Here is a 54,740-nt window from a genome sequence, read left to right as displayed (position 1 = left end):
GCAGCATTTACCAGTGTCTGCTCACTGATCAAGGTCCACAGTTATTAAGGTTGACAGCTGGGCAAGAAGCTCTGGGTTCTCTTTAAGTGATGCTGCCTAAAAGAACTTTCCCAAAGTAACCTGGGTGATATTTGTCAAAATTGATCCTGTGATGTTGCACGTCACTGGCATTACCCCAATCCTCTGGGTACTTGCCCATGCAGCCTTGGCCATGGTTCATGTGGCCCCAAGATTCTGGGTCTTTCCTAATCTGGATGGCATGTTAGTGGTAGAGGTGAAAGAATCTGATATTCTTTCTCATTGGAGTGGGTTTTGGGTGGGTTTTTTTGAGCATTTAGACCATTCACATTTTTTAAATGATTTTATTTATTATTTGAGAGGGTGAGAGAGAGCGAGCACAGGGTGGGGGAGGGTCAGAGGGAGAAGCAGACTCCCCAGCAAATGGGGAGCCTGATCGTGGGACTCGATCCTGGGACCCCAGGATATGACCTGAACTGAAGGCAGATGCTTTAACCAACTGAGCCACCCAAGTGCCCCTAAATCATTCACAGTTAATGTAACTACTGATATAGATGGCCTTAAAACTACCATCTTGATATTTGTTTTCTATTTTCCCCATCTGTTCTTTGTTCTAGTATTCCTCCTTTTTTGTTTCTTTCTGGAGTGAAAAAGTAAGTTTTGTATTTCAAATTTTCACTCCTGTTTGGCCTTTTAGTTGTATTTTCTTTTGTTATGCTTCTAGCAATTACGTCAGAGATTATAATATGCATCATTACAAGAGCTTACCTCCATTTATGCTACTTTGATAGTCGATCTTAGGAATTTGAAGTTTATCCTGCTACATCTTTTTCTCTATTGTATTAATTCTAATAGTTATGTCATATTCCATTGTATATGTATTATTATTATTATTTAAGATTTTATTTTTAAGTAATCGCTATACCCAACAAAGGACTTGAACTTAGAACCCTGAGATCGAGAGTCACATGCTCTACCGAGTGAGCCAGCCAGGTGCCCCTGTAATATTATTGAAATAAAACCACAATGCAGAAGTTTTGAAACATGATTTTTGGCATTAACTTAAAAAATCTGCACGCAGGGAAGAGTGAGAGGAGTTTCTCCCAATCAGAATCTGGGAAGTATTTCACCTCAGTTTTTAACACCTTGGTTTCATGGGTTTTCTTATACAGAAGTCAACTCAAGACCTGCTGTCTTCCCAGTTTTTCCAGAAATCATTTTGGGATCTAGAGGTGAAGAAGGCCCTGGTCCACACAAGTAAACAAACTTCAAAATGTTAAAAAGGTTGTGGTATCTATTTTGAAAATGCTAGGGAATACTAATGCTAATTAAAATAAAATATACACTTGAAAACAATATATAGACTCTGAAATATACACTTTGAAAACAAGTGGAGTCACAATAAACAAGGTGAAATATACATCTGAAAGAAGATTCAGATATTTATTTGAAAACAGAAGGAGTCCTAGTACTGTATTCAGAGTGTTCAGTCTTTTGAATATGTGACTTACATTTCTTTTGATTAAGGGACTAGCATATTTCCCTCATCAGAGACTGATATATCCACAGGTTTCCCACCATCCCCTGATGGGTCACATTTATAGCAACACCCAAGTTGTCAAGCTTTGGCTCCAGCATCTCCCTCTATAGTTATTTATCTAAGGGTTTTAGAGGTGGGGGTGGAGATATTTATTATTGACATAATCAGAACAGCTGCCGACAGCTCTGTAAGCCATCAGCTTTCGTTTCAACTGCTATTGCTGGTCCGCTGGCTGCTGTCACCCTGTTGTCCACAGGCCAATGCCCACACTGCTGCCAGATAATCATAATGGGGCTTAGGTTGCTGCTGACCTTTTCTTTTCTTCAGTGTCATGGCTGTCTGCCTGGCCACTACCTCAGCAGCTGCTGTTGCTGCCAACTTTATTGCTCAAAACCCTCTGGACAAAGGGATAATTCGTCTATCACAACCAGAGGGAATTCCCACAGCAGAGATGTTGAGTTCCTAAAGACTCAGGTCATTCCTTGACACTACAGATGCCACCTTCACTGAACAGACTTTCTGAGAGACTCAGAAAGTGCTCCGGATTCCTGACCACCACAGTCCTACAGTCTAGAAACACCAGTGAAGTGTACCATGAGGCATATTCAATAATAGCAGTTTTCAAAGTAAAAATACTATTATCTGTGTTTCCAGACTTTGTTGATGTTTGATATACAGACTGGAAACCCTGCTCATAACAAAACCCAGCTATGCTGTTTGGTCCAGCCCATTCCAACAGATCCCAGCTGATGATATATCTTTCCAATGATTCTGACTTTTTCAGAAAACGTTAGGCCATCTGGGAGCACGCATTTCAATTTCTTAATATGGACCAGGTTCCAGTTCCTGCCTTACACACACTCCTAGGCCTCCTCCATACCTCGTGTTTCAGTATCTGTCAACACCACATGAGTCTTTTTTTTTTTTAAGATTTTATTTATTTATTTGACAGAGAGATATAGCAAGAGAGAGAACACAAGCACAGGGGAGCTGGACAGGGAGAAGGAGGCTGGAGAGGGAGAAGAAGCCTCCCCTCTGAACAGGGAGCCCAATAAGGGGTCCCACTCCAGGATGCTGGGATCATGACCTGAGCCCAAAGGCAGATGCTTGGTGATGGAGCCACCCAAGCGCCCCACCACATGAACACTGAAAGTACTATACTAGGGGTGCCTGGGTGGCTCAGTGGATTAAAGCCTCTTCCTTTGACTCAGGTCATGATCCCAGGGTCCTGGGATTGAGCCGTGCATTAGGCTCTCTGCTCAGCAAGGAGCCTGCTTCCTCCTCTCTCTCTGCCTATTTATGATCTCTGTCTCTCAAACAAATAAATAAAATCTTAAAAAAAAATAAAGCACTATACTATTGGGGCATGGGGTGGCTCAATGAGTGAAGTGTCCAACTCTTGACTTGTGCTCAGGCCATGATCTCAGGATTGTGAGATCAAGCCTTGCATTGGGCTCTCTACCCAGCAGGTAGTCTCCTTGAGATTCTCTCTCTCTGTTTTTTCCCCCACTCCCTCTCTTTCTCTCTCTCTCTCAAAGTGAACAAATACATCTTTAAAAAACAAATAAAAATAAAGTACTATACTATTGTTGAAAGGCTGGTCTGGAGTAAGCACACAGTTGTATTGCTACACACCAGCCTAATAGTGTCTCATCTTTAACTCAGCCAAAATACTATTGTGTAAACTTATTATTATACACATAAGTAAACTAACACTAATTAACAATAAACACTACTGGGGCACCTGGGTGACTCAGAGGGTTAAAGCCTCTGCCTTCGGCTCAGGTCACGATCCCAGAGTCTTGAGATTGAGCCCACATCGGGCTCTCTGCTCAGCAGGGAGCCTGCTTCCCCCACCCCCTGCCTGCCTCTCTGCCTACTTGTGATCTCTGTCATATAAATAAACAAAATCTTAAAAAAAACAATAAATACTGCTTTTAAGATTGGATTACAAATCCTTCAGAATTATTAAATATTGGAAATATTATAATGTTCCTTCTTACCCCGGTAAAAAAATAAAAATAAAAATAATACCGATGTTAAGTCAAGTGTAAGAAATTCCAACAAAGTTGCTTTTTCTCAAGATGCTTTACTCAATACCTTTTAGAATACCAAATATCGGGGCGCCTGGGTGGCTCAGTGGGTTAAGCCGCTGCCTTCGGCTCAGGTCATGATCCCAGGGTCCTGGGATTGAGCCCTGCATTGGGCTCTCTGCTTGGTGGGCAGCCTGCTTCCTCCTCTCTTTCTCTTTCTCTCTTCTGCCCACCTCTCTGCTTACTTGTGATCTCTATCCGGCAAATAAATAAATAAAATCTTAAAAAAAAAAGATGTGTTTGGGTGGCTCAGTCAGTTAAGCATCTGCTTTCTGCTCAGGTAGTGATCTCCTGGTCCTGGTACCAAGCTCTGCATGGGGCTTCCTGTTCAGCAGGAAATCAGCTTCCCTCTCTCTCTCCCCCTCTGCCCCTCCCCACTGCTCACTCATTCTTTTTCTCAAATAAATAAAATCTTTAAAAAATAAAATTCCGGGGCACCTGGGTGGCTCAGTGGGTTAGAGCATCTGCCTTCAGCTCAGGTCATGATCTCAGGGTCCTGGGATCGAGCCCCACATTGGGCTCTCTGCTCCACAAGCAGGGAGCCTGCTTCTCCATCTCTCTCTGCCTGCCTCTCTGCCTGCTGATCTCTCTCTGTCAAATAAATAAATAAAAATCTTTAAAAAAAATACAAATAAAAATTTAAAAAATAAAATTTCAAAAGACATTGCCAAATTGTACTCCTTAAGAATTGCATGAACTTGTACATTTACTAACAATATATAAGAATGCCTATGTTCTCACTCCCTTACTGGATTTCATTAATCTTTGCCAAACTAGTGGGTTAACATGACCTCTGTTGTATGTGTCAGTTTCTATTTATTTAAGTATTAGTGTGGTTGACCATCTTTCTATATTGGCTATTTTAATTTCATTTTCTGTAATCTATGCATGTATCTTACCAATTTTTTATAGGGTTGTTTTATTTTCTTTAAATTTTTTTTGTGTAGGAGTACCTGGGTGGCTCAATTGGTTAAGCATTTGCCTTTGGCTCAGGTTATGACCTCAGAGTCCTGGGTTGGAGCCCTGCATTGGGCTCCCTGCTCAGTGGGGAGCCTGCTTCTTCCTCTTCCCCCACCACCCCACTCATGCTTTCTCTCTCTCAAAATAAATAAATAAAATCTTCAAAACAAAAAATTCTTTGTAGGGGCGCCTGGGTGCCTAGGTGGGTTAAGCCTCTGCCTTCAGCTCAGGTCATGATCCCAGGGTCCTGGGATCCAGCCCCACATTGGGCTCTCCGCTTAGCAGGGAGCCTGATTCCCCTTCTCCCTCTGCCTGCCTCTCTGCCTACTTGTGATCTCTCTGTCAAAAAATATTCTTTGCATAATAAGAAAATGGTTGCCTAGACAAATATTTTCTCTTTTTTTTTCTTTCTTTGGCTTTGTGTCCCTCCCCCCCATCCTCCCGAAAGATGTTTTACATTTTCCTGTAGTTAAATTTATCTGTCTCTTCCCTCCGCCCGGCTTATGGGTTTGCCTCTGAAAAGTCTTTCCCACTCAAATACTATAAAGTTTTTCGGGTTTTATATCTAAACCTTAGTTCCATCTGAAGTGGGGTATGTGGGGGTTTTTTTGGAGGGGTTGTCCTTTTTGTGTGTGTGCATGAAAAAAAGTGAAGTGTTCTTTCATACCTTACTGGTAGTTCTGTAAGATGGTGAGGTACTCTGAAAAACAGTCTAGCAGTTGCTTAGTATGATAAAGAGAGAATTACCATATGACCCAGAAATTTCACTCCTAAGTATACAGCAAGTATAGATTACAAAGAATTACATGAAAAAGAAAATATTAATTATCTTGATTATGGCAATGGTTTCACAGATGTAAACCATTCGTCAAACCTTATAAAATTTACATCTAAAATATCTGCAGTTTATTTTATGTAAATTATACCTCAATAAAACTGTGGGAAAAAAGATAGAGAAAAAAGATAACTATTTAAAGCAAATGTGAAACAACTGGGTAGCTCAGGGGGTTAAGCATCTGACCCTTGATCTCAGCACAGGTCTTGATCTCTGGGATATGATTTCAAATCCTGCATTGAGTTCCATGCCCAGCATGGAGCCTACTTAAAAAAAAAGTTTTAAATAAATAAAATGTGATGACAATGTATTTTTGGTTTTATAATGTATCTAAGTAAAATGTATGACAACAATAACACAAAGAATGGGGTATGAAAAATGGAAGGCTTTTATATTATACACAAAATGGTATATTGCCTAAAGGTAGACAGCTTCAGTTAAAAATGATGCATATTGTATCCTTAGAGCAAACATAAAAAATAAAATGAAGAGGTATAGCAAATAAGCCAATAGTGGAAGATAAAATGGAATAATAAAAAGAAAGAAGAAAAACAGAACGGGAAAACAGAATACATAGTCAAATGATAGATCTTAACCTAACTATTTTGTTACTTACATTAAATATAAATGGTCTAAACATGTTAGTTATAAAACAGAGATTATCAGACTAGTTTTTTTAAAAAGAGGCTATTCTGTTTTTGAGAAATCTACTTTAAATATAAAGACAAAAGTGAAAAGTAAAAGAATGGAGGGACACCTGGGTGGCTCAGCTGGTTAAGTGTCTGCCTTTGACTCAGGTCATGATCCCAGGATCCTGGGATTGAGTCCCACATTGGTCTCCTTGTTCAACTGAGAGCCTGTTTCTCCCTCTGCCTGTCTCCCTCTCTCCTCTCTCTCTGTCTGACAAATAAATAAAATTAAAAAAAAAAAAGTAAAAGGATTTAAAGAGATAATAACCCTAATTAATAGAAAGTTGGAATGGCTCCACTGATATCAGGAAAATCTAAGAGAACAGAAAGGGAAAAAAAGACAAATCCATAATCATAGTTGTTTCAAAATGCTTCTCTCAGTAATTGAACAAGTAGACAGAAAATCAGCAAAGATGTGGAAGACTTGAACAATACTACCAACCAACTTTCCCTAGTTGACATTTATAGAACATTCCATCAACAATACCAAAATAGGGGTGCCTGGGTGTCTCAGTGGCTTAAAGCCTCTGCCTTCTGCTCAGGTCATGATCCCAGGGTCCTGGCATCAAGCCCTGCATCGGGCTCTCTGCTCAACAGGGATCCTGCCTCCCCTGCCCCTCTCTCTGCCTGCCTCTCTGCCTACTTGTGATCTCTGTCAAATAAATAAATAAAATCTTTTAAAAAATTTTTTAAATATCAAAATATACATTCTTTTCAAATGCACATGAAATAGTCACTAAGACAGACGATTTGCTGGGACATAATAACATAATCTCTTTAAATACAGGAGGACTGGGTGCCTGGGTGGCTCAGTAGATTAAGCCTCTGCCTTTGGCTCAGGTCATGATCTCAGGGTCCTGGGATCAAGTCCTGCATCAGGCTCTCTGCTTGGCAGGGAATCTGCTTCCTCCTCCTCTCTGCCTGCCTCTCTGCCTACTTATGATCTCTCTGTCAAATAAATAAATAAAATCTTTTAAAAAAATAAATAAATACAGAAGGACTGAGAGGTTAAAATCAGGTAAACTATATACCAAAATAAGGAAAACAAATAATAAACCTTTTAGAGGATAATATAGGATGGGGGGATGGGTTAAGTTGGTGATGGGCATTAAGGAGGGCATGGGATGTAATGAGTACTGGTATTATATGCTATGGATGAATAACTGAATTCTACATCTGAAACTAATGACATACTATACATTAATTAACTGAATTTAAATTTATTTTTTAAAAAAGAAGATAATAATAATAAAAAAAGAAGATAATATAAGGTAATTTTCATTACCTTGGGATAAAGAAAATTTTATTTTTCTAAATATTTCTTAGCTTTTTAAAAAAAGATTTTGTTATTTATTTGTGAGCAAGAGAACACAAGCAGGGGGAGAGGCAGGGGGAGAGGGAGAGGCAGACTCTCTGCTAAGCAGGGAACCCAACAAAGAGTTCGATCCCAGGACCCTATCATTGTGAAGGCAGATGCTTAACAGACTAAGCCACCCAGGTGCCCCAAGAAAATTTTCTTAAAGAACATACAGAAACACTAATTTAAAAAAATATATTACTAAGTATGAGTCCAACAGGAAACAGACAACACACTCGGATTAAAATGGTCTGAGAAAGGTCCTTTATATTAAAAAGATTACTTACAGGGGCACCTGGGTGGCTCAGTTGTTAAGCTGCCTGCCTTCGGCTCACGTCATGATCCCAGGGTCCTGGGATTGAGCCCCACACTAGGCTCCCTGCTCGCTGGGAAGCCTGCTTCTCCCTCTCCTACTTCCCCTGCTTGTGTTCCCTCTCTCAATGTGTCTCTCTCTGTCAAATAAATAAAGTCTTTTTTTTTTTTTAATATTACTTACAACAGTATGGGTATGGGAGAGTTTAAGACAGTGCTTTGACTGTGAGCTACAGGCAGCAGGATGTTACCACATTTGATCTTGAGCAAAAGCAGTGACTGTAGGAGGCTCTGATCCCTGATGGAAAAAGTTTGCAAAGGAGACTGCCTGAAGGAGAGCAGTGAATTTTTTATTTGAGGACACAAGAGGTTGGGGGTAGAAGAAATAGATACCTACTCTCATTCTCCACCTTCTTATACTATCCTACTGGAACACCTATTGGACCAAACCCAACCAGAAGTCAAAGGGCACAGAGTCCAGTGATGTAATTCCTAGAGGTCAAACTCCCCAGACAGAGACCCAGTGGAGATAGGTAGAAAGTGTATACAGAAGGGCAAATGGAAGATATCTGGCATTTGACTAAATGAGAAAGCAAATTTTCTGTTCAAAAAATAGTACAGGGTGCCTGGGTGGCTCAGCGGGTTAAGTCACTGCCTTCAGTTCAGGTCATGATCTCGGGGTCCTGGGATTGAGTCCCATGTCGGGATCTATTTGTGATCTCTCTCTGTCAAATAAATAGATAAAATGTTTTTTTAAAAAATGAAACTGATTCAATGTGGGTAAACACAAAATAATATTTTTTTAAAAGAGTACAATAAAGAAAGTAAGACAAGACACAGAACTGGAGAAGATACACAGTATAAAACCAACAAGGAATTGTATCCAGAATATATAAAGAACTTCTACAAACCAATAAGAGAAAGACAACCCAAATTTTTAAATGGGAAAAAAGACATAAGGACACATTTTCAGAAGAGGAAATTCAAATAGTAAATGAATATGAAAAGGTATTCAACCTAATTAGCAGTCAAGGAAATCCAAATTAAAACCACAATAAGATAACATTCTACCAAAAGCTGGAGGTGGGAATTGATTTAATAACTTACCTAGTGGGGGGAATATGGAACAAGAATGGTCTTGAGGTGCTGGCAGGAGTGTAAATTAGTAAATACCTCTGGAAAACCAGTATTTTCTGGAAAATTGAAGATGCATTTACTCTGTGACTAGCACTTTCCCCTCTGGTTTTAACTCAAAAGAACTCTCACACATGTAGACCGGTAGACATTAATAAGACTGTGCAGAGTAGCATCACAGGCTGAATGCCTGTCAACAAGTGAATTAATAAAAAAATGGAAATATACAGTGGGCTACTATACATCAGTGAAATAAGCAAGTCACAGGAGAATATATATAGTATGGTATATCTACATAAAACATTTAAATTACGTAAATAAGCATATATATATTCTTATGTATATACATACACACACACTTTAGGGATACATATATATAGTATTTAGGAGTAGGTATATAAAGATAGTATAGAGATATACTCCTATATACTGTAATATACAGTATATATAATATACTATATCTCTCTATTTATCTATCTACCTACCTATATCAGGATACTTCAGGAAATGGGGAGGAGAGGAAAAAGGAGATGACAGGAAAGGGCAGAAGTGAGAAAAATTTTAGAGCAAAGTCTTGAGGGCCCATCTGTGCCAGGCACTAGCCCTTTATTTGTTGGATTATGGGACAGTTTGGGAGAGAAGGTGTGTGTCCCCCCAGATGAGAATATTTTGAGGGTTCTGGGGACGCCTGGGTGGCTCAGTTGGTTAAGCAGCTGCCTTCGGCTCAGGTCATGGTCCCAGGGTCTTGGGATCGAGTCCCACATCGGGCTCCTTGCTCAGCAGGGAGCCTGCTTCCCCGTCTGCCTCTGCCTGCCATTCTGTCTGCCTGTGCTCGCTCTCTCCCCCTCTCTCTCTCTGATAAATAAATAAAATCTTAAAAAAAAAAAAGAATATTTTGAGGGTTCTGGAGAAGTGAGCTGCCCGGAGTTGCTTGTGAGTCCCAGGCAGGGCAGAACTAAAATCCAGAACTCCACGTTGCTGCTTCAATGCCCTTCTTACCACACTGCTGTCTCATCAGTGAGCCCCTATTTTATATCCTTAGCCCTCAGCCTGACCCCTCCACTAAGCTCCAGTGGCATAGATTTATGACTCCCCAATGTTTTCATTTAGATTCTCAAAAGCTCCCAACCAAATTTTTCCATTATTCCCCATCCCAGTAAATAGCATCACCATTCATCCAGCTCTTGGGAATAAATATTTGAGTCACTCTTTTTTTTTTTAAAGATTTTATTTATTTATTAGACACAAAGATCACAAGGAAGCAGAGAGGCAGGCAGAGAGAGAGGGGGAAGCAGGCTCCCTGCTGAGCAGAGAGCCCAATGCAGGGCTCCATCCCAGGACCCCAAGTTCATGACCTGAGCCAAAGGCAGAGGCTTAACTCACTGAGCCACCCAGGCGCCCCAAGAGTAACTCTTAATACCCCGTTCTTCCTCACTGCTTCTCTATCCCCACTGCACCAACGAAATTCTAATTTATTTCCTAAATATCTCTTAACTTCATCCACCTCTATCAATATTCATTACCACCACTTTAATTCAGGTGACCAAAATGATCTCACCTGTGGTAGCCTAACTGCTCTCAAAATATTCACTCCAGAGCCCTTCAGTCTATTCTCACGGCACATAGATTAGGTTTTGCAGCATGCAAATCTGATCATGAGCTGATCATGCCTGTAACAACATTCAGTGATACTGACAGAATATTTAATATCAGCCAATTACTGCACTGATAATTTTTTTAGATGCAATAACAGAAATGCAGTTATATTTTTTAAGGCTTTAAGATTTAGAGATATATATATGTAAATTATTTATGAGTGCAATTAAGGTTTTCTTTTTACTTCAAAACAACCCACCTGGGTGGCTCAGTGGGTTAAGAATCTGCCTTCAGATCATGGTCCCAGGGTCCTGGGTCAGAGTCTTGAATCAGGCTCCTTGCTCAGTGGGGAGTCTGCTTCTTCCTCTCCCTAGGCTTGCTGCTCCCCCTGCTTGTGTGCTCTCTCTCTTTCTGATACATGAATAAATAATCTTGAAAAAAACAACAACAATCCAATGGGAATAGGATGGGAAAATGTATGGGTTGGGGTATTAGGGACAAAATAAGATAGACCATGGATTGATAAGAGCTGAATGGGAAGATGGGGACTTATTATACTATTCTCTACACTTTGGTATATATTTGAAATTTTCCCTGATAAAAATTTTTTTAAAGATTTAATGTATTTATTTGTTAGAGAGAGAGAGCATGAGCACAGGCAGACAGAGTGGTAGGCAGAGGCAGAGGGAGAAGCAGGCTCCCCGCCGAGCAAGGAGCCTGATGTGGGACTCAATCCCAGGACGCTGGGATCATGACCCGAGCCGAAGGCAACCGCTCAACCAACTGAGCCACCCAGGCGTCCCTCTCTAATAAAATTTTTTTAAATATACATACATATATACTCACTGCTTCATAACTGAATATGTCCCCCTAAAATTCATTTCTTGAGATCCTCTGAACGTGATAGTATGAGGAGGCAGTGCCTTTGGGAATTAATTAAGTTGAGATGAAGTCATTAAAGTAGAGCTTCCATGACAGGATTAATGTCATAAAAAGATCAGAGAGCTTGCTTTCTCCCTCCCCACCATGAGATGACACAGCAAAAAGCCATCTGCAAGCCAGGAAGACAGCTCTCACTGGGAACCAAATATGCCTGCATCTTGATTTTGGCCTTCCCAGACTCCAGAATTGTGAGATAAATTTGTTTAAGCCACCTAATCTATGGTATTTTGTTACAGCAGCCCAAGCGAAGACATACTCTTTAATAGCTTCCTATTGCCTTCAGAATGAAGACCAAAATCTTAAACATGCCTTACAAAGGCTCTGCACGCAGTGATCCCTAGGTACGTTTCTAGGCTCATCTTACACTGCTTTCCTCCTCATTCTGCAGAGACCTTTCAGATTAGGGTGTCCATCATGCTCCTTCTCACCAAAAGGCTTTTATACATGCTATTCCCTTTAGCCAGAAAATACACACAGCCCTTCCACCGTCACCTAATTAACTCTCACCATCAAATCTCAGCTGAAACATCACTTTCTCAGTAAAAATTACCATTACTATGTTGACCATATGTCCTGGCTTACCTAGGGCACTCTCAGCTTATACCTGTTTATCTCAGCCCAATTAACTGTTTTCCCTTACACTCTCAAAAGCATCCCAGTTTAGCTGATAAATTACATGGTCACCCAGTCTGTAAGGAAGTCCCACCACCACATGGATCAGCTGCCCATTACATGTTCTCATAGCTCTTTGCTCATTGCCTTCGTTGCACTTAGGTTTATATTTATGCATTTACTTGTAATGATTAATATCTTTGCTCACTAGCCTGGGTAAACTTTGGTTGCTGGGACTGTGTCTTGTTTTTTTGTTTTTTTCATTCATGATTGTATCTTCCTCATCTCTCACACAGAATCACATATGTACCTGGCACATAGCAAGCACTCATAATTGCTAAATGGATGGCTTTCTGTGTCTGGAAGGTTAATTTATTGAAATACTCTGAACTCCCCCCACCTTTCTACCCACTTCCAAGGTGGAAGCCTGGCCATTTGTTCTTCTCAATACTGAGATCAAGGGGATCATGCTGGGAGAAGAAGGGACACAGGAGGGGCGCCTGGGTGGCTCAGTGGGTTAAGCCGCTGCCTTCGGCTCAGGTCATGATCTCGGGGTCCTGGGATCGAGTCCCGCATCGGGCCCTCTGCTCAGCAGGGAGCCTGCTTCCTCCTCTCTCTCTCTCTCTGCCTCTCTGCCCACTTGTGATTTCTCTCTGTCAAATAAATAAATAAATAAAATCTTTAAAAAGAAAAAAAAAAAGAAGGGACACAGGAAGACAAGGAAAGAGTGCCAGAGCCTCTGAGCTTCTGGCCTAGGAAGGACACAGGTCTGCAGTTTCCATAAGGAGTGCAAACCTGTAGGTAGTCCCCTGTGTGAAAACCAGAGGGGAAGGCTGAGGGTTCCATTGTGAACATCGTGGTTCCTTTATAAGCCATGTTGCCTCTTGCTAGCTTTCAGGTTAACTGGTCACCAGTCATAGATAACCAGAACAGACTAGAGACCAGAGAGCCTCCCCTCCCCACTCTCCAGAACCAAGGATCTTCAAATGAGGGCCTGCCTGTTTTATTCATCTCTGTATCCAAAGGTTGACAGCAGTCTGTGGAATGTAACCGGATGGAGGACGACAACCTTCACACAGCAGTGGGCAAGAGCCCCATCTACTGGTCTCTTTAGTAACTGCAGATGGTTTAAGCAGGCTGAGCAGGAAACTTGGGAGAACTCAGTGACCAGTTGGAACTTGGCTTTCCTGGCAGTTTTATTAGTGCCAGGAGCATTGCACTGGACTATACTCATCTCCTAACATACATGGGTGGACCAAACAAAATAGTAACTCCTGATCCGGGTACAAAAGGCCACTGCCATTGAACAGACTTAGCATAATCTTGCCTCTACCTCCCACACACCCCTCCACTTGCTCCATCCCAAAGTCCCTCTTCTCCCACTAGAAAATTTTCCTCTTTCTTGCAATGGCATGTGCCTTCCTTGTATCTGAAACTGCTATTCTTCTCTGAATCGTGGGCCAATGCCAGCTAAGCCTTTCATTACTTGTCCCCTTTGGGGTGCTACTCTGGCTGTTGGTGTCAGGACTTAGCACGGTGTACAGAACTGTTCCCAGGTCCAACTTCCCCCATTAGACTCTGAACTCTCAGAGAGTTCTATGGCTGGTTCAATACTCAAAATATTGAAGTATGGTTGTAGATACTCAATGCTGAATACAGGTAGATGCATATTCAAAGGACAGAGACTGCATTTTTACCTCAATGTGCCACCAGTTGCAGTTTTATCAACCCTAAGCAAATCACTTGATACTCAGTTGTTTCTCAGCTACGGGCAATTTTGTCTCCCAGGGGACATGTAGACCTATCAGGAGCATTTCTTAAAAGATTTTATTTATTTGACAGAGAGAGAGATCACAAATAGGCAGAGAGGCAGGCAGGAGGGGGGGAAAGCAGGTTCTCTGCTGAGCTCAAACCCAGAACCCTGAGACCATGACCCAAGCTGAAGGCAGGGTCTTAACCTACTGAGCCACCCAGGCGCCTCTCAGGAGCATTTTTTAAAATTTTATTTTATTTTCCATTTTTAAAAATTTAAATGCAATTAATATGTAATGTATTATTGGATTCATCAGTCTTATACAATTCACAGTGCTCACTGTAGCACATACCCTCCCCAATGTCCATCGCCCAGCCACCCCATCCCTCACATCCCCTCCACTCCAAGAACCCTCCGTTTGTTTCCTGAGATTGAGTCTCCTACAGTTTGTCTCCCTCTCTGGTTTCATCTTGTTTTAGTTTTTCCTCTCTTCCCCTATGATCCTCTGCTTTGTTTCTTAGATTCCACATATTGGTGAGATCATACAATTGTCTTTTTCTGATTGACTTATTTCACTTAGCATAATAGCCTTTAGTTCAATCCACTTCATTGCAAATAACAAAATTTCTCTTTTATTGATGGCTGAGTAGTATTCCATTGTATATATAAACAGCACATCTTCTTTATCCATTTATCTGTCGATGGACATCTGGGCTCTTTCCACAGTTTGGCTATTGTGGACATTGCTGCTATAAACATTGGGGTGCAGGTGCATCACTTCATCACTACATCACTACCATTATCCTTAGGGTAAATAGCCAGTAGTGCCATTGCTGGGTCATAGGGGAGCTCTATTTTAAACTTTTTGAAGACCCTCCATACTGTGTAGCCAGAGCGGCTACACTAGCTGCATTCCCACCAACAGTGCAGGAGGGTTCCTCTTTCTCCACATCTTCGCCAACATCTGTCGTTTCCTGACTTGCTAATTTTAGCCATTCTGACTGGTGTGAGGTGGTATCTCATTGTGGTTTTGATTTGTATCTTCCTGATGCCGAGTAATGTGGAGTTTTTCATGTGTCTGTTGGCCATTTGGATGTCTTCCTTGCAGAAATGTCTGTTCATGTCTTCTGCCAATTTCTTGATTGGATTATTTGTGTTTTGGGTGTTGAGTTTGATAAGTTCTTTATACATTTTGGATACTAGTCCTTTATCCGATATGTCATTTGCAAATATCTTCTCCCATTCTGTCAGTTGTCTTTTGGTTCCGCTGACTGTTTCTTTTGCTGTGCAAAAGCTTTTTATCTTGGTGAAGTCCCAAGAGTTCATTTTTGCCTTTGTTTCCCTTGCCTTTGGAGACATGGCTAACAAGAAGTTGCTGCGGCCAAGGTCAGAGAGGTTGTTAACTGTGTTCTCCTCTACAATTTTGATGGATTCCGGTGTCACACTGAGGTCTTTCATCCATTTTGAGTCTATTTTTGTGTGTAGGGTAAGGAAATGGTCCAGTTTCATTCTTCTGCATGTGGCTGTCCAATCTTCCCAACACCATTTGTTAAAGAGACTGTCTTTTTACACTGGACATTCTTTCCTGCTTTGTCCAAGATTAGTGACCATAGAGTTGAGGGTCCACTTCTGGGCTCTCTATTCTGTTGCATTGATCTATGTGTCTTTTTGTTCCATTACCATACTGTCTTGATGATTAGAGCTTTGTAATAGAGCTTGAAGTCCGGAATTGTGATGCCAGCAGTTTTGGTTTTCTTTTTTAACATTCCTTTGGCTACTGGGAGTCTTTTCTTTTTCCACACAAATTTTAGGATTATTTGTTCCAGCTCTGTGAAAAAAGTTGATGGTATTTTGGTAGGGATTGCACTGAATGTGTAGATTGCTCTAGGTAGCATAGACATTTTAACAATATTCTTCCAATCCAGGAACATGGAACATTTTTTCCATTTCTTTGTCTTGCTCAATTTCTTTCATGAGTATTCTTTAATTTTCTGAGAAAAGATCCTTTGCCTCTTTGGTAAGGTTTATTCCTAGGTATCCTTCAGGAGCACTTTTGGCTGTTCAAACTGGGAGATGATACTGACACCTACTGGTGGAGGCCAAGGATGCTGCCACACACACTACAAAGCACAGGACAGTCCTCCACAACAAAGAATTACCTGGCCCCAAACAGTAATGGTGTTAAGGGTGAGAAACATTGATCTAATAGATTTGGGTTGCAGTGTAGATATAACCTGCAAAGCACAAACCTACAAGGTATTGGAAAGTCTCTTAACTTTTGTCTATATGAAGTAAGTCCACTGCAGAGGAAGGAGCATGAGCCATCATGTGTGCGATTCACTGAACTTATGAATTTCAGGAACAGTGCCTAAACCCATCAGCATTGCATAGGAATTCTAGATCCCTCACCAACCTAAAGTTTCTAAGAAATAGGATCAATTCTGCATATGAATATTTGGCAAATAAATGAAGAAACAGACAAACATCAAAGAACAACAACAACAACAAAAACATTGCCTGGATATAACCATTCACTCTAAGATATGATTCAAGACTTTGTTCAAAAGGTATGTCGCATATCACAAGGACACCAAGGCATGTTATTACCCAAATCTCCTTTTACTGTGCAAGTGGCAGTCACAGAGTCCTTACAATGTGCCAGGGACAGTGCTAAGCACTTTAGATAAATCCTCAGTCCTTACAATAGTCCTCTAGGGTAGTCAGATTTTATAGACAAGATAAAAAAATACTCTTGTCATTTTAAATGAGAAAGTAGACTCAGAAGGATTAAATAATCTTTCTAGTAAGTGCTGTGTTAGACAATTTGCTAAACTGCTTCATTTGTGTAACATTTTACCTGCATATACATACACACACACACTCACTCATAATGTATATATACAGCAGGTTGAGCTCTGCAAGGCCCTAAGGAGAAAGGAGGTCTACTAAGTTAAAAAGGTAAAAAGGCAAACAACACTAGGAAGGCTATATTTATGATATGCAAAAGAAAAAAACAAAGAAGCCATAGTTTTAAGGTTTTATTTGTTTATTTGACAGAGAGAGGGAACACAAGCAGGGGGCATGGGAGAGGGAGAAGAAAGCTTCCTGCCGGGCAGGGAGCCCAGTGTGGGGCTCGATCCCAGGACCCTGGGATCATGACCTGAGCCGAAGGTAGAGGCTTTAACCCATTGAGCCACTCAGGTGCCCCAAATAAGTAAAATCGTAAAAATGGTTAAGATTGCTCTTTCCCATCTTGCAAGATGGCGGGCGAAAAAGCTGAGAAGCCGGATACTAAGGAGAAGAAACCTGAAGCCAAGAAGGCTGATGGCAGTGGCAAGGCTAAGAAGGGTAACCAGAAGGCTAAAACTCCGAAGAAGGGGAAGCCCCACTGCAGCCGAAACCCTGTCCTAGTCAGAGGAATTGGCAGGTACTCCCGATCGGCTATGTGTTCCAGAAAGGCCATGTACAAGAGGAAGTATTCGACAGCTAAATCCAGGGTTGAAAAGAAAAAGAAGGAGAAGGTTCTTGCTACCATCACAAAACCAGTTGGTGGTGACAAGAACGGTGGTACCCGAGTGGTTAAACTGCGCAAAATGCCTAGGTATTATCCCACTGAAGACGTGCCTCGAAAGCTGTTGAGCCACGGCAAAATACCTTTCAGTCAGCATGTGAGAAAACTGCGAGCTAGCATCACCCCTGGGACCATTTTGATCATCCTCACTGGGCGCCATAGAGGCAAGAGGGTAGTTTTCCTGAAGCAGCTGAGCAGTGGCTTGCTACTTGTGACTGGACCTCTGTCCCTCAATCGAGTTCCTCTGCGTAGAACACACCAGAAATTCGTCATTGCCACTTCTACCAAAATTGATATCAGCAGCGTGAAAATCCCCAAACATCTCACTGATGCTTATTTCAAGAAGAAGAAGTTGCATAAGCCCAGACACCAGGAGGGTGAGATCTTCGACACCGAGAAAGAGAAATACGCGATTACAGAGCAGCGCAAGGTTGATCAGAAAGCTGTGGACTCGGGCGCCTGGGTGGCTCAGTGGGTTAAGCCGCTGCCTTCAGCTCAGGTCATGATCTCAGGGTCCTGGGATTGAGTCCCACGTCGGGCTCTCTGCTCAGCAGGGAGCCTGCTTCCTCCTCTCTCTCTGCCTGCCTCTCTGCCTACTTGTGATCTCTCTCTGTCAAATAAATAAATAAAATCTTTAAAAAATAAAAAAAATAAAAAAAAAAGAAAGAAAGCTGTGGACTCACAAATTTTGCCAAAAATCAAGGCTGTTCCTCAGCTTCAGGGCTACCTCCGCTCTGTGTTTTCTCTCACAAATGGAGTTTACCCTCACAAATTGGTGTTCTAAATTTCTTACAAAGAACCTAATTAAATAACTGATCCAATAAAAAAAAAATGGTTAAGATTGGGGTACCTGGGTGGCTCAGTGGGTTAGGGGACTGCCCTTGGCTCAGGTTATAACTCTGGGATCCTGGGATTGAGTCCTGCATCGGACTCCCAGCTCCATGGAGTCTGCTCTCCCTTTGACCACCCCTCTCATGCTCCCTCTCACTCTGTCTTTCTCTCTCAAATAATAAATGAACAATGAAAAAAAAAATCAAATGATCATCTCAACGCATGCACAAAAAGCATTTGAAAAAAATTCAACATCCATTTATGATAAAAATTCTCCACAAAGTGGGTAGAGTGGGAATATACCTCAAAATAACAAAGGCCAAGGGGTGCTGGGTAGCTCATTCAGTTGAGAGTCTGACTCTTGATTTCAGCTCAGGTCATGATCTTGGGGTTGTGAGACAGCCCCACAACTACTTGGGAGTCTCTTTCTCTTCTCCCTTTGCCCTTACCCCCAACTCTGGTTCATGCTCTCTCTCTAAAATAAATAAATAAGAAATATCTTTTTTTTTTTTAAGTTTTATTTCACAGAGAGAGCGTGCACACAAACAGGGGGAGCAGTAGGCAGAGGGAGAGGGAGAAGCAGGTTCCCCACTGAGCAGAGAACCCAACATGGGGTTCCATCCCAGGCCCCTGGGATCATGGCCTGAGCTAAAGACAGATGCTTAACTGACTGAGTCACCCAGGTGCCTCAAATAAGTAAAATCTTTAAAAAAAAATAAGTCATATATGACAAATCAACATCATACTCAACAGTGAAAAGCCGAAAGCTTCTTCTCTAAGATCAGGAACAAGACAAGAATGTCCACTCCTGCCACTTTTACTCAACATAGTACTGGAAGTCCTAGCACAGCAATCAGAAAAGAAGAAGAAATAAAAGGCAATAATTTTTATTTTATTTTAGTTATTCATTTGACAGAGACACACAGAGAGAGAGGGAACACAAGCAGGGGAGCGGGTGAGGGAGAAGCAGGCTTCCTGCCGAGCAGGGAGCCCAACCTGGGGCTCGATCTCAGGACCCTGGGATTATGACCCAAGTTGAAGGCAGACACTTAACGACTGAGCCACCCAGGTGCCCGAAAAGGCAATAATTGTTAAAAAAGTAAAACTATCACTATTTGCAGACGACCTGATGCTATATACAGAAAATCCTGAAGACTCCAAAAAACTATTGGAACTATTAATTAAATTCAGTAAAGTTGCAGGATACAAAATTAATACAGAAATTAATACAGAAAATTAATACAGAAAGAAGCTTTCGGCTTTTCACTGCTACACCAAAAAAACAAACAATTCAATTAAATGGGCAGAGGACTTGAACATTTTTTCAAAAAAAGACAGACAGCCAATAAACACATGAAAAGATGCTCAACATCACTAATCATCAGAGAAATACAAGTCAAAAACACAAGGAGGTATCACCCCACATCTGTCCAAATGGCCGGTATCAAGAATAACAAGTGTTACTGTAAGGATGTGGAAAAAAGGGAACCCTCATGTACTAATGATGGGAATGTAATTGGTGTAGCCACTGTGGAAAACAGTATGGAGGTTCCTCAAAATATTAAAAATAGAAATTTCAGGGGCACCTGGGTGGCTCAGTCCTTAAACGTCTGCCTTTGGCTCAGGTCATGATCCCAGGATCCTGGGATCGAGCCCTGCACTGGCCTTCCTGATCAGCGGAAGGCCTGCTTCTCCCTCTCCCACTCCCCCGCTTATGTTTCCTCTCCTACTGTCGTCAAATAAAATGTAAAATCTTAAAAAAAAAAAAGGGGGGAGGGGGCGCCTGGGTGGCTCAGTGGGTTAAAGCCTCTGCCTTCAGCTCAGGTCATGATCTCAGGGTCCTGGGATCGAGACCCGCATCGGGCTCTCTGGTCAGCAGGGAGCCTGCTTCCCCCTGTCTCTCTGCCTGCCTCTCTGCCTCTTGTGATCTCTCTCTGCCAAATAAATAAAATCTTAAAAAAAAAAAAATCATTTGATCCATCAATTCTTGTTTACCCAAAGAAAACAAAAACACTAATTCAAAAGAATACACGCACCCCTATGTTCTTCATTATTTACAATAGCCAAGATATGGGGCGCCTGGGTGGCTCAGTGGGTTAAGCCGCTGCCTTTGGCTCAGGTCATGATCTCGGGGTCCTGGGATCGAGTCCCACATCGGGCTCTCTGCTCAGCGGGGAGCCTGCTTCCTCCTCTCTCTCTCTGCCTGCCTCTCTGCCTACTTGTGATTTCTCTCTGACAAATAAATAAATAAAATCTTTAAAAAAAAAATAGCCAAGATATGGAAACAACCTAAGTATCCATTAATTGATTAATGGATAAAGATGTAGTGTCTGTTTATATACTGTGTGTGTATATATACTCAGCCATAAAAAAAGAGTAACATCTTGCTATTTACAACATGGGTGGATCAAAAAGAAATTATGCTAAGTGAAGTCACACAGAGAAAGACAAATACTGTATGATTTTACTTACATGTAAAATCTAGGGTGCCTGGGTGGCTCAGTTGTTAAGTGTCTGCCTTCAGCTCAGGCCATGGTCCCAGAGTCCTGGGATTAAGCTCCACACTGGGCTCCCTCCTTAGCAGGAAGCCTGCTTCTCTTTCTCCCACTCCCCCTGCTTGTGTTCCCTCTCTCACTGTCTCGCTCTCCGTCAAATAAATAAGTAAAATCTTTAAAAATCAAATCAAATCAAATTGAATCGAATCTAAAAAACAAACAACAAACAGAAAGATTCAAAATACAGAGAACAGGGGCACCTGGGTGGCTCAGTTAGTTAAGCCTCTGTCTGACACTTGGTTTCAACTCAGGTTGTGATTTCAGGGTCATGAGATCAAGCCCTGAGTCAGGGTCCAAGCTCAGTGGAGTCTGCTTAAGATTCTCTCTCCCGCTCCCTCTGCCCTCCTGTGCTCATAGAAGCACATGTGCTTTCTCTCTCTTTTAAAATAAGTGAATAAATCTAAAAAAAACAAAAAGTAGAGGGGACACCTGGGTGGTTCAGTCCATTAAGTATCTACCTTTGGCTCGGGTCATGATGCCAGAGGCCCAGGATTGAGCCCCGTTTTGGGCTCCCTGTTCGGTGGGAAGTCTGCTTCTCCCTCTGCCCTTCACCCTACTCGTGCTAATAAATAAATAAAATCTTAAAAAAAAAAATACAGAGAACAAACAGTGGTGGTTGCCAGAATAGAGGGGGGGGCATGGGCAAAATAGGAAGGGGACTAATGGGTACAAGCTTCCAGTTATAAAATCAATCACAGAGATGTAAAGTACAACATAGGGAATATAGCCAAAAATATTATAACTGCATGATGAGAAATAACTAGACTTGTGATCACTCATAATGTATATAAATGTATATATATGTATACATATATAAGGACACCTGGGTGGCTCAATTGGTTAAGCATCCAACTTGATTTTGGCTCAGGTCGTGATCTCATGGGTTGTGGGACTGAGCCCTGCCATCAGGCTGCATGCTCAGTAGGGAGTCTGCTTCTCTCCTTCTCCCCGTCAATGCTAAAAATAAAAATCTTTAAAAAATTATAATGTGTATCAATGTTAATTATGTTGCACACCTGAAACTAATAATGTATGTCAACCATACTTCAATTTAAAAAATATAGCTAAGGGAAGCCTGAGTGGCTCAGGTCATGATCCCACGTCCTGGGATGGAGCCCAGCATCAGGCTCCCTGCTCCACGGGAGGCTTTCTTCTCCCTCTCCAATTTCCCCTGCTTATGTTCCCAATCTCTCTCTGTGTCAAATAAATAAATAAAATCTTAAATAAAAAAGTAGTTAAGACAGTAAATTTAATGTTGTTTACCACAATTTTTTAAAAAAGAGACATGGGGAGCCTGGGCTGGCTCAGTCCATAGAGTATGACTCTTGATTCCCCAGGCAATGAGTCTGAGCCCCATGTTGGAGTAGAGATTATTTAAAACAATTAAATGGTTAAAAAATGGCAAAGGTTATATATATTTAAAAAAAAAAAAACTCTTTAAAAAGATCTTATTTGAGAGATTGAGTGATAGAGAGCAGAAGCAAGTGGGAGGGACAGAGGAAGAGGGAGAAGCCAACTCCCTGCTGAGCAGGGAGCCAGACATAGGGCTTGATCCTAGGACTCCAGGATCATGACCCCGGCTGAAGGCCGATGCTTAACCAACTAAGCCACCCAGGCACCCACCAAAAATAAGTATTTTTTAAGGTTTTATTTATTTGACAGAGATCACAAGTAGGCAGAGAGGCAGGCAGAGAGAGGGGAGGGGAAGCAGGCTCCCCGCTGAGCAGAGAGCCCGGTGCGAAGCTGGATCCCAGGACCCACTGAGCAGAGAGCCCGATACAGGGCTGGATCCCAGGACCCTGGGATCATGACCTGAGCAGAAGGCAGAGGCTTACCCACTGAGCCACCCAGGCACCCCCAAAAGTATTTTTTAAAGAGAGACTGGGATGCCTGGGTGGCTCAGCAGGTTAAGCCTCTGCCTTCAGCTCAGGCTCAGGTCGTGATCTCAGGGTCCTGGGATCCAGCCCTGCATCGGCTTTCTGCTCAGCAGGGAGCCTGCTTCCCTTCCTCTCTGCCTACTTGTGATCTGTCAAATAAGTTAATAAAATCTTAAAAAAAAAAAAAAAGACGACGACGACTCAGCACTTTCATTTATCCAAATGTTGGGGAAGAAGGTAAAATACTTTCCATAAACTGTTACTGGAACTACAAATTAGTACAATGGCTTTGGAGGGCACAATAATAATTAAAATGTTAAATAATTAAAATGTTAAACATACATATCCTTTGACCCAACAATCACTGTTAGAGTATTTCCTAGAAAAATATCCTCACTGGACAGCAGGTGCCATGTCTGGCCACAAGAGTGGCAAGAAAGCCCTGAAGCAGACCATGAAGCAGGCCAAGGAGATGGGACGAGGAAGGTAAAACATTCAAGCAGAAACAGAAAGAACAGAAGAAACTCAAGGAGGAGCTTAAAGCAAAGGCCGGGGGAACGCCTCCCACCACCACAGGTGGAATTAAGAACTGTGAGAAAAGATAAGCTGTTCCTTCTGCCTGAGTCAATGATGATCCTTAACTCCATTCCTGTTTAAACATCTGGCTTTCCTGGGCACCTGGGTGGCTCAGTGGGTTAAGCCTCTGCCTTCAGCTCAGGTCATGATCCCAGGGTCCTGGGATCGAGTCCCACATTGGGTTCTCTGCTAAGCAGGGAGCCTACTTCCCTTCTCTCTCTGCCTGCCTCTCTGTCTACTTGTCATCTCTGTCTGTCAAATAAATAAAATTAATTAAAAAAAAAATCTGGCTTTCCTATCACACCATCTGTGGCTATCTACAGCTAGAATGAGGTTTTAGAACCTGTTGTACAATTAAGAATAAACTCTTACCAAAAAAAATTTTTTTTAAATCCACAGATACGGGGTGCCTGGGTGGCTCAATGGGTTAAAGTCTCTGCCTTCAGTTCAGGTTATGATCCCAGGGTCCTGGGATCGAGCCCCATATCCAGCTCTCTGCTCAGCAGGGAGCCTGCTTCCCTCTGCCTGCCTCTCTGCCTACTTGTGATCTCTGTCTGTCAAATAAATAATATCTTAAAAAAAAAAAAAAATCCAGAGATACTCAGTTCCATGTACAAGAACATTCACTATGCAGGGCACCGGGCTGGTTCAGTCTGAGGAGTGTGTGACTCTTGATCTCGGGGTTATGAGTTTGAGTCCCACACTGGGGGGAATTTACTTTAAAAAACAAAACAACACACCAGAAAAACAAATATCCACTGTGGCTCTATTTGTAGTAGCAAAATACTGAAAAACCAAACATCCACCAATATTACTGGCTTGCAGAACTTATACTACTGCTTCCTACTACAATGGAGAACCATGCAGACATTAAAAATTAGCTACCGTGTGGGATGCCTGGGTGGCTCAGTTGGTTAAGCAGCTGCCTTCGGCTCAGGTCATGATCCCAGCGTCCTGGGATCAAGTCCCACATCAGGCTCCTTGTTCAGCAGGGAGTCTGCTTCTCCCTCTGCCTCTGCCTGCCATTCTGTCTGCCTGTGCTTGCTCTCTCTCTCTGACAAATAAATAAAATCTTTAAAAAAAAAAAAATGTTTAAAAAATTAGCTACTGTGTTATAAAATGAGCTCCAATGTTATGAAACACTGCATCTAGCAAGCTACCCCATTTGTGTAAGGAAAAAGATGAGTGGAAGCATGTACATTCAATAAAACTATGAAGATATAGATTCAAGTCCCAGGAAACAGCTAAAATGGAAATTTAATTTTCATTTTATTATATCAGATTTTATAAGTATATCCAAAAACAAAAGCATGAGAATAATGAAAAAATACCAATTCTTTTTTCTTTTTTAAGATTTATTTATTTTAGAGATAGAGCACACCCACAAACAGGGAAAGGGCAAAAGGGAGAGGGAATCTCCAGCGCACTGTGAGAGCGGAGCCAATGCAGGGCTCAATCCCATGATTCATGACCAAGAGTCAGACACTCAACCAACAAAGCCACCAAGGTGCCCCAATTATTTTCAAACACTCTTAGTTTAGTGGCTTTCAACCTCAGCTGCTCATATTAGAATCACTCAGAAGATTAAAAAAAAAATCCTTACACCAGGCACCACCAGAGAGCACCAGGGTCTGACACACTCAAGCTGGTCTGGGATGGGCCCTTGGGTTTTAGTATTTTTTAAGTTTTCCAGATGATTCTAATTTTCAGCCAGTGTTGCAAAATTACTGACTTAGAACAGGAATTAGCAAACGCTTTCCGTTTTCCATAGAAGGCCAGTTAGCAAATACCGTAGGCCCAGTGACCCACACATAAAGTCAGCCACATAGTCTTCCAAGCACTTTTAAAATGTAAAAAAACCAAGCCCCGTGTTGGGTGTGGTGCCTACTTAAAAACAAATAAATAAATTAAATTAAAATATAAAAACCATTCTTAGCATCAAAGCATTACAAAAACAAGCTGTGGACCGGACTCGCCCATTGGCCATTCTGCCAACCCCAGTTTAGACTATGCACGATCTGGACTATGGCCTGGACAAGGCACCATGACACAAGGTATGGCCACGAAATGCCAGAAAGCTGCTGTCAAGAAAATTCTTCAGTGAACTCACAGGTCTCACTCCAGCCCTCTAACTGGCATCCAAGTTGTTCTGGTTTAAACAGGAGAGGGCTTTGGGACTCACAATAAAAATCTCCCAAGACACATTATACATCAGTCAGTTTATTATTTTGTACTAAGATGATAACTCTTACCATGCAGACTGATGTACCTATGTCAGCATGAAAGCTGCATATTCTTCCTAGAGGCAGTTACATGGAAAACCAACTTACTATCAAGTTACCTGGCAAGTATGCAATCAGAACAAGGGGAGGCTCATATTAAAACCTACACCTCCCTCGTCCATAAAGCCAGGGCACACTTTCCCACCACAGAAACAGCCCCAGTCTCCAGTTTGCTGTTGCCTCCTCCCTCCGCAGCTTGCTCTGGCCAAGCACTCTCATCTCCTACAGCTTTAGGATTGGCTGCCTTGGCCTCAGAGTCGCATTTCTGCTCACTGGTTTTTTTTTTTTACTGTTACCTCCACTGTTACTGACAGTTAAGGTTCTGAAAGGGGCACATCAGATGCTCCCATGTTCCAACTACAAACAACAATCTTGTTGGGATGCTCTCCCAACCCCACCAAGTTTTACCACCTAATATGCTTCATAAAGGTTCTTCCCATTTCCGTTAGCACATACACAGGTTACCTATAAATTTGCCTAATGTAATCTAACTCCTACTGAGGATTGAGATTTTTAGTTACAGTTTTTATTCTTTCATTTTCTTGATCAGTCATTTCCAATCACATAGGAGTTAATGAAGCTAATTTTGTGTCACCACTTTTACTAAAACAGAAATACCAAGTGATATGTACTTTTCAGATTGTTATTTTGTTCCCTAAAATGTAAAAAACAAGGAAATGCAGTCCTTAAATTAGTACTACTAAGGATCATCAAAAAAAAGTCTCCGAACAATAGAAAAGTTTATGCTTTCAAAATAAAAAACTAAACATATACTGCAAACATTAAATGTTAATATTACAGAAAACAACATATTTAGACTAACCCCACAGCATTCACACTACACCAGAACTTTAACTGTAACAAAAGGGGATTTTATCCCCAAAAGTAGTTAAGTCCATGCTCGCTGAAAACATCAGTCCTAAACCCCATGAAAGAGGATGAACTACACAGTGCATGCTTGGCAAACATATACATTAACCATTCTTAACTGCCCCTTCCCAAAGCTGTGAGGGGTAGGACGGATGAATGTGAACAAATGACAGAATTCTCCAATTATAAAAACTCATAATGTAACCTTTACTACATCTTGGGCAATAGCTAAGATTTTATCTGTGGGTACCCACCTGTGAAATCACAACGAAAATGAATAGGAAATGATTTAATATAAAATTTACAAATTTCCCAGCATGAGGATTTCCACAGAACAGGGAGAAGGAAATGAGGGAATGACAACTAAAATTTTTCTTTTCTTAAAAAAGAACACTCCCCTTATGTTGTCCTTACTTCTCAACACTCAAAAACCAAACCTGTACAAAACTATCAACACAGAAAACGGCCAGAGAGGATGTTACAATGCAAAGTCTTCGGACCTCTTCTAAACTGCTGTCCTCGCCAAGACCCTCCCTTAATAGAGCTGAGGGTTTCCCAGGTCCACTGGGGAAAGTAAGTGGCATCGGATCATCACCCCTGCTTCACCACACATGGCCCCAGGTCACTCGCTGTCAAACTTAATGGAATTGACCTGGACAGAGATGGAGCCTCCCCGGTAGCTGCCCCGCTTCTTCTTGGTTTTCTCATGCCGGAACGATTTGCCTTTGGTGAACTTCAGAACCTGATTGGCGCGTTCCCCCCAGTCTCCAGCTGCACCCCGCTGGTAAGCAGAGAAAAGTGGTTAATACACAGAGGACAACACCAAGGCCCTGTTACTTTTACTTTCTTCTCCCTGCTCAAGGCAACATGAACCAAAAAGCTGCCCTCTCTTCCACCCAGCCCCCTTAAGAACAGCAAACATGCTCTCCCCTCACCTTGGCATCAAAGGAATTGTCTGCCACTCGAGCATCTACCTCAATTTCCTCCTCCCTGATCCTTCGGAAAGGGGATGATGCCCTTTTTTCTCCCTGGAGAAGAATGAAGTAAGAAGTAAGTTAAAGACAGAGTGGCCATTTAACAGAAAAGCCCTCCTTAGCTACACATGTGCGAGAGTGCCAGGCCATGGGGAGAGTTGTCACGATCTCACGACCCTGAGGGGAAATCAAGAGTTGGAGGCTTAACCAACTAAGCCACCCAGGTGCCCCTTTCTACTCTTTAAAGGCTGGCTCCCGACAAGAAAATAAGAGAACTTACTTTCTTCCTTTTTGGAAATGTGTTGGGGGTCTGGGGCTTTATCTTCTTGGCTTGAGGAGTCTCTGCCTCTTTGGCAGCCTCATTCTGCTTCCGCTTCTTTCCGGAACCTACAAAACAAAAAGCCAGACTCAGGAGACCAGCTTCTTATTCCTCCTCCCAGGTTCCCACACCGAGGGCGTACAACTGGAAGCCTAACTGTGGGCCTCCTCTCCCTACCCCATCCCCCAAGTGTATATCCCACCCATACTTGGGGGGACAAACCAAGGAGACAGATTCTTTGGATACAGACCTGGCTTAGAAACTGCTACTGCTGCCTTTTTCTTTTCTTCTTCTTCCTCATGGCTATCCCTGTCTGCTTTTCCATTCTGCGTAGTCACTGCAGAGGTCCCATTGGTCTTGAGGGCTTGTGGCCTTACACTGCCCTTGCCCTTAGGCTTCTCCTTCACTTCTTCCTCACTGGAATCATCAGAGGAAGAACTGCTGCTGCTCTCGGCCTTTGCCTGCTTTATGGAAGCCGCCTTGGAAGAGGCTACAACTCCTGCTGCCTTCTGTGGCTTCTTTTTAACTGGGGATTTTGACATCTTCTCCTCCTCCTCTTCCTCACTGCTAGAACTATCTGAATCAGAGCTGCTGTCCCCACCACCCTGGGGGGCCTGTTTGGCAGGCAAAGATGGAGCTGCTTTGGCTGCTGCCTTGGACTTGGGAGTGACCACAGTCTTCTTCATCTTTTCCTCTTCACTAGAACTGCTCTCCTCCTCGCTGGAGCTGCTATCAGCCTTTCTGGTGAGAGGCTTCTGGCCACTACCTACAGGCTGCTTGGGAGCTGTGGCTGGTTTAGCTGCAGGTTGCTTGGGAGTGGCAACCGGCCTACTTGGTAGATTCTTGGTAGTACCAGCTGATCTGGCAGGAGCTTCATCCTCAGAACTGTCAGAGTCTAGACAGAGAGCAAATAATAAATAGAAATCAGACTGGAGAGAGCCCCTGGAGCTCCCACCACCCTGAGGGCCTCCATATACCTCACCTGAGCTGTCTGAAGAGCTCTCTGGCGCTTTCTTTGCTGGAACTGGTTTAGAGGTTGCTTTAGAGATGACTGCCTTTGCTGGAGGTTTCTTTTCTTCCTCAGAACTGGAATCTGCAGAGAATCTATGGCATTAGGCTGGGATCAGAGTCCCAACCCAACCAAAAGCAACAAAAAGGAGGCGGCAAAGACCCACACAGAAACTTAAGCCCTGTCTTGCTTCAGTGAAAAACAAAAGGCATAGAGGCATTTTTGTCTTTTATATTCCTCATCTACTCCCCCAGGCCCATTCTCCACAGAGGGGACTCACCAGACTCATCGCTGCTGTCCTCACTGCTCTCCACAGGCTGCTGCTTCTCTGCAGCTTTCTTGGGAGCCTGGGTTCCCAGGGACTTCTTGGATGGGGCAGCAGAAGGTGGGGGTACTGAACTATAGGGACCTGTTTAAAAAAAAAAACAAGGGGCACCTGAGTGGCTCAGTGGGTTAAGCCTCTGCCTTCAACTCAGGTCATGGTCTCAGGGTCCTGGGATCGAGTCCCGCATCGGGCTCTCTGCTCAGCGGGGAGCCTGCTTCCTCCTCTCTCTCTCTCTGCCTGCCTCTCTGTCTACTTGTGATCTCTCTGTCAAATAAATAAACAAAATATTAAAAAAAAAAAAAACTATAGGGACCTGCTTCACCCTGCTTATGCACATGTGCACATGCTCTCTCTCTCTGTAAAATAAGTAAATAAAATCTTAAAAAAAAAAAGGTAAGTGTTGTGGTGGGACTCCACGCTTAGCAGGGAGTCCACTTGGGATTCTCTGCCTTTCCCTCTGCCCCTTCCCCCGACTCCCACCTTGTGCACATGCTCGCTCATGCTCGCTAAAAAAAAAAACAAATAAGTAACTTTAAGGGGAAAAAAAAACCCTCACCTGGTTTTTTTTTCATGGGTTTTTTCTGCTCTTCCTCCTCCTCCTCCTCCTCACTGGAAGAGTCCTCACTGCTGGAACTCTTCTGGGTAGGGGCAGCCATTGCTTTCACTGGAGCCTTGGCCACAACTTGCTTTTTAGGTACAGTCTGCGTCATATGGAGAAAATTAGTTACCACAAGAAAAAGCTGATCTAACTAAACTTGCCAAGAAATGGAGACACCCTCACTCCCCCACGTCCCCACCGATCCCCTGGTACAAGTTATGGCCCAAACCTTCTTAGGTATGGCTGCCGCCGCTGCCACCTCCTCCTCCTCATCACTGCTGCTGCTGCTGCTGCTGCTGCTGCTGCTGCTGCTGCTGCTCTTCTTGCTGGCCACTTTCCCATTGGTTAGTTTAGGTGCCACGCGGGCTGGCATACCTGGGAAGGAAAGAAAAATTGGGTAAGAAATACCAAGGCCTTAATGAACCCTGGAAACCTGTTAGCTTAGAGCTTAGGAGTCTATCGATTCTCTTGCCTTCATTTTCCTTTTTTAAAAGATTTTATTTATTTATTTGACAGAAAGACAGCTAGAGAGGGAACACAAGCAGGGGGAGTGGGAGAGAGAGAGAAGCAGGCTTCCTAATGTGGGGCTCAATCCCAGGACCTTGGGGATCATGATCTAAGCCAAAAGCAGACGCTTAACAACTGAGCCACCCAGGCACCCCAATTCTCTTGCCTTTAGAGCAGGCATGAGGGAAACCACTCAGTTGTTAAGCATCTGCTTCTGGCTCAGGTCATGATCCCAGCATTCTGGGATCGAGCCCCACATCAGGCTCCCTGCTCAGTGGGAAGCCTGCTTCTTCCTCCCCATTCTTGCTTTCTCTCCCTGTCTCGCTCCCTCAAATAAATAAAATCTTTAAGAGAAAATAAATCAAAAAATAATAATAATAATAAAATAATAATAATAATAATAATAAAGATTAACTTATTTGAGGAAGAAAGAGCACGTAAGACTGAGGGCACAGGGGGAGGGAAAGAGAGATTTCTCAAACAGACTCTCTGCTGAGTGGAGCCAACATGGGGCTCAATCCCATATCCCTGGGATCAGGACCCAAGCTGAAATCAAGAGTTGGACACTCAACCAACTGAGCCACCCAGGTGCTTCTGGATACCATTTTTTAAAACATGTTTTTTGGGGGGCACCTGAGTGGCTCAGAAGGTTAAGCCTCTGTCTTTGGCTCAAGTCATGATCTCTGGGTTCTGGGATCGAGCCCCGCATGGGGCTCTCTGCTCAGCAGGGAGCCTGCTTCCCCTCCTTCTCTGCCTGCCCCTGCCTACTTGTGATCTCTCTCTGGCAAATAAATTCTTTTTTTTTTTTTTTTTAAGGTTTTATTTATTTGAGAGACAGAGATCACAAGTAGACAGAGAGGCAGGCAGAGAGAGGAGGAAACAGGCCCCCGCTGAGCAGAGAGCCCGATGCAGGACTCGATCCCAGGACCCTGAGATCATGACCTGAGCCGAAGGCAGAGGTTTTAACCCACTGAGCCACCCAGGTGCCTCAAATAAAATTTTTTTTTAAAAAGCAAAGATTTAAAACAAAAAAACAAAAAAAACTACATTTTTCCTCACTGCAGACTATTTTTCTAGTTACTAATCCCTAATTATGAAATGTTCCATTTATTAATAAAAAGCCTCTTTCTAAGGAAAAAAAAGACACTAAGCAGTATTTCTAATTCAACAACCAGTGCCATTTCACCCCTATGCTAAAGGAGCAATTTTTTTTTTTTTTGAGAGAGAGCAGGCGAGCGTGGGCTCCAGCATGCACACACGGGATGGGGAATGGCGAAAGAACACGGAGAGAAAGAATCTTAGGCATGCTCCATGCCCAGCGTGAAGCACAACGCGGGGGTCAACCACAGGACCCTGAGATCATGACCTGAGCTGAAGGCAGAAGCTCAACTGACTGAGCCATCCAGCTGCCCCTGAATGAGCAATTTTAATACAAGTCCCCAGAGCAAACTAGTCCCCAGCCTGGCCTCTTGGGAATGGAAATAGTACCTGGTTTGGCTGAGGCTTTAGTTTGAGTTTTAGCTGCCACAGGTGTTGTCTTTGGCTTCTGGTTCTTTGGTGACTCATCTTCTGAGCTTGAGTCTGAATCAGAATCAGAGCTCTTGGCCTTCTTAGGAGGAGCTTTGACTGCCTTGGATTGGGACTTAACTCCCTTCTGTGAGGAAACACACAATGAAGAGAATCAGCAAGAGGTTCTGGGTACCCAAAGGGCATCCTAAGGTGGAAACCATCCTAGACTACTTTTATTTTTTAGGAGCTAATGGAGCAGTAAGAGCAAATAAATGCTGAGGAAGAAGACACCTGAGGGCACCTGGATGAATGAGTCGGTACAGTATGCATCTCTTGATCTTGGGAGTCATGAGTTCAAGCACCATGTGTGGCACAGTGTGTACTGAAAAAACACAGCATCTGAAAAGGGCACCAAATTCTTCATGGGAAACAAAAATATTGGGGCACCTGCCTGACTCAGTGGTTAGAGCATGAAACTTGATCTTGGGGTCATGAGTTTGAGTCCCACACTGGGAACAGAGATTACTTAAAAATAATTTAAAAATCTCAAGACAAAGGGAAGGACGGATGGATGGACAGATGAATGGAAGGAAGGAAAGAAGGTGGAAAGGGAGTGAGGGAGGAAAAGGGACTCCTGGGTGGCTCAGTCAGTTAAGCGTCTACCTTTTTAGCTCAGGTCATGATATCAGGGTCCTGGGATGGGGCCGACATCCAGCTCCCTGCTCAGTGGAGAGAGTGCTTTTCCCCCTGCCCCCCCTTCTGTGTGCACACATGCATGCTCTCTCTCTCAATAAATAAAATCTTTCTAAAAAAAGGAAAGAAGGGACGCCGGGATGGCTCAGTTCTTAAGTGTCTGCCTTTGGTTTGGGTCCTGATCTCAGGGCCCCAGGATCGAGCCCGGCATTGGGCACCCTGCTCATTGGGGAGCCTGCTTTCCCTCTCCCAGTCCCACTGCTTGTATTCCCTCTCTCAATGTTTCTGTCATATAAATTTTAAAAAACTAACCTTAACAAAAAAAAGAAAGAAAAGAAAGAAAGTGATAAAGAAAAACCCAACCCTGTCCTTGCCATTCCCTGCTTAAGAGTTCCGAATACCTGTCTACAAAACATACTCTTACTTACTCTTGGAATCTTAGACAGTGTCCCAGAAAAAAACGAACGCCACCTTGGAAACAGAATGGGTTCCTCTAGATTCAGAATGCAACTTCACCCTCACATACCCTTTCCAAGCTTCATACTTCTACTTTCTCCGCCATGGTCACCTGTTATATATTTTACGTATTTATGTATTTAAAGATTCATTTTATGGGGCAGCTGGGTAGCTCAGTGGGTTAAGCCTTTGCCTTCAGTTCAGGTCACGATCTCGAGGTCCTGGGACTGAGCCCCACATCGAGCCCTCTGCTTGGTGGGGAACCTGCTTCCCACCCCCCACCCCCGCCTACTTGTGATCTTCTCTGTCAAATAAATAAAAATCCTTAAAAAATAAATAAAAATTCATTTTATTATAAAGACAAAGGGGGCATGCACACTCACACACGCTTCAGAGTGGGGGGAGGCGCAAGGGTGAGGGAGGCAGAGTTGCAGAACCCCTGCTGAGCAGAGAGCCCAATTGGTGCGTGATCTCAAAATCCTGGGATCATGACCTGAGCCAAAACCAAGAGTAGGAGGCTTAACCAACTGGGCCACCCAGGCGCCCCTTATTTATTTACCTTTTAAGTAATCTCTACATCCAATATGGGACTCAGACATGTAACTCCGAAATCAAGAGTCCCATGCTCTACTGACTAAGGCAGCCAGGCGCCCCCGTAGTCACCTGTTATACACCCACTGGCATCCCTTGGTTCCAAGCTATAAGCCAGGACTCTAGGTTTCTTCTTCCTAATCCCTTCAACAACCGCTTTCCTTCCCAAAGGTGCAAACCTGAACAGGCTTTTTCTTCTTGTCATCGTCCTCCTCTTCATCACTGGATTCCTCACTGCTGCTGCTCTCTGATGCTTTGGCTGCAGCCTTTCCAGGATGCTGAGGCAAACTGGCCCGCTTGGCAGGTACAGCTGAACAGAACCACAAACCCCAGTGAGAAACAGCCACGTGGTACAGGCATGCTACAAATACCTTTCTGGGAATCACTAACACCAACTCCTTGCCCAGACTTACCAGCTTTCTTAGCTGGAGGTCCTTGGGGTTCTTCCTCCTCACTGCTGTCCTCACTGCTCTCACTGGATGAAGTCTTCTTCTTAGCCTTCTTACTCACTGGTCCATTTGCCTGTACCTTCCGCTTTGGGGCCTTGGCAGACCTGCTGAGGTAGATGAGGCTAACTTTTGGGGGATCAGGATCTTCCCACACCAAGGAACACAGCCCAACTCCTTGGGGGAAAACCAGTCACAGTGATACAGAGAAGACTTACTTGAGCCAGAAGCTGTAGATGTCTAAGAGAGAAGAGGCGTTGGCATCCTGTTGGGTCTATAGGAGAAAAAAAGAACACAGTAAGAAAATTTTATCCTGGTTCTTCTAGCAGGAAATCAGATTTTATTCTCTCTTTAAAAGTGACCTGCTTTGGGGTGTCTGGTGGCTCAGTCAGTTAAGTATCTGCCTTCAGCTCAGATCATGATCTCAGGTCTTGGGATGGGGCCCTGCATCAGGCTTCCTGCCCAGCAGGGAGTCTGCTTCTCCCTCTACCCTCTGCTCACACTCACTTACTCTCTTTCTCTTTCAAATAAGCAAAATCTTAAAAAAAAAAAAAAAAAAAAAGTGACCTCTTCTATACCTGCTGTATTTGGTGTAAATGTTACTTCTTCGTAAGAGTTCTTCTACTTGCACAAATTAAGAGAAAAAAAATCTATTTATGTACTTTCCAATTTTCAACATCAAAAACTTGGGATACTCACAGTTTCTGTCACCATCTATCCCCAGTGAATCCTATTTATGAAAGCCTTTAAAAAAATGTGCTTTCCAGGGCGCCTGGGTGGCTCAGTGGGTTGAGCCTCTGCCTTTGGCTCGGGTCATGATCCCAGGGTCCTGGGATCGGGCCCCGCATCGGGCTCTGTGTTCGGCGGGGAGCCTGCTTCCCCTTCTCTCTCTGTCTGCCTCTCTGCCTACTTGAGATCTCTCTGTCTGTCAAATAAATAAATAAAATCTTTAAAAAAAAAAAAAAATGTGCTTTCCCAGGACACCTGGGTGACTCAGTCGGTTAAGTGTCTACCTTCAGCTCAGCTCATAATCCTGGGGTCCTGGGATCCAGTCCAGTGACAGGCTCCCTGCTCAGCAGGGAGTCTACATCTCTCTCTCTCTCTCTGCCCTTGCCCCACCTTGTGCTCACACGTGCGCAATCTCTCTCTCAAATAAAAATAAAATCCTTTAATGTGCTTTCCCTTTAAGCTAGCAATGCATTGTCCAGGAATTCATCGTTACTCATGAAACAAGAACACTAACAGAAGAGAGTGTTTCCTGCAATATGGTTTATAATACCAAATCATTGGAAACCAGCCTCCAAAACTGGTTAAAAAGCTAAGTTATAGGGCACCTGGGTGGCTCAGTGGGTTAAAGCCTCTGCCTTCGGCTCAGGTCATGATCCCAGGGTCCTGGGATGGAGCTCCCCTTGGGAGCCTGCTTCCCTTCCTCTCTCTTTGCCTGCCTTTCTGCCTACTTGTGATCTCTGTCATATAGATAAATAAATTCTTTAAAAAAAAAAAAAAAAAGCTAAGTTATATACTCAGTACAAAAATTACTTTCAGTTATTAATTACACTGATAATAGATTGTAAGTTGATACAAAAAAAAAAGGCAAAACATTGCAGTACCATCAAGAGTACGGGCTCAGAGTTACATGTGTATAAATGTGAAATTCACCTCTGCCTCTGTGTGACCCTGAGCAAATAACTTAATCTTTTCAAGACTGTTTATTTCTCTATAACATGGAGATAATACCGTACATCTTATTAAGTTGTTGAGAGAATTAGAGATAATGCACATAAAGGACTTAGCATCTGGAAACACCATCTGGCCTTCAGTAAGCTTTGCAGAAAGATTAGTTTTTGTTATATAAAAAAATCCTGGGGACGCCTGGGTGGCTCAGTGGGTTAAGCCGCTGCCTTCGGCTCAGGTCATGATCTCAGGGTCCTGGGATCGAGTCCCGCATCGGGCTCTCTGCTCAGCAGGGAGCCTGCTTCCTCCTCCTTCTCTCTCTGCCTGCCTCTCTGCCTACTTGTAATCTCTCTCTGTCAAATAAATAAATAAAATCTTTAAAAAAAAAAAAAAAAAATCCTGGGGCACCTGGGTAGTTCAATGGGTTAAAGCCTCTGCCTTCGGCTCAGGTCATGATCCCAGGGTCCTGGGATCGAGCCCGCCTTCGGGATCTCTGCTCAGCAGGGAGTCTGCTGCCCTCTCTCTCTCTGCCAGCCTCTCTGCCTACTTGTGATCTCTGTCTGTCAAATAAATAAAATCTTTTAAAAAAAAATCCTGATTCTGAAAAAGACCCAATTCCATCCAGCCCACTGTGAAAATACTTTCTTCAGCCTCCCTAATGGTCAATTAAAAAACAGTTCCAATATGAAAGCAGTTGTAGGGGATCACAGGGGCAGGCTGTCCCAGCTTAAGGTAGCCCTTTCTGAAGCTGATTTGATTCTGTCTTTGTGCAGCCCGATTCTGCCACAAAAAATAAATTTAACTTCTGAGTCAAAGGCTAAGAAGACTGTCAAAGACTACACTCTACCCTCTTTCAAGATGTTTTCCCATGCATCAGGATTTTTTTTTTTAATTAAAGATTTTATCTATTCATGTGACAGAGAGAGAGCAAGCACAAGCAGGAGGAGTGGCAGAGAGAGAGAGGCAGGCCCATGTGGGGCTTGATCCCAGAACCCTGAGATCATGACCTGACGCTTAACTGACTAAGCCACCCAGGCAACCCATGATTGCTTTTCTTGCCTGAGATTCCAACCCTTTCACATCCCTGGTCCACTTTTTACATGTATTTGGACCATATTATATTACTATAAACATGTATTACCATAACTATGATAACAGCTTTCACTCACTGATGCTTCCTGAGCACCAGGCACTGGGATTGCCACTTCCTATTTATCACGTTACTGAAATTCACAAAAATATTATAAAATGGATGATGGCATCTCTGTAGGAATAGAAACAAACTCAGAGAGGTTCAGCAAGCTGTTCAGGTTACACATCGTAAAAAGTAAGAGAGCCTGGTCCCAAATCTAGATGTGCTTGATTCCAGAAGTCAAAGATCCAAGCCCACTGCCTGGTAGGGCTGTGATGCTCAATTCTGCTTTGGTATACCTCTACTCTCACTTTTTTCTTTACTAACGAAAATCCCATCCCCCATTTCTAAAGCAATTTCATCTTTGAGTCCCGGGTAAATTCGACTGAGTTCAGGTCAAGTCACGTTTTGCATCACCCAACGTAAAACCCAAGAAGGAACCAAGAGCCTCCAATGCCTCCAGTGGGACACCACGCTCCCTCCAGCTCGCCGCACTCCGCCAGCCACGTGACCTGGGCCACGAGGAACCCACGCTGCCGTCGCTGCACCGCTCAACAGAAAAAGGCAACAAGACTCAACGCTACCTAGTGAGACCTCGTGGGGTACCAGCTGCCGAGACTTCAGGCTCCCGGGTCACCGCCGAGAGTTCGGCACAAAGGCCCCGCAGATACTGGATTGGAAGACCCTAGAGACCTCGGTACCCGGAAACCTAACCCAGTGAGGGCCCGAAAACCTGTTGTGCTCCCACCCCAGCCCTTGTCCCAAGCCCGCACTCACAGCGCCTGTTGCCTTGGCAAATTTATTGGCCACCTCCGAAAGCTGGTTATCGCGCAGAAAGCCGAGCACGAGGGGATACAGGTCGCTGGGAACCACGCGGCGCAAGCTGGCGTCCGCCATCCTCCGGGCAACACGCGTCACTACCTTTGCGGACGCTCAGGACTCAGGAACTCCGGAACCCGGACGGATGGGAGTGGACCCCCTGTGACGTCATCACGCGGCGCGGACGTACGGCGGAAGAGGCGGGCATACTCCTCAGGGCAGTCCCGCCTCCAATTTGGTGGCGGGATCGAGGCGCAATCTATTAACTCTTTCCGGTGCCACAAGCGTCGCCATCTTGGTGAGGGCGGAGCCCTCTGTCCACCACCTTGCCAAGGCGGAGCCCTGACGTCATGGCTCACGCCCCCGCCAGTGGCGGGAAAACTTTAGATTTCCCGCGCCGTTTCAGCTAGAGCCACCGTTTTTTGTTGTTTTTTTTTTTTTTTTTAAGAGCTGCAACTGGGATTTGCATTCCAGAGTAGAGTGGACCGGAAGGCTTGAGCGGTCTTTGGACTCTCTAGACTCGGTCTCGGGATCTCCTAACCACTCCCATTCGCGGCGCTAGCCGATTCCCACCCTTCATTTTCCCTTCCTCGAACACCCAGAGAGGCCCTCTATGTCAGATACCATTACAATTCTCACCTTCACTGCAGAGGATTCTTCAGATTATCCATGGTAATAGTGGTAACAGACGATCTCTAAAATTGCCCCTCTTTCAATCATGATTTGCCCTTGAGACAACCCCTTCCCCCTTACTTATTCATTCAGCATTGTCAGCTCCATGAAGAGAAAAGCCATTGTGAATGAACCCTGAGCGACACAGTAGCAATCTCTGCAAACCTATAATCCTAGAAATTATCCTTCTATCTCCTGAATTACAGTTCACACTTGAATTCTCCCTGTGGGAGAACTAAAAAACCCTCCCAATGCCTCTGTCATGAGTATTCAAAAATTAATGCCCAGGCCTGCCAAGTTAATTCCAAGTTCCATTACATTTCAGTTCACATCAGCAGGCATCAATCCCTTTACCCACTACCGGTTGATTGCTTCCCCATTAATACCTGTCAGGAAAGGTAAGGATCCACTTTCTGGAGGGATATACCTCTCCTTTGCTCTTCTCAAAATAGGCACTCTCCTAGATAAACTTCTACAGATCTCCCTCTTACCCGTGTTTATTCACATATATGCATTCTTCTGAATACCTATTGTGTGCCAAGCATCGTGCTCAAGCTAAAATGGTACATACATGTATACATAAGCCTCAGTTTAGAAAACCTTTATTTGGAACAAGTATGAGCTTCCTCTAGGTCCTTAGTGGTAAAAATCCCTTCCTTGGGACTGTAGCATCAGCATCCCCTTGTTTGAAATGCAGAATCTCGGGCCCCACCCCAGAAGCCAGAATCTACATTCTAAAAAGATCACCAGGTAATTCAAACTTTCTTTTAAACTTGAGAAGCACTGCCCTAGAAAACTGATTTCACTGACAACACATCCTAAGGAACAAAGTTTTAAGTCCAACAGGATTTTGCACCTGACCAAAGAGAGGTCCTAGGAACTAAATGGAGATAAGCATGTCCCTGATTGTGTTCAGACTGGAAAAGTGAGTATGTCTGGCACTAGCACCATTGAAAGAAGCACACAGCACTTGGGAATTCTCTCTAGTTCATGTTTATTAGTCTGCATAGTAACTTAGATCTTCCAAACACTGGGGTACCCCTCAGCCCCATCAGAACATAGGAATGCAAGTTAACTTATTTCAATGCCTGTTATAAAAAAATGAATAACCCTTTAAAAAAATCTGATTTAACACATTTTTTATTTCACTTTTTTCCATTTCTTTATAAAACAGTCATTTCTCACTAGCAGCTCTCTCCCCTAAAGTGGGGGAGGGGGGATGGAGGAGGTTGGACACCTCCAAAGAAAAAGGGAAGGGGGAGAAGGGCCCAGGGTTACCTCCTGAGGTTCTTCTGGGCCTGTTTCAACAATGTGTCAAAGTCAAGAGAATCAAATTTGCTCTTTACAGGAGCAGGGTCAAAGTCTTCCTGGTTGGAGTCTATAAAAATAGAGACAGACATCAAGGTCTCTGACAACACTTCCCTACCACAGGGTCCTCAAACAGCCAGCCTCCTCCCACCCCAATAATGGATAGAAATAATATCACCCTGGTTTTAATTAAAAAAACAAAACAAAAAAGCCCCCATTTCTCCTCTCATCCCACCCCCAGGTTCTTGGTATGTCACATTCAGCATTAAGTTAGCTCCATGAAGGAGAGGCCCACTCTCAAAAAGGCTGGGAACCCTTCTGGGGACAGTATGAAGTATACCAAAGCTTCAGGATTTCTTCCACTCACCAAGATCTGAATAGCTTCTCTTGCAGAACTGCCTGCGGCCCCCAAAGCAGAGATCAAAGGGTTGTTCATCTGCCTGCCTCAGCTTGTGGCCACTCTCAATGGCTGCAAATGCCTCCTCAGCATAGCGGTAAGTGACGAAGCCGTAGTTGTCACTGGTGAGGAAGATGAGGCAAGGCTAGGATGGCTATCTGGGCACATGCCATGGAAAACAGGTACTTCCCAGGGTACAGAGAGGGACTGGGGTGGTTCTTCTTACTCCCCAATGGCCAACCCTCTGATTGTGGGAGTGAAGCTATCATTCTACATTGCTGAGCACACCAGAGCAAGGGGAAAAGACCAACAAGCATCACGGTAGATGAATGGGAAGGAAAGGACATTCTGACCTTAGGGCCCAAGCTTACCCTTGGACACGGAAGTGGATAGTGCACTCCTCAATCTCTCCAAAAACAGAGAACCTCTGTTTCAGTTCTGACCTAGTCATGCGGCCAGGTATCTTCCCAATGAAGACCACTCTTCTCTCCTCCTATGTTGGAACAAGAAAAATTTACACATCATGACCCAGAGCTACCAGTGTAGGAGACACTCAAAGCTCATGATCCAGGGGCAAGCCCTATTCTTCCAAGACCTATTCCTCTACTCACTATTGCACGCTCCTTCTGCAGCACTCTCTGCCTTTGGTAATGGTCATGTGAACGGTAAGAGCCGTACCTGACATGAGAAGAAGGAGCCATCAGACCCCCAGACATAGATATCTCAAGTCTCAGAACTCTCAGGCACTTGCATCCCAGATGCACAGACTCCATAATCACATACTCACCGCCGCCTCCTATCACTTCTCCGTCGGGGTGATGGGGAGCGGGACCGGCTTCTGGAACTGGATGAGGAAGATGAAGAGGAGGAGGAGGAAGATGAAGAGGAGGAGGAAGAAGAGCATCTTCGGGAACGTCCAGAGGAACTGCAACTGGATCTGGAGGATAAAGGGGCAGGCAGGAATGCTGGGAGCGGTACAGAAATATTCTACTTACTTACCTTACCTCAGTCCCAGCCTCGCCTCCCTGTCAGGAAGCTCAGGCTCAAAAACAAAGCAGAGCAAAAGAGGTCTAGAAGAACTCCACAGACGACAGAATTGAGGCCCTCATGAACTTAGATGTATTTGGAATGTTTTAGAGTGTTTTGGCACAAATCATAGATCATAGTTATTTTCAATCATGCAATTAAAAAAATATTTAACAAGTCGGTAAGAAGAAAAATAAATGGAGACTCAGAGATAAAGGGCTGTGCCCTAGGTCTTACAACTAGTTGGGGGTGCCAGGCCTAGGTCTCTGGGTTCCTGTTCCCCTATCATGTCTCACAGCAGTGCTGTGACCATGGCATAAAAGGGAGGTGACTTGTTAGACCTGTAATAGAGATCATTTCTCAAGAGGTCATTCCGGTTCCAAAACCAAGAATTCTTCATGCATTAAGCAGGAAAATTTGGGTCTGTTACTGAGAAAAAGGTACTGCCCGAAAATATATGAGGCCACAATAACAAAGGAATTGTCCCGACTCTGTCCTCAACGGATGATTAGAAGAACTGCCATCAACAACCCACCATCCCACCTTCCGACAGCCCACCAAGAAAAGAGCAGAAGTGAGAACTGATATAGTATGTGACAGATTAAACACAGGCAAGATCCAAACCTAATGGTCTCCCCAAGGCAGGGCTCAAGGAAGCAGGAGACCTCAGGGATACCCCAAACTCAAACAGGGGATAGAAGCTATCTTCTCACAGCTTGCCTCCTTCAATAATTCAAGAAAGGGGGAGAAGACAAAAGCCAAGGACAGAAGTGGAAGCCTTAGAGTCTGAAAGTATCAAACTCAATGTGCAAAAGCTTTCAAAGTAAACTGGAGGAGAGGACATGAACTTCTTACGTGAAGAGGACCTAAGAGGCCATCAGAGCTCACCTTCGCCACCTCTTGTGTGGGGGGGAGAGGGACCTGGACCGGGACCGGGATGAGGAAGACGACGATGAAGATGAAGAGGAAGATGCTTCGCTGGTCCGGTTGGACCCAGAGCTGACAGAACGGCTGCTGCGGCCCCGACAGCCCTGCCAGCCCCGGCTTGGGGGGCTGGCTGACCTGCAGGCTTTTCGGTAACAGCGCACTGACCGCTGCTTGGCTGAGGGCTCGGGGGGAGTCCTAGTGTTCATGTCATTCCGGCAAGGCGAGGCCTCAGGGGACAGCAAGGCAGATGGGGCGAGGCAAGGAGCTGGGGGATCTGCCTGCTCACTGCTAGTCCTGTGATCAAGTGGCTCCTGTGAGGCAGCTGTGCGTGGGGGGAGGGGGATGACTGGGCCCAGAGACAAGACAGGTTTGATGGTGATGTCCTGATGGCGTTTGACGTTCCATCGGGAGCCCACCTCTGGAATGACTAAGGCAGGCATCTTTTTTGGGGGAGTCCTGCTCCGGACACAATAATCATGGTCCCCAGAGCCCACATGGACTGGACTAGGGCCATGGACCCCTTCTTGGAGGCAGGCTGCAGCTGGATGTTTGACCTCTGTAACTCCTTCAGGCTTCAGGGTTCCCTCCTGGGCGGTAGACTTAGGAGATCTGGCTTTGGCCAGCAGTGAGACAGCAGCCAAGGGCTTCCATAATTGGTGGGGAGGGGTAGCTGGTGGGGTGAGCCCTGTGAGGGGAGGGAGGATGGAGATAGCAGGATGAGATCCGATTCTACACTTCTAAACACTGCGTACATAGGCTCCACAGACCCCCACCTCATGTCACAAAGAAACCGACAATAGTCAACAGCCCACCTTCTCCCACAGTTGCAACTACTCCTTCCCCCAAGTTCCCTATCTTGGGGACAAAGCAACAGAAACCCAGCCAGCTAGGGTCCTCCTGAACCCCTCAACCTCTCACTGCCCAAACCTAGCTATGACCAGCTTCTGCCTGGTCCACCTCTCCATTCTTAGGCCCAGCCCTCCCCCCAGCACTACCTGATTTCAGGGCTGCATCTTGCCTGGATTCATGTAATCATCTTCCAATAATCTACCTCAGGCTTCACACCCATCTATCCTGTCTTCTACATTCCCACTAGAGGGAGCACCCCAAAATCAATTGCTTCCTAAATACACGAGATAAAGTCCAAACAACTTAAGATGGCATTCAAAGTTCCCATAATCTGACCTCCTACTTACCACTTCAGCTTCATCTCTTGCTTAAGTTCTACCCACCATTCCCATCAGCCACTATATTCTAGCCAAACCAAACAACTCCCCCAAACGTACCAGACTGGTTTTGTTTCTTCCATTCACTCCAGCTGCTCCATCTCCCTAGAATGCCCCATCCCCTAAATCTATCTGATTGGTAATCTATCTCATTACCAATCAATCTATCTGATTGATTTTCTCAAACCTCTGCTTCAAGGATTACACCTTCTATATATAACCCTCCCCTGACTGTCCCATCTCAGACCCCACAATAAACCACAAAGGCAGGGGTGCCTGGGTGGCTCAGCGGGTTAAAGCCTCTGCCTTCGGCTCAGGTCATGATCCCGGAGTCCTGGGATAGAGCCCTGCATCGGGCTCTCTGCTCGGTGGGGAGCCTGCTTCCTCCTCTCTCTCTGCCTGCCTCTCTGTCTATTTGTGATCTCTGTCTGTCAAATAAATAAATAAAAATTAAAAAATAAATAAATGAACCACAAAGTCTCCTTTAACATCTTTAACATACAATCTCTCTGATCATTGGCTTATACATCTGCTCCCTGGACTCTGAGAACCTCAACGATGAAGATCAAGAGCTCTGTATTCCCAACATCTACACACACCTGGTGCAGGGCAGCCTCTATAAACATTTGCTGCATACTAATCAAAGGCAGAGTTCCCCGCTCTGAACCCACCTGCCACGTTGGCCAGTTCTGGGGCTTGTAACCGGTCTAGGGGCCTCTTCTCCTGGGGAGTGTCAACGCTGCTGGCAGGGGGGAAAAGGGAAAGCCTGGTTCATTGCTTCCTCAACATCTTGCATATCTGTTTTCCTTACAAAGGAATGGGAGAGGGGTGTATGCAGAGAAGAAGGGGATACAAGGGGTGCCTGGGTGGCTCAGTGGGTTGAGGCCTCTGCCTTCGGCTCAGGTCATGATCTCAGGGTCCTGGGATCGAGCCCCGCATCAGGCTCTCTGCTCAGCAGAGAGCCTGCCTCCTCCTCCCCTCTCTCTCTCTGCCTACTTGTGATCTCTGTCAAATAAATGAATAAAATCTTAAAAAAAAAAAAAAAAGAAGAAGAAGAAGAAGAAGGGGATACAAAAACGGCCCCTATTACTCTCCTCCAGCACAACAGGCTCTTAGTAACCGAAATGTGGACTGGGTCTCAACTCCGCTCTGTTCAATTCTAGGAGGCAGGCTGGCTATGACCTTGAATAGCCCCCATTTCCTTTAAGCCAGGAACCTTGCCTACCTAGCTCAAAACAATCCAAAATCAATGTGGAGGGGTGCCTGGCAGAACAGGATAGGGTAGCATGAACATGATAAATGAAAAAAGGCCTCTCAGTGCTGGAAGACTGGGGAACAAGGATGTCCAGGGTGCATCCTTCAAGGAGTCAGGAGAGCTATGACCATCTTCCCCACCTGACCTTATACCATCACCAGTGTTGAGCAAGCTTAAAGTTTGTTAAAGAAAGGAAAGAAATCCCCAAAGGCACAATTTGCCAGAAGACAAAAAGTACCTCCAGGACATTTGGAATCCCAGACTGGCATCAGCAGAGGATGGTACCCATCCTCCTATCTCACCATCCAAGACAGTGTTCAATAGTGCTGGGCTGAGTGAGGCACAGGGTAACAGGGAGAGACTCTAAAGCTAACTGAAAGTCCCTGCAACACAGGCATCCAGATGACAGTCCTGCAGAGCCAGCCGGTTGCTGACCAACAACTGGAGGGTAACACACTTCTATGTCTCCATACTCACCCTGAGTTTCCTATAGCCAGGCTGTCAGCAGGAGCCGGGGGAGGGCATTCCTTTTTGGCTGCAAAGAAACCAAATTAGTTAAAAGGCCAACCAGATGTTCCAGACTGAGAAGGTGCAAAAGGGCTTGCTTTGAGGCCCAAAGAAGGAAAATCCACTTTACCTACATATTTCACTGGGCTCTCCCCCAGAGATCCACTGTTTTCTAGTAGGTACACCACTACTGTTTTTAATTACGTCTCTGCTAAGAGACATCTGTTAATTACTCACTGAATCTGAGACAGAGCCCAAACTTCTAAGCCTAGCATGTAAGTTTCTATGTAACCTAACTTCCTGGACTTGTGGTCTATTTGTCCTACACTTACCATATTTTATATTTTTCCTTGTACTATATAGATATTTGTTACTAATTCAGGATTCTTTTCTGTTTTTTCCTCCCCAATCAGACCATAAGCTCCTTGAGAACAGGACACAATACCCTCACAGTACCTAGGGCCCTGCTTTGTACTGAGAAAGCTGAGCTATCCCTTGCCTTCCAAACACACCACACACCATCCTTCCTATACCTTGGCCTTTATTCCCACGCACACATCCTGCCTTTCAAGGCCCAGCTTGAGAGCTACTATCCTCTATAAAATGTCCCCAACCAACCTGACCCTCTTGGATCACCACATCCATTCACTCTTGATAGTTCTTGCCAGGCTGTACCACCACCCTCTCCCTGGCTTAGGTTGCACTGCAGTGAACCTTATCTCCCCACTCCTATCAGAACGAGATTAATTCTTTGAGACGGCCCCTCCACCACTCCCTTCCTTACATCTAAGTTAACTACAGGGCTGGACCCAAAGAAAATAGCAACAGAAAGGGTTCAGCATAGCTACCCAGGCTCCTCACCTTCAGATTTCTCGAACTGCTCCAGTAGACTGGACAGGTCCGATGCCTCAATTCCTGTGGAAGCACAGAACACAGGATTGGAAATGGAAGTACCCAGGTCCTAGAATTCCCCAATCACCTCACTTCTCCCTTTATGTTCCCCCTGTCCACTATACTAAGGAAACAAAGACAGCAACAGAAAACAGGAAGGAATCAAACCAATCCAGAGCTCTGGAGAATACTCCAAACAAAACAAACGATCCTCCAAATAAATCCACAAAGCCCACCCCCATCAAGGTGGTCTGTCCCGTTCTAGAATATGCTCACCATCTAACCCCCATGCCCTTCACTCACATCAACAAACTGTGCAGCACTTACCAATCTCACTGATGAAAGCCTGTACCACGTCCTCAGGGCCTTGAGTACGTGGGGTAGGCAAGAACGAGAGCTTCCTTAGACGGGCTGGGTGGACAGCAGGCAGCTTAGTTACAGTGCTCTGCTTTGATGTGGGTGTGGGTGTGGGAACAGCCTTGGCAACAGGAGAGGGGGGCTTCTCTCTGGGCCTGCTCTCCTGGGTCTCAGGATTTAGCCTCTCTGATACAGGCTCCTCAACAGCCACACTCTCAGCAGACAGACATGGTGGAGCCTTGATCTGGGGGCTTTGTACTGGGGAGGACACCTTATGTTTCAGATGGGGAGATGCAGGCACTGATTTGACCTCCACCTTGGTGGGCTCCACCTGTGGAGCTCCCTGGCTAGCTGACCCAAGACTGAGGGGAGGAGCCACTGGCCCAGGAAGTACACTCTCAGAAGGGCCGGCTGGAATGCCACTGGGCTCCACCTTGGGTGGAGGAGCAGCTCTCCCAACAGATGCTAGAGGCAAAGGAGGTGGTGGCACAGTAGGCCAGAATGGAGGGTGTTGCAGCCCTGGGCCCCATCCCAAGGGCCCATAGGCACAGCTGGAACTATAAGGTGGGATTGGGGCTGGAGGGGGTACCCAAGGCACATTGCAAGTGGGGGGCACAGCATAGGTGCCAGGAGTACCAGACACTAGGGGCACTGTTGGTGGAGGGGGCAGACAAGGATAGCCAGAAGGGGACACAGGGGGATAACAAGGCCAGGGTGGTACAGGAGCATAGTGAGTATAGGGATCACGTGGTACTGGGCCCATAGACACTGGAAGACTGGGAGGCTGCAAGGGTGGTGGGGGCAGACTGGGGATCCCTTGCCTGCTTGTAGGAAGGGGCAGCATGGGGGTCATGCCTAGCCCACCTGGGGGGAAAGGCAAAGCAGTGGGCATTGTGGGAGGCATGGGCTGCACAGTAGGAGGTGGGGGTCTTGCTGGTAGTGGCAGCTCTTGGGATGGCAGCTGCTCTGTGGGAGTTGAGGCCATAGCTTTGCTTGCAGGTGGTTCAGGACTAGGAGAAGCAGGACTGGGACCCACAGGCACAGAGCAAGCCTCAGGAGGAACCTCAGGGCTTCTCTGCAATCCTGTCTTCTTGGATGGGGCTGGTGGGATGACAAGACAAGGGATGTCTGCTAGTCCTGTGGGAGTCTCTGGGAGACTGGGCCACTTCCCAGCTGGGGGCTGGGGACTTCTCTCTTCTGCCTCTGCTTGGCGCTGCTGCCTTCTTCGCCGGTACTCTGATAGGCTAAGAGGCCGAGGTCTGGCTTCCTGGGTTGTAGCACTGGTACCACTTTCTACCTTCAGAGGACCCACAACCTCCTGGACTTCAGGGATGATGGCCTTTAGAGAGTCCAAGGACTCTGACTCTGGAAGGATCTGGGGAGCCGGACTCCCCTGGACAGATGACATGGCACCACGTCTGGGATCAGAAGGCCTAGATTTAACTAGCACAGAATCAACTGGACCCAGGTCACTGGGAACAGAGTCAACTGGTGCTGAGCTCACTGGGACAGGGTCACCTGGTGGCAAGTCATCTGAGATGGGAACAACCACTGTAGAGTCAATTTCTGCTGAGTCAGCCAAGACTGGGTCAATCAGCACTGGGTCAGCTGGGAGAGGGTCCACCAGCTCTGAGTTTGCTGAATCATGGTCACCCAATGCAGGATCAACAGGTACAGGATCAGCTAGAACAGGATTAACTTCAGTGGGATTGGTTTCAACAGAGTCAAGTGGCATGGGGTCTGTTCGAGCAGAGACATGGGTTGGAACAAGGTTGGCTTGGATGCTGTCAACCAGATTGGAGTAAAGGTCTAGAGGATCTTCTTTGTCAGGACTAGCTTGCCCAGCACTACTCTCCAAGTTCCCAGAGCTAGGTTTCTCCAAGGCAGCTGCCCAGGCCCGAGCCCAAGCCCGGGGCTTCCCTCTACTACGAGAAGGCCCAACCTCTCTTTGAAGTTCCTCCTGAGGCAAGTTTCCTGCCTGAGAGGTCACCTCTGTAGCCATGGTAGACTGCCCACGAGAAGCTGACCTCAGTCTCCTGGCATAGCCTTCTGCACAGGCTGCTGGCTGCTCTTTGCTCTTCTTCTTCCTGCCCTTTCGAGCTCTCTGGGAGCTCAGCTTTGTGTTGGCTGGTGGGTTCTGAGGTCCCTGGGGCATCACTGGCTCCATGACCTCCCTGGGATCCAACAAGCAGACTGACTCCAGTTTTTCCTCTGAGTCCACTGACAACCCCTCTTTATCAGGGCAGAGGTCTTCCTTGAGCACAGGAGCCTCTGTCTCCGACTCTAGCGTAGGCATGAGCAGCTTCAAAGCTGGACTGGCCTCTAGCGAGTCATCCAGGAGCACAGGCTGGGGCCCAGCAGGGATCTGCCGTACCACAACTGGAATCTCCAGGTCATTACCAGCTGTGGCTGCCTGGCCCACAATCTCTAGCACCACACAGTCCTCAGGCAGTGTCAAATCATCTGGCTGCTCCTGAAGCTCATCCTCGAGTGATGTCAGCTGAGTGAGGCTGGGCAGGCAGTATGGATGCATGGCCCGCACCAGCTCACTCAAGGAGGAGATACTCTCATCACCAGCTGTCTGCACTGCCATCTCTGCTGCTGCAGTTTTGTCTTCCTCCTCGGGGCAGGCCAGGTGCATAGGGAAGTCTGGGATACTGCTCACAGAGTTGTCGAGCTCCCCAGCAAGCAACTGGCCGCTGAAGCTGGCCACCTCCTCCTCTTCTTCCCCATCACTACGCTGCTGGGGAGGAGGGGACTGGCCCCGGCGGGCTCTTGATCTTGGGGGTCTCCAGCTAGGAAGCTTAGGGGATGAGGTCTCTAAGAAGGAAGGTGGAGAGAAGTCCCAAGGAGGATCTGAGAGAGACATCTCAACCTGTAGGAAAGAGGAGAAGCTGCAGAAGTTTTCTCCGGGGATACATTTTTCTAGGCCTGTCCCCACACATTCCTTCCTCCTGGGAGTCTCTGAAGCTCCCTTGGTCAGGCTTACCCCACTCACTTTAGTACTGCCTGTGCTGGGCCCCAATGGGTCAACCGGGGTGATGAGGTCACGTTCCGGGGGTGTCCGGGAAAGGGTGAGCAGCTTGTGTAGCTGAGAGGGAGGAAAAGCCTGAGATGAGTTCGTGCTTCACAACTATATGAGAAGGCCCACAGTCGTGGCTCTATACTTTGCAGCAACCAACACCATCCCACCCCTCAACGGCAGCCCCACACTCACAGAGGAGCCCTCTCGAGGTGACACAAGCAGTTCTGAGTCAGGAATGCTGTCAAACGGAGACAGGTTCTCGGAATCTGCATTGTCCAAAATTTCTGTCAGAGCTGTGAGCAGCGACACTTCATTCTGGTCCTCCAGAGATAACCTGCTCTGCTCCAGAAAGACAACAGGAAGGTTCCACCATCATCCCTAATGATCTACTGGCCACTGAAAAGGACTGAACGCCAAGAGAAATAGTCTCCCAGGCTGAGTTCAGCTCAATTTCCCAGAGAGATCTGAATGCCAGAAAGCATGGACTCCAATCTCATTCACTGCCATCTCCCACCTTCCTAGTGCCAAGACAGGCCTGTCAGAATTGAGGCTAGGCTTATGTTTCATATACTCCCTCCACCCTCGGGGATGATGTGGATGCTCAACAGACAACCCTTGGCTAGGCTGGAATTGGCCTCAAAACAAATTGGAACTCTCTGGACATGTAAGATGGGGGCCCACGCAGGGGAAAAGGCCTTGGACTACTGTGCAAGCCTGCCAGGGCATCCTCGCATTGGACACGGTCTAGCATCCTACAGCCCAACTCTGAGAGACAAAAAACTCACTTCAAGGACTTGGTTTGGGTATCCAGGAACCAAAATCCTGGGAAAACAGAACCACTGAGCCACAGCCTCAAATGCAAAGCTCCCACCTGAAAAATTTAAGCCCAGCCCCAGCTCACCTCCCCAAGGCTCCCAAAATCCTCGATGAGGGAGATGAGGGAGGCATCCATGTAGCTCTGCATGGTCCCCAGCAGTGTCTCATCCTGCAGTATCAGCTCCTCCATCTCCAGGTCCTTGTCCCTCAGGCAGGGGCCAAGCCGAGACAGACTGACAAAACCAGAATCATCCCCCTCCTCGTGCAGCAGCACCTGGGGCAAACAGGATGGTCGTAAGGCCTGCAAGGCATGGGACCTCTGGGGTAGCTGTGTGACAGGCTCTCTAAACCAGGAGTTCCACCAATCACCTCAGACTCAGGAGAAGCCCCACCAAAGCCAACCAAACCTCTGGACTTGCTGGGCAGAGAGAAGTACAACTCAACCCATGAGCCAAAACACCAGTCAGGACGGCAATGTTCAAGGGCCTTCTGAAAAAAGTTTGGACTTCATCCAGAAACAGTTGGAGCCACAGATTATTAAACTAGGGAGTAAAAACATGAGAAAGATCAAAATTGTTCAGAAAAGTTGTCTGCTGGGCGCCTAGGTGGCTCAGTGGGTTAAAGCCGCTGCCTTCAGCTCAGGTCATGGTCTCAGGGTCCTGGAATGGAGTCCCATATCGGGCTCTCTGCTCAGCAGGGAGCCTGCTTCCCTCTCTCTCTCTCTGCCTGCCTCTCCATCTACTTGTGATCGCTCTCTGTCAAATAAATAAAATCTTTAAAAAAAAAAAAAAAAGAAAAGTTGTCTGCTGGCAATGGTAAAGGCAGACAGTCTGAGGGGTACACCAAAGGAGAGGTGGTCAGCAAGGAGGCAATTTCAGCTCCAACCACCTTACCTTTCTAAAGTCCCACTCAGGCCTTTCTCTTCTGCTTAGCTCAAACTCAACCTTGTTCAAGACAACTCAGACTTCCCCAACCCATGCTGATCTCTCCTCATACCCAATCCAATTAGGTTTCTGTAGCACTCATTTTTCTGGCAATCATTATATTCTTTGCATCATTACTAAAACCGGATTCTAAGTTCCTTTGGGGCCAAATAACCTTTTGTACCATACTAGCCTGTATCCTTCTTGGAACTTGGAAAGGTTTAAACTGTGCTTCTACTTCCTGATGATCTAGGATGCCTGGCACAGTGTCTTATACAGAGTTGACATACACACTTAATTCACATTTTTTTTCACATTTTTTTTTTTAAATTTTGAAGGCCCTACAATGTGCCACTCAACCTATCAGTGGTAGTCCCAAAGGAAAAGTTCCCCACCTCAACCATGTAAGCACAAAAGAGAAAACCTGATTCGCTGATTCACTGCACAGAAAAGCCCCACCCCACTACTTGCCTGAAAACTAGCAACATCTTCAGCCTTGACAGGCAGGGAGCCACCCGCCCAGGCCTGTCAAGAGCGTGGGCGTGGGCAGGGCCAGAAGTAGCTAGAAAGGGGCTGGCAAGGCCAGAGGCCAGAACCAGGGGTATCTCCACTATAAGAAACAGATGATGACAGCCAAAGAACAGGAACAAACAAGGACAAGCTAATTCCCCATCCCCTTCTGCAACTCTGTACCTCTTCCAAGGAGGGGAGGAGGAAGGCAACAGATATGACTATAACCCCCTACCCACCCTCCTAATCAAGCTGAGGTCCAATGTCCAGAGAGAGGAAAGGCTAGATACATTTTAGGAGGCCAGCTCCAGAGAGGAAGTGAAAGGTGGCGAGTTTTAGGCACTAACTCCTCCCAAGCCTTCACAATCCTGTAATTACAACGAGCAGCTGAATAGCACCTAGCTCAGCAAACACTCCAGCGTGAGCAAGGACGCTCCATCTCAACTTGCCCTGCCACCTACCTGACCCAGCCACCAGGCCAGAATCTTAAAACAATGCCCAGCTCTGGGACCCACTCACCACCTCCATTAGGCAGGTACCGGAGCCCCAGTGGGAGATATCCCCTCTCTTCCCCTGACATCACCTATCCCTCAATCCCCAAAGAGCACAGCACTCAGACTACCAAAATCATCTAGGAGCTAAACCCAGGCTAAAAGCCAGCCACCAGCATCCCTACTTCAGCAACCTCCCAACTGGCTCTCTCACACGCAGTCTTGTCCCTACAGGGTTCAAAACCAACTACAAACTATTAAGAAAACACATCTGATCACTTTTTAAGGTTCTCCCTAAACCCCTCCAATGGCATCTTACTGCTCTTAGCACTAGATTTAAACTCCTTATATGACTTACAGTCTTCCCTACCAGGCTCCTCTGCTCCAGTATGTGTTCTCTCTTACCACTGGGCCTCTCTCTCCATGCAACAGAAATACAGGTCTCTCCATTTCTTCAATAAGCCAGGTTCTCTCCCACTTCAAGGCCTTCCTATACTATTTCCTCTGATGAAAGCTTTCCTCCCCCACAACACACAGCCTTCAAGCCTCAACTTAAAATGTCCTTTCCCAGACCCTGCTTATTATACAAGCCCAAATATGTTGCACTTTCCTTTTGTCCCACTCATCATTTATTATCTGTCTATCCCAATAAAACCATATGAGCCTAGAGAACAGGGACTATGTGTTGTTCACCCCAGGATCCCTTATGTCTGAACATAGTATCTCAATAAATATTGGTTGACTGACTAGGTTCCACACATCCACCTTTCTTAGGGGGGAGGTGAAAGAAACAATCTCTCCACGAGACCCTCTCCAACCCCAGATGACCACTTAAATTGGATTACAGCTGGGCCATGGATCCTTCCTGCCTCTCCCCTAAAAGATGAGCAGCTCCCAAGCTAGGGCTTCAGAAGCAAGGGCCTGGACTGGTCTGCTGGAACTAACATTACCTGGTAGCCTGCAGTCCAATTCCCACCTAGAACCAAAACCAAACCCAAGCTAAACAAAACACCCAAAAGCTTTCAAGGACTCCGCTTAACTGCTTAAGAGATAACAGTTCAGCCTAAGTCCTGCCCACCATTCTAGATGGCAACTTTTAAGAAGCCCTCTGCTGAGGAGTGAGAGAACACTTTCTAAGTATGGAGAAATGAAGACCAAGGAAACAGAATCTGACAGAAGAAGCCACCCCCATCCAATAAATGTTCAACTAGTGTTGAACAGTTCTTAAATCGCCTCCAATTTTTCCCATCCCCAGCAAAATTCCAAAGAGCTTTAAATACAGATCACCTCATATCTGTCAGTTCACAGAAGCAAGCCTTAGCTGCTTCCTCAAAAAAGAGGCTGAAGGAAAAAGGGAAGGAGAAAGGATTCTTTCCCTTACTTAGACTTGTCCCATGTATACGTTGACACTCCCCGTGCACCCTGAATCATGAATGAGCCAGGTCCGCAGGCAACCAAAACGCCAGTGCCCATGACTCACAAGCCACCACAAGCCGGTCAGACAGAAGCCACCACAAGCTTACTCCACAACCCTTTAACCTCAGCCTTCTGCCCTCCCCAACACACTCCACCATCCGCAGGGAACTGACTCCCCGCACATCTGGAAAGTCCTTCACCCCTCGCTATCGAGGGGCCGTGGACAATACAGGAGGAAAAACTACTCCAAGACCCTGGGCAAAGTTGACTCTACCAGCCCCTACCTTCCTTCCCGGCCAGGGGCCCCCAGCCGGGTCAGAGATGGCGGGACCGGCTGAGACACACCCAGTTCCCAGCAGTGCGGCTCCAACGCCGATACGAGATGCCCGGCAGCCTGGAGCGGGAGCCACGTGGACATACCCTCCCCGCCCCCACGTGGACCCGCGGGCCACCCCCCCCCAACCAGAAGCCCAACCCACGTGGGTGCCAGAGCCGCCTAGAGGGGGAGGGGAAGCCGACAAGTTCTCCCGGGAAAATTGCTCCCCCCACCCCACGTGGCTTCGAAAAGGCACTGCAGCGCGGTGCTGGGAGCACCCCCACTCGGCATCCTTAAAGAGAGGTATTAACCCTGGATTCCAAGTCCCAATCTCTGACCCCCAGAACGGACCATGTTTCCAACACCCGGCTATGCCCCTCCGGCGTTCCGAAGGAATGGCTGTGGGGACCCCCGTCTCTGCCTGCGTCCCTCCAGCAAACAGCCCAGGTCGGCCCAACCCGTCTCCCGCAGCCAGCCGGCATCGCCTCCCAAGCGCTTCCTCCCTTTCCTGTGGCGTCCACGTGTCACCGCCCGGCACACGCCGCTTTGCTGCCAGCCGCGGGCCGCCCGCCAGCCTCTCACCTGCTCCCCGCCACTCACAGAGCCCACAGTCCCATACGGCGTTTGGCTCCGACTCCCCCAACTGCTGCCGCGGACTCCACCGCCGGGGTCAGGTCCGGGGCCCCCACTCAGAGACGGCGCGACTCCGTCTCTCCGTCCCCGGCGCGCCGCCATCTTGGCCCCTGAACACCCAGCGCAGCTCTGGTCGCCGGCGCCGCCTCGCCCAGCAGATTGTGGGAAGGGAACTACAATTCCCGGAAGACACTGCAAAACTACGGATCCCAAAAGGCCCTGCGGCGAGACCCACTCCCATCTGGGAAGAGGGCTCTGGCTTCGCAAGGGACCCTGGGAATAGTAGTTGCTTTAAGTGGTACCTCAGTGGCACGTGCTACAGTAGTATTGTCATGCTCAGTTTTGTGTTCTGTGGGTTGGCGAGCGTGCGGTAATAAAGGGAGCGTTAGTATTTACACATCTCTTTATTTTCCTAATTTGTCTAACTGTCCAAACGCCCTTTTTATCTGACATTCTATCGTGCGGTACTTTCCTTTTACAACGTAGCCCAAGTGCACCTATGCTTTGAATCAGCACCCCCTAGTGGGCACCCTCACCCCAGGAGCTAACTTTCACCTAATCTCTTACTGCGCCACTACCGCTTGTTTAA

The 54,740-nt window shown here is 45.7% G+C and overlaps 2 protein-coding genes and 1 pseudogene across 8 annotated transcripts; 1 reads left to right on the top strand and 2 right to left on the bottom strand.

Annotated features, from left to right (window-relative positions):
* Positions 1-17,088: 17,088 nt before the first annotated feature.
* On the top strand, positions 17,089-23,165 carry LOC122899287 (annotated as a pseudogene).
* Positions 23,166-26,043: 2,878 nt separating this feature from the next.
* Positions 26,044-37,612, bottom strand: NOLC1 (nucleolar and coiled-body phosphoprotein 1). Of its 2 annotated transcripts, none has more exons than XM_044240371.1 (13): positions 37,414-37,612; positions 34,049-34,104; positions 33,798-33,940; positions 33,564-33,694; positions 31,624-31,789; positions 29,858-30,003; positions 29,587-29,731; positions 28,986-29,114; positions 28,679-28,789; positions 27,947-28,591; positions 27,658-27,764; positions 27,339-27,431; positions 26,044-27,184 (listed from the first exon to the last, which is right to left on the bottom strand). In XM_044240371.1, the coding sequence occupies exons 1-13, from the start codon at positions 37,531-37,533 to the stop codon at positions 27,026-27,028; spliced, it is 2,151 nt and encodes a 716-aa protein (XP_044096306.1). In that variant the 5' UTR covers positions 37,534-37,612; the 3' UTR covers positions 26,044-27,025. The 2 variants fall into 2 exon arrangements, with proteins under 2 accessions (XP_044096306.1, XP_044096307.1); XM_044240372.1 differs by having other exon boundaries at positions 33,798-33,937.
* Positions 37,613-39,104: 1,492 nt separating this feature from the next.
* On the bottom strand, positions 39,105-54,267 carry PPRC1 (PPARG related coactivator 1). Of its 6 annotated transcripts, none has more exons than XM_044240365.1 (14): positions 54,101-54,267; positions 49,948-50,136; positions 49,239-49,385; positions 49,011-49,112; positions 45,992-48,896; positions 45,635-45,688; positions 44,744-44,801; positions 43,683-43,753; positions 41,747-42,470; positions 40,620-40,769; positions 40,444-40,510; positions 40,204-40,325; positions 39,803-39,954; positions 39,105-39,505 (listed from the first exon to the last, which is right to left on the bottom strand). In XM_044240365.1, the coding sequence occupies exons 1-14, from the start codon at positions 54,251-54,253 to the stop codon at positions 39,402-39,404; spliced, it is 4,998 nt and encodes a 1,665-aa protein (XP_044096300.1). In that variant the 5' UTR covers positions 54,254-54,267; the 3' UTR covers positions 39,105-39,401. The 6 variants fall into 6 exon arrangements, with proteins under 6 accessions (XP_044096300.1, XP_044096301.1, XP_044096302.1 ...); XM_044240366.1 differs by having other exon boundaries at positions 43,683-43,750; XM_044240367.1 differs by having other exon boundaries at positions 49,020-49,112.
* Between the last annotated feature and the right edge of the window lie 473 nt (positions 54,268-54,740).

The sequence above is a fragment of the Neovison vison genome, chromosome 2 (assembly GCF_020171115.1).
Source record: "Neovison vison isolate M4711 chromosome 2, ASM_NN_V1, whole genome shotgun sequence".
Taxonomy (NCBI): Eukaryota; Metazoa; Chordata; class Mammalia; order Carnivora; family Mustelidae; genus Neogale; species Neogale vison.
Note: the sequence above shows the minus strand (reverse complement) of the source record. Positions and strands in the feature narration are given on the sequence as shown.

What these genes read in the sequence shown, in the direction of transcription:
- NOLC1 (XM_044240371.1), bottom strand. Translation starts at nt 37,533, where the DNA reads ATGGCGGACGCCAGCTTGCGCCGCGTGGTTCCCAGCGACCTGTATCCC. An exon ending in AGAAGAAAAAGCCTGTTCAG is followed by an intron (nt 31,790 to 33,563) that starts GTTTGCACCTTT and finishes GTTTCCTCACAG; the next exon opens with AAGGGAGTTAAGTCCCAATC. An exon ending in GAGCTCTTCAGACAGCTCAG is followed by an intron (nt 28,592 to 28,678) that starts GTGAGGTATATG and finishes CTCTCTGTCTAG; the next exon opens with ACTCTGACAGTTCTGAGGAT.
- PPRC1 (XM_044240365.1), bottom strand. Translation starts at nt 54,253, where the DNA reads ATGGCGGCGCGCCGGGGACGGAGAGACGGAGTCGCGCCGTCTCTGAGT. An exon ending in CTGTGAGTGGCGGGGAGCAG is followed by an intron (nt 50,137 to 54,100) that starts GTGAGAGGCTGG and finishes TGTTTGCCCCAG; the next exon opens with GTGCTGCTGCACGAGGAGGG. An exon ending in GCAGTTCGAGAAATCTGAAG is followed by an intron (nt 44,802 to 45,634) that starts GTGAGGAGCCTG and finishes GTTTCTTTGCAG; the next exon opens with CCAAAAAGGAATGCCCTCCC.